This window comes from Thamnophis sirtalis, unplaced genomic scaffold (assembly GCF_051295495.1).
Source record: "Thamnophis sirtalis isolate CommonGarterSnake01/CBP01778 unplaced genomic scaffold, rThaSir2_p1.2 scaffold_6, whole genome shotgun sequence".
In the NCBI taxonomy this organism is placed as follows: Eukaryota; Metazoa; Chordata; class Lepidosauria; order Squamata; family Natricidae; genus Thamnophis; species Thamnophis sirtalis.
In genome coordinates, this window is record NW_028261386.1 from 18,586,025 (window position 1) to 18,646,972 (window position 60,948).

The 60,948-nt window shown below is 40.5% G+C and overlaps 1 protein-coding gene across 5 annotated transcripts; it reads right to left on the reverse strand.

Annotated features, from left to right (window-relative positions):
- Window positions 1-20,151: 20,151 nt before the first annotated feature.
- RABGEF1 (RAB guanine nucleotide exchange factor 1) lies at window positions 20,152-56,935 on the reverse strand. Of its 5 annotated transcripts, none has more exons than XM_087717295.1 (11): window positions 56,822-56,935; window positions 49,554-49,743; window positions 45,960-46,126; window positions 41,339-41,458; window positions 36,125-36,145; window positions 33,328-33,494; window positions 31,558-31,639; window positions 28,931-29,063; window positions 26,501-26,592; window positions 23,850-24,106; window positions 20,152-22,978 (listed from the first exon to the last, which is right to left on the reverse strand). In XM_087717295.1, the coding sequence occupies exons 2-11, from the start codon at window positions 49,730-49,732 to the stop codon at window positions 22,580-22,582; spliced, it is 1,617 nt and encodes a 538-aa protein (XP_087573421.1). In that variant the 5' UTR covers window positions 49,733-49,743; window positions 56,822-56,935; the 3' UTR covers window positions 20,152-22,579. The 5 variants fall into 5 exon arrangements, with proteins under 5 accessions (XP_087573421.1, XP_087573419.1, XP_087573420.1 ...); XM_087717293.1 differs by having other exon boundaries at window positions 56,761-56,913; XM_087717294.1 differs by lacking the exon at window positions 36,125-36,145 and having other exon boundaries at window positions 56,761-56,912.
- Window positions 56,936-60,948: the final 4,013 nt, after the last annotated feature.

Here is a 60,948-nt window from a genome sequence, read left to right on the forward strand (position 1 = left end):
ACAACAGAAGAGCTGCAACATAACACTCTCACACTGGTGCTAATGGAGAGTCGGCATTTTTAATAAATAAATAAAAAACAATATTGAGCAAGATGGACCTGCGATTTAATTCCAGATGACGCCATATGTCACAGGGGTTACTAATAAAGAAGGAAGCCTCTTCGTGGTCGTGAGAAGTCAGGCGAAAGCTGCCGGATTGGGGGAGGGGGCCCTCCTCAGCCCTCAGCTTCAGAAATCAAACAGCCAGCAGATCATCTGGTGTTTACTACCGAGTGTACGGCTTCCCCCAGCAAAGCTGCAAAGAGGTTTACAGCAGCCATTCTGTTAATTGGATTACAGGCTGTTAGGCCTTGCTGAGAGGGTGACAAAGGGCCCTCCGGAGGCTCAGCAGTTTAACAAGAAATATACTATCTTTGGGAATAGAGGAATGAAAAAGCCTGCGGATCCGCCTCTTCCCAGAGCCCAGCTAAAACCTGGCCTTTGCTGCCCTCTGCAGAGGTTTGAGCCTCAGAGCCTCAGTACACAACACTGCCTGCAAACAGAAACAAAACCAGAGCGGAAACTAGATTACCACAGGCAGGGAGAGCCCAAGGCAAGCCACCCATTTTTAAATGGCATCTTAGGCTGTGATTGAAAAGTCAGCTTGCATTTTTTGCAGCTGCTTGGCTTATTAAGCAGTGTGAACGTAGGCGTGTTTCCACCCCAAAACTCAGCAATATTTGGACATTTGAAGCATGTTGTGAATGTATCCATCCACCAAAGGACTGACATGGGAAATTTGCCAACTCACAGAATGCTCATGGTGTGAAGTATATGGCCAGGCAAAAAAAAAAAAAAAGCCCATTTACCAAAACACAAACTAGCCCCTCGGTGCCTTCCAACACAGCAGGATTGCGGGCTTCTATAACATTCAAAGGATTTCTATAAATAATTACCGTATGTTGTTAGAGGCCATACTTTACTTTGCAGCAAACCAGCTTTGTATGTATTAAATAATTGGATGGGACAGGAAGCTGATGGGCACACTGCCAATGTGTTGCAGGTTATTCCTGAAATCTTAGCTTTCTCTCTCATGCTTTTTTTTTTAATTAAGGGACCTTACAGTGTGCAGTTGAAATGAAATCATCTGATCGATTGTAAGAGCTGAGCTGAAAATCAGATTCTTTTTAAAAGATGTTTGGAAGCATATGGAGAACAGTTTAACCTATTTTTTCTTGGCATGCTAATTTTCTACATACAGATAGTCCTTGACTTACAACAGCTTATTTACTGACCATTCAGAGTTACAACATCGCTGAAAAAATGACTTATAACCATTTTTCACAATTACAACTGTTGCATGGTCACATGACTGAAATTCAGATGCTTGGCAACTGACTCACATTAGTGACGGTTGCAGTATCCCGGGGTCATGTGAACATCTTTTGCAACCTTCTGACATGCAAAGTGTCAAGATACTAATTATGACCTTTAAAGCGCTCCATGGCTTAGGCCCAGGGTACCTGTGATCCCACAGAGTTGGCCTCCTCAGGGTGCTGTCAGCCAGACAGTGTCGGCTAGCGACCCCCAGGGGGAGAGCCTTCTCTGTGGGAATGCCTTCCCTCTGGAATGAGCTGCCCCCGGAGCTTCGTATAATCCCCGACCTCCGGTCCTTCCGACGTGCCCTAAAAAATTGGCTTTTCCAGCAAGCCAGCCTGGCCTGAAGAAAACAAAATAAATTATTGATCATTGTTAATTTTAATCAATTTTTTAAAAAAAATGTTATTGTTAATCCGAATTGGGTTTGTTTGGGATATTCTATTTAATTCTTTTTAACTTTTATAATATGTTTTTTTTTAATGTTGTATGCTGCCCTGAGTCCTTGGGAGAAGGGCGGCATATAAATTCAACCAAACCAAACCAAAGTCAGTGTGGAAGCCGGATTCACTTAACTTCATAAAAGAAAAGGTTCCCCTCACACATATGTGCTTGTCATTCCTGATTCTAGGAGGTGCTGCTCATCTCTGTTTCAAAGCCGAAGAGCCAGCGCTGTCCAAAGATATCTCTGTGGTCATGTGGTTGGCATGACTAAATGCCAAAGGCGCACGGAACACTGTTACCTTCCCACCAAGTTGGCCCCTATTTTTCTACTTGCATTTTTACATGCTTTCAAACTGCCAGGTTGGCAGAAGCTGGGACAAGTAACAGGAGCTCACTCCGTTACGTGGCACTAGGGATTCGAACTGCCGACCTTTCTGATTGACAAGCTCAGCGTCTTAGCCACTGAGCCACCGTGTCTATATACACATCTTATAGCACTAAAGTTATTTAGTGGTATATGTATCAGAGGTGGGTTGCTCCCGGTTCAGCCCGGATCGGGTGAACCGGTAGTAGTGACAGTGGGAGGCTCTGCACACTTCTGCACATGCTCAGAAGCATCGCACATGCGAGCGCACCCAAACTGGTAGTAAAAAAATGGCAATCCACCACTGAAATGTATATCCTGCCCCTCACTGGAATTACAGTTGAGGATTCAAAGTAGGCAGACTATACCGTCCACTCTGGAATTCCCTAAAATCAATTTCTCAACTCGGCAATAGATTTTATTTCTTGCTCATTTGATAAGAAAAGGGCTGCTTTCTTCAAACTTTTGGCCTGGATTTTTTTTTCTTTTGCTTTGAGTTAGTTATTACTGCTGGTGCATTTTTTCCCCCCATCCATACAACCATCTATCCATCCATCCATCCATCCATCCATCTATCTTATATTCATCTATCTATCTATCTATCTATCTATCTATCTATCTATCTATCTATCTATCTATCTAATATTCATCCATCATCTATCTATCTATACATACATACATACATACATACCTGTCTGTCTGTCTGTCTGTCTGTCTGTCTGTCTGTCTAGCTAGCTAGCTAGCTAGCTAGCTGATATTCATTCATCAGCTATGTTTTTTTTTCTTTTTAATGTCTCACATACATTTATACGTTTGTTTTTCTGTATAGAGTTAAAATATACATATTCGGGATTGCTTTGCTTAACGTCCCATACACCTGTTTTATGTTGCCGCCACCCTACTTTTCCTTCCTTTTCTTTTCTTTTTCTTTTTTTCTTTATTAACAAACATGTAAAATACACACACAAAACTTAGACGCACACCACATTTACACAATACAATACGAACAGAAACTTCCTGTTCTTTATAATAGCAATTATCAATCGATATCGCTCACCTTATATTATTTCCCCTTCTATTGTATTTCATTTGGATTTCACCATTCTTAACCCTCTTATTTTACTCATAACTATTATTTTTCAGTTTTATTATATTCCTTCATTGATTCTTATTTCTTTCCTCCATCCACCTATACCGTTTATCCCATATCTGGTAGAATTCTGATTCTTCTTTTCCCTGGATTTCTTTAGTTAGTTTGTCCATTTCAGCACAATCCATAACCTTTCTTATTATTTCATCTTCGCTTGGAGTTAATTTGTTTTTCCTTTTCTGGGAAAAGGCAATCCTTGCTGCCGTAATTATATGTAGTATTAAATACTGGATTTCTTTTTTGTATTTCGCAGACATTATTCCTAATAAAAAAAACTTCAGGTTTCCATTCTATTTTAACCCCTGTTATTGCCTCCAGACAATTTTTGATCCTTTTCCAAAAAAATTTAGCCTGCTCACAGGACCACCATAAATGGTAATATGTTTCGTGTATTGATTCGCATTTCCAACATTTGGGGGAGATATTTGTTAAGATTTTAGCTAACCTTGTTGGTGCCAGGTGCCATCTGTAAAACATTTTGTACTGGTTTTCCTTGTATGCAACTGATAGTGTCATTTTTAAGTTTGTTCCCCCCAATTTTTCCCATTTGTCTAATTCAATATTATAGCCAGAGTTCTGCGCCCATTTTATCATTTGTTCTTTCACAATTTCCTCTTCCATTTTATACTTCAGGAGAAATTTATATATTCTCCCTATCATCTTTCTATCTGAGCTTTGAATAATTTTATCCAATGCGTGTGGTTCTGTTTCAATGTCATATAATTTAGTATCATTATTGTATTTAGTTTTGATTTGGAGGTAAGTTAGCCCGTCAACTTTCATGTTCTGTTCTGCCAATTCTTCAATTGTTTTTAAATTTCCCTGTCTATCAATTAAGTCTCTGTATCTTAGCATTTTATTCAAATCTATAAAATTTGGATGAGTCGTCCTTTCTGTCGGTGATAGCTGGTGCATTTTTACATTGTCCAGTTTTCTTTTAATAAATACACCTTTTAATATTTTTCGTTGTTTTGATTTCATCGTTGTTTTTTAATTTTCATTGAGTGGCATGGTGGCCTAGTAGTAAAGATGCTCACCTCCCACTTGGAAGGTTGAGAGTTCAATCCTAGGCAGTGGCAGATGTTTCTCTCTCAGGGCAGAAAGAGAAAATACCTTCTGCAACCTCCACAAACTCCACTTAAGGTGTCAGGAAGAGCACCCGGCGAGTAAATGCTCAGCACCATCCAGTCACCCCGACTCTACCCCAAACCAAGAAATTACAGTATGATAAAAAGTGACTGTTTACTTTTGTTTTCATTCTTTTATCTTGTGACTTTAAAGAGGCATTTTGGGCAAAAGAATGTGATTTACAGATGGAAATGTGAATTTTTTTTCCAAGCTAACTATATAGATAGCTACTAAATCGTCCTAAATCATTTTTCATTACTTTCCATCGTAACAAAGCAAGATACAAACCTCAGTCGCATATGGCAAGAAAAGGGAATATGGGTAGAAAACTGGCATGACTGTATTTCAGGCATCGTTGCCACTTTGCTTTGATTCACAATAGTTGAAAGCTTACAAATTACAACCCTCAAACTGCCACTTTGCAAGATGCGCAAAGTCTCTCCTATATAATCAGAATGTGACTACTCTTGCTGATGTCAAGTTATAGCAGGGAGGAGCATCCCACACCCCTTCCAAATTTTCCAGGTCGTTTGAGCATCTGTGCATTCTCTGACAGCTCAGCAGGACTCCTGTGCTGCAAAATCAACTTGGCACCATTTAAAACCCACCGTATTTCAAAAGCAATGAGCCAAAATTAGGTTGGCTTGCTCTGAAAAGCCACAAGAAAAGCAAACAGTGGTATGGTAGAAATCTTGCCTTGTGCTGGGGATTCCCTCAAAATCTAGATAGGCACACATATAATCAGATACAGAGCTTTTTGGCATATACATTTGTATATACATTTGTGTAGTATTTGTGCTGATAAATAAGCACAAATGTAACAAAGACAACAGTAAAATATTGGGCTTTCTGTCTGGATGGTCTCTTGTGACGAGCCGATGGACAGAGAATGGAAGCAGTTAGCTTCCTCCCATAATTGGGGCATACCAGGGGTTGTGACTTTAAATATATACCTTTCTCCCTGGCTCAGCTGATAACGGATCAAAGCCTGTGGCTTAGTAGTTAAAACACCTGCCTAATAGGCAATACAGCCCAGGTTCGAATCCCAGTAAGGGTATGGCTAGCTGATGAGAGCTAAATAGCTTGAAATTGATCTATACTAGTCTCCCTTTATTTATTTATCAGCATAAATATAACAAATGTAACAAAAAGGCAACAGTAAAAAATATTGGGTTTCTGTCTGATGGTCTCTTGTGACAAGCCTAATGACAGAGAGTGGAAGTGTGACCTTCCTCCCATACTTGGGCATACCAGGGGTTGTGACTTTAAGTATATACCTCCCACCCTGGCTGGCTGATAAGGAGTCGTTCTCTGTAGCTCAAATGGTTAACTCCCTGCCTGGGAGGCAATGGAGCACAGGTTCGATTCCCAAAAATTGGGTATGGCTAGCTGATGAGAGCTAAATAGCTTGAAATAGATCTATACTAGTCTCCCTTTATTTATTTATCAGCATAAATATAACAAATGTAACAAAAAAGGCAACAGTAAAAAAATATTGGGTTTCTGTCTGATGGTCTCTTGTGACGAGCCTAATGACAGAGAGTGGAAGTGTGACCTTCCTCCCATACTTGGGCATACCAGGGGTTGTGACTTTAAGTATATACCTCCCACCCTGGCTGGCTGATAAGGAGTCGTTCTCTGTAGCTCAAATGGTTAACTCCCTGCCTGGGAGGCAATGGAGCACAGGTTCGATTCCCAAAAATTGGGTATGGCTAGCTGATGAGAGCTAAATAGCTTGAAATAGATCTATACTAGTCTCCCTTTATTTATTTATCAGCATAAATATAACAAATGTAACAAAAAAGGCAACAGTAAAAAAATATTGGGTTTCTGTCTGGATGGTCTCTTGTGACGAGCCTAATGACAGAGAGTGGAAGTGTGACCTTCCTCCCATACTTGGGCATACCAGGGGTTGTGACTTTAAGTATATACCTCCCACTCTGGCTGGCTGATAAAGGAGTCGTTCTCTGTAGCTCAAATGGTTAACTCCCTGCCTGGGAGGCAATGGAGCACAGGTTCGATTCCCAAACTTGGGTATGGCTAGCTGATGAGAGCTAAATAGCTTGAAATAGATCTATACTAGTCTCCCTTTATTTATTTATCAGCATAAATATAACAAATGTAACAAAAAAGGCAACAGTAAAAAATATTGGGTTTCTGTCTGGATGGTCTCTTGTGACGAGCCTAATGACAGAGAGTGGAAGTGTGACCTTCCTCCCATACTTGGGCATACCAGGGGTTGTGACTTTAAGTATATACCTCCCACCCTGGCTGGCTGATAAAGGAGTCGTTCTCTGTAGCTCAAATGGTTAACTCCCTGCCTGGGAGGCAATGGAGCACAGGTTCGATTCCCAAACTTGGGTATGGCTAGCTGATGAGAGCTAAATAGCTTGAAATAGATCTATACTAGTCTCCCTTTATTTATTTATCAGCATAAATATAACAAATGTAACAAAAAAGGCAACAGTAAAAAATATTGGGTTTCTGTCTGGATGGTCTCTTGTGACGAGCCTAATGACAGAGAGTGGAAGTGTGACCTTCCTCCCATACTTGGGCATACCAGGGGTATATACACACACACATACATACACACACACACACACACATATGATTATGAATACATGAAATGAATACAAATACAAGGGAATATTAGGACGGGGAGGGTAGGCATGCTGGTGTGCTTATGCACTCCCCTTAAAGACCTCTTAGGAATGGGGTGAGGTTGACAGTAGACAGTCTAAGGTTAAAGTGTTGGGGTTTGGGGGAAGAAACTACAGTGTCAGGTAGTGCATTGCAAAAGACTACAAAAAAGTCCCAGGTTCAAAGTCTGATAATTCCTGATGCTGGCATTTTCAACTTGTTATCATCTGGGTTATGAGGTCCTACACAAACCTTATAAAATGATTATAATTGAATGAAACTGGCCAGAATACTAAAGTATCGGTCTTCAGGAAAATATTCGTTCATTCCCATTAATAATTTATAATAAAATTGAAAGGCAAAGGATAGAAGGGGGAAATTGAAGGATATTTTATCACAATTGATGCAATCTAATTATGTACTATTTAGTGAATCAGTGCTCTCACTTAACACCGCAGCTCAATCTGTATATGTTCTGTTTTACACTCTAGTCTAGGGCCCTCACTTCAAGCAGTGACACTAACAGCCTTTAGTTCAGAAGTGTATTTTTATCCTATCAGTCATCCTTCAGGCCAACTCATTACTTAACAAGACCCACCTAAGTTGAGGGTCCCTATAAAAGAGGACTTGTGCCCCTCATGAGAATTTCAACCCTTGTTTCCTTTGCTACAGGCAGGGCCAGATTTAGATGAAAAGAGGCCCTAGGCTATTCCACTTATGAGGCCCTTTCACCTCCCATTTTTAAGTTTGTAAATTACATGAGAGACAATAAAATACATCATTACTGTGATATATATCAATATATATAGCTGGCCTCCCGACAGAGGGCGGCTCTGCTCTGCGGCAAAGGCAGCGAGGCCAGCCACCTCCCCTGCTTTTCTCAGCTGCCCGGCTCGGCCCCCTCGCCCTCACCTGCCTGGCTGCTGGTGGGCTCTGCGTCGACGGGGCGGCTACTGGGAGCGGCTGCGCCTCTCGCCCGACCGCCAGTGCAGGGAACGTGGGCGGGCTCCCCAACTGCTGCGGCGCTGGAACGATCTTAACCAATACATTTTTATGTTTGTTTATTAGTCATATGCGTAGAATTTCTCCTTATTTTTGCTTCAGTGTTTTAGTGTTCACTGTTTTTAGAATAGTGTAATTTTAATTTTGCTAACAATTTGAATGTAGGCCCCTCTTGATCTTGAGGCCCTAGGCTGAAGCCTAGTTAGCCTATAGGAAAATTCAGCACTGGCTACAGGGAATTTTCACCAGCTTCTCCAAGATAACAAGAACAGAGTGACTGAGAAAATGAGATCCATGGTTCATATATCAGTCAAGTGGGCATCCATCTAGTTCTGTATTTCTTGATCTCAACATTTTTAAGAGGTATAGATTTCAGTTCCCAGAATTCTCCGGACCAGTCTACTGCCTGAGAATTCCGGGAGTTGCTCCACATGTCCTCAAGTTCCTGAGAATGACTCTGATCTATCCAGCAGTGGTTAACATCCATAAAGGGACTATCCTGTGAAATCTGCCAAGATAGGCATGTTTCAATTTTCTTCTATGAAGCAGTATTATCTAGTGGGGACCCCAAAGCATGTTTTCTCAGTATTGCTCTTTGGAACAGCATATCACCTCAAATATCAGAGGGCCCCATGCTTACTGGTCCCTTCACCTCTGAGCATTAGGCTAGACCAGTGGCAGTCAACCTGGTCCCTACCGCCCACTAGTGGGCATTCCAGCTTTCATGGTGGGCGGTAGGGGTTTTGTCCAATACTGAAGCACTTTCCTTTTTTAAAAATTTAATTGACTTTTTAAAAAAAATTCATAGCATTATTTAAACATTTTCATTAGGTTTTCATGAAATCACCATTACTGTGGAACCGGTGGGCGGTTAGAAAATTTTACTACTAACAGAGATACAAAAGTGGGTGGTAGGTATAAAAAGGTTGACTACCCCTGGGCTAGACTAGAGCATTGGAAGAGTTTATCCAGTAATGGTTTTGGAATTGCAATATGTTATATTTTGGGCTTGGTTTATGCTATTACTACAGTTTGTGTGTTTTATTATTATTTTTTGTTTGTTTATTTGCCTATGTTTTTAACCCTAGGTAAGGTTAGGCTGGTGTCACTGTTTGTGAATTAGACCACCATATAAATAATATGAACAAATAAATATCTCATAATAGTTAAGTTAATTCTGATATGGTCTAAATAAAGGAGGACCTGGAAGAGTGAACAACCAGATGGATTGCTTCTGAATAATGAACTTCATGCAGGTTATCAAACCTGAACAAACTTTTCCTAAACTGATTAACTTGGTTCAGTGTTTTTCAACCTTGGCAGTTTGAAATTGTGTGGATTTCATCTCCCAGAAATCCCCAGAACCACTGACTTAGGCTTTTAAGCTAATATCCATCAAGATGACAAAGAGACATCATTCTCTAAAACATTACTATACAAACTGCACCATCAAAGTACATGGAACTTCCATTTTAGTTGTGGAATTAAACAGGCAAAATTGACAAAGCCCTTCCTTTAATAACTTATATTTCAAAGGAGAATGTGGAAGGAGTGGTATTAAACTGAACATGGCTTAGATTAAAGACTATGAAGACAACAATCCAAAATGTATTTCACTGTGGAAGCCTTCAGATCTTGCAAATTTTCTCCCAGCATCACAGGAATTCTGAAATAATCTTGTTCTTCTAGGAAATTCCAAAAGATGACAGAATCTGACCATGACAACCTGTTCAGAATTCATATCTGGACCTCCAGAAATAAGTGCATAGAGACCCAAGCAGGCTTGACTTCAAATACGTTTTGGATGCATTTGGCCATCATGCAATTTTCCTCTAAATGTGCCAAGTATGACAGATTGTATTGAGATACATCCAATAAATGACTCACCATAATTAGATCAGGATTCATTTAGTTAAAACCTGCTTTGCATCCTCCATCCTTAACTTTGAAGAGGGCTATATTTTTATTAACAGTGGGGGGTATGGTAGCTAAGCAATATTTTGACGATACGCAAGATATTGCCAAAGAGCACGAATATACAGGGTCCTCCTTATTAAGGAAGGAAAAGATCTGGAAATGTCATTCAACACCTTCTGCACTCCAAGAGGTTGAAGACGTCAACCCTCCATGCTGGCAGGGGAGCTCTGGGAGTTGAAGTCCACCCATTTTAAAGTCGCCAAGTTTGAAAAATAGTCCCTTAGATTGGTGGTGCTTTCAAACAGCATTTTGACTGTACAGATTTTTTTTAAAGGAAAAACTGGCTTCCCACAGATGTGCCACAACTTAGACAGATTGTCTACAAGGAATGCAGTGGCATTTTACCTTATATTGTATTAGATGTTAGAAACTTGTAGTCCTAGGGCTATAGGTGATTTATAACCTCTCCCTCTGCTTTTATTGCTACTCCCAGAATCCCTGTAGCCCTAATGCCAAATATTGGAGACAAAATAATATTTGGAGATTATTGTGGTTGGTTACAAAGCCAGATGTTTAAACTAGACTCTGCTTTTTTATCCACCTATAGAGTCTTTTTTGTCCACCTACCTTCCAATAGGCTTGGAACAAGCAGATGTTGTTTAATAGTATTAAAGATATCATTCAAGATGTAAACTGTTCCTGGTGGTGAATTATTGTCATGGTTGGTTGCACAGTCAGCCAGATGTTTACACTAGATATGATTTTTTATCCACTGCAATAGATATTGTTTGATAGTGTTAAAAGTATCACAGGATGTAAGTTGTTCTAGGTAAAGCTGCACTTTGCAATTGACTGATGGTGATTTTATCAATGCTGATGCTGTTCAAGTGGTCTTCCAGATGTTTCGGGATTGTACCCAAAGCACTGATTACGATTGGTACCATCTTTGATTTCTTTTGCCACAGTCATTTTACTTGTGGCACTTGCTGGTCTTTGTGTTTTTGTCATTTTCTCCAGTTCTTTCTATTCTATTCTGTTGCCTCCAAGTTCCACATCCACAATCCAGGCTTGTTTTTCTTATGAACACTTGTTAAGTCTGGGGTTATGTGGCAGGCATTTATCTGTTTGAATTCAAAAGTCCCATAGCATGTTAAAGTCTTCATTTTCTACTACTCTGTCTATTTTGTGATCCCATCAGTTTTTAGTTGCAATAATATAATTATTGCCACAGATTAGATGCATAGTTTTGTGTTATGTTTCCGCAGAGCACATAATACTTCTGTTATGGCTTCCCTGATGAATCTGTTTTAAAGGAAACTCACATACATGCATACAAATATCCCCAAAGTAAAGTTTCCTTTGCTTTGAGCTCAGTTCCTGGGAACTTTGTGAAGTTGTTGTTTCTTTTGCCATGGTAAAGAGATCATTTATCCCTACCTCCTCTAGAATGGTAGGAATGCAGTGGCTCAATGGCTAAGACGCTGAGGTTGTAGATCAGAAAGGTTGGCAGTTTGGTGGTTCGAATTCCTAGTGCTGCATAAGGGAGTGAGCTCCTGTTACTTGTCCCAGCTTCTGCCAACCTAGCCATTCAAAAGCATGTAAAAATGCAAGTAGAAAAATAGGAACCATCTTTGGTGGGAAGGTAGCAGTGTTCCGTGCACCTTTGGTATTTAGTCATGCCAACCACATGACGACGGAGATGTCTTTGGATAGCGCTGGCTCTTCGGCTTTGAAACGGAGATGAGCACCGCCCCCTAGAGTCGGGAATGACTAGCATATGTGTAATGTGTATGTACCTTTACGTTACTTCTCTCTCTCTCTCTCTCTCTCCCTCCGTCCCTCCCTTCCTCCCCCCTCTCTATAGCCTACAGTATTGAGATTTTCTGGTGCTCTTCCACCCAAGTGGCTGCTCTCCTTTGCTTCCAAACCCAGGAACCATCCTTTGTTTATAGATGCTCTACTTTTATCTATTTTGTATCATTTTCCCAGACACTGCAGCTCTCGCATTCCAATTAACAGCTGTTTTCAACTATCACACTTACCATCTAGTAAACATCAGCATTGCCTTACATCTCATTCAGAAGTATAATTGTTGCAGTTCACTTCCATCAGCTGGAGGCAGGGATTTTTAACTCACCTCGAGACCTCTGCTGAGCTCAGTGATGGTTGCAAATATTTTTACTATCGGTTCGGGCATGCTCCTGCATGCGCCCAACACTTCTGAGCATGCACAGAAGCTTCCGGGTGGTTGGGCGGAGCCTCCCATTGCTGTTTCTACCAATTCGGCTGAAACGGGAGCAACCCACCATTGGCTGAGCTTCAGAAAACCTTGTTTGGCTAAAGTCCAAGCCTTTTTTGCAAGCCATTCTCTAATCACAAAACACAGGCATTTTCCCCAGCTTTAAAAAGGAACAGAGAAATTCTTAGAAGCGAATTGCACCAAATTCTCCCTGTTCCACTGAAACAGCAGCATGTATCTTAGTAGGCTGAAGTCAAGAGATTACGAGAGAACAGGGAAAGATGTCATGGGGGGATAACACTTCTCAGTCTACCTTAGGTCCTTTCTGGAACTCTGAGAGACACGAAATAAACGTTTAATTTTGGGTTTAATGAGAAGTAGGCCTATGTCAATATAATTGCTTTCACGGCTGTACTTGTTCCTAGAAGTCGCAGCCTAATATGCCAAGAGTCTGCAGTCTTGGAACGACATTTTAATTGATTTTCTTTATTGCCTTGTATGAAAACAAACGCGCCACTTGATAAATTCAAATATTGAACTATACGTTGGATGGACCTGTTTTTAAAACCTCCTTAGCTACCGACTATCACATTTGGGGGCAAAGGACTTTCAAAGACTGTCTCAGGGTGTAATTACTTTTGTCTGCATATCCTGGCAATTAAGGCTATTCTTGTTCAGCAAGAGATGGAGAATAAAAAAACCATCTCTATCCAATTTCGCCATGGCAAGCAAAAACATCATGCTCCTTATTTCTTTTTTACTGCAATAAAGAATAAACAATGGCCTCTTACAAAAGAACTTTAAACCACCACTACCCCCATAAATTTAAAGTTTCCCTACAGGATTCTTTTTTTGCAATGGGATTGAAAGCTAATACCAATATGACAAACTCAGCCAGCAAATACACAGACCCACATACAGTAAATGGAATATTTGTTTCTAAGGAAGACTTCCTACATCTTGCCTTAAATGTAAAAAAAGATGTTAGATGTAGAAAAGATGTGGAGACTCTAGAAAGAGTGCAGAGAAGAGCAACAAAGATGATTAGGGGACTAGAGGCTAAAACATATGAGGAACGTTTGCAGGAACTGGGTATGTCTAGTTTGATGAAAAGAAGGACTAGGGGAGACATGATAGCAGTGTTCCAATATCTCAGGGGTTGCCTCAACGAAGAGGGAGTCAAACCATTCTCCAAAGCACCTGAGGGTAGGACAAGAAGCAAAGGATGGAAATTAATCAAGGAGAGAAACAACCTAGAACTAGGGGGAAATTTCCTGACAGAACAATTAACCAGTGGAACAACTTGCCTCCAGAAGTTGTGAATGCTCCAACACTAGACGTTTTTAAGATGTTGGATAACCATTTGTCTGAAGTGGTGTAGGTTTCCTGTCTAAGCAAGGGGTTGGACAAGAAGACCTCCAAGGCCCCTTCCAACTCTGTTATTCTATTCTATTCTAAATCCAAATTTCAGAGATTTATTCTTCAAATACCTCACTGCATTCTGAACGTTGTGTTTTGTTGTGAAGCTGGCCTTTTTAAAACCAAAACCTCTGCTTCAATTTAGATTTTCTTCTACTGGCTTAGGCTCTCTCTTTTTCCCCCCACTTGGCTTAGCTCCTTTAATTATGATAGACAGCTTTTAGTCTTCCTGATGCTAGGCAACCCTTATTGAATTGCAATCTTAAATGACGTTACCTGGGCAGCGCTCACTCTGATGGGTTATGAATGTGTCCTAGCTGATCTCAAACAAAGGGCCATCGATTTAGAAGTGCAGTCAAGATTGATCAGTTCTAGCTTAGATATGTCTTTTTGAGCCACTCTGCACATTTTCTCCAATCAGCAAGATACTTAAGCTACGAAGTTTATGAAAACGTTTCTTTTCTATCTAATCTTTTTTGGACGTGGCGACTCTTCTTAAATTCAGGGCCATCTTTCTTTGGGGTGAAAGTGATATTTATTGCCTGCTCTTCTCCAAATAACCATTTTTCCTCCATTTTTCACTGCTGCTTGAAGATGGAATGGATGGTTTTGGTAATAGTTAACTGTTTTCCCCCCAGTGGCCATTGCTTTACACTCGTATACTGAACTTCATTGCTAAATTTGGCTGCCCATTGACCTAGTTTGAAGACAGATGTCTTTTTGGAGCTTCTCAGACTGCTTTGAGTTTTCCCCAGCTGTAATAATTTAGTTTTAAGTAGCAAACTCAGCCATGTTACTTGCTTAACCCAAGTTCCAATTCATTTTTAAATGCATCACATCTGTATTCCCAGTAGTTTGCAGATTTCAGCTACTCAAATTATCAGCAGCGGGCACCTTATTTTTCAATAAAGGAGGATATTTGTAGCTCAGGGTTGAAATGAGGGGTCGTTGGTGCTATTTGAGCTTGGAGTTTGCTTTTTTTTTTCCAAATGTTTCATTACCCAGGGCACTTGTGATATTACCTAATTTGGGTAATGAAACATCTGCATGGAAAACAACCAAGCTCAGAGCACCAAGCACCCCTCACCTTATATTTCATAATGAAACAAGAAAAGTCTGAGTAAATAGAATAGAATAACAGAGTTGGAAGGGAACTTGGAGGTTTTCTAGTCCAACCCACTGTTTAGGCATGAAACCCTACACCACTTCAGACAAAATCCAACAACTTCTTTAAAAACTTCCAGTGTTGGAGCATTTACAACTTCTGGAGGCAAATTGTTCCACTGATTAACTGTTCTAACTGTCAGGAAATTTCTCCTTAGTTCTAAGTTGCTACCCTCCTTGATTAGTTTCCACCCATTGCTTCTTGTCCTACCCTCAGGTGCCTTGGAGAATAGTTTGGCTCCCTGTTCTTTGTTGCAACCCCTGAGGTATCAGAACACTGCTATCATGTGTCCTCAAGTCCTTCTCATTAAACTAGACATACCCATTTCCTGCAACCATTCTTCGTAGGTTTTTGAGTACTTTTAGAATATATAAAAAAGTTAAAAACCAAGTTAATGAGATATTTGAATATAGTTTGAATATAATTTGAATATAGTACAAGACTATATTCTTAGGGCACAAATCCATCAGCTATCTCTCTTTATTGGTTTCTTATTACAAGTAGCTCTTGCTTAGTGACAAAAATATGGACAATTAAGCAAAGTGCTAGCAGTCACAAATTGAAACAACTTTGCTTATATTCTTGTTTCAGCTTTCATTTGCTTTACAGGCCATGAAGGTCACAAATGTAAAGATCGGTCACAAAATTACTTTTTGTGCAACTATGAATGGACACTATATGAGACAGTTGCTAACTGAGGACTACCTGTACTATCTTTCTGGATTATTTTTCATTTCCCAGTCCAGCTCCAAGATTTCCCTCTAGTTCCCCACCCAACCACTCCTCAGAAAGGTTGTTCACTTCTGCGATAAAGCAAAAAAATATTATATAAGTAACTAGTTCTCCTTTAAAAAAAAGATAAAGGTTCCCTTTGCACATACGTACTAGTTGTTCCCAACTCCAGGGGGTGCTGCTCATCTCTGTTTCAAAGCCGAAGAGCCAGCGCTGTCCAAAGACATCTCTGTGGTCATGTGGCCAGCATGACTAAACACCGAAGGCACACGGAGCGCTGTTACCTTCCCACCAAAGTGATCCCTATTTTTCTACTTGCATTTTTTACGTGCTTTCGAACTGCTAGGTTGGCAGAAGCTGGGACAAGACATGGGAGCTCACTCCATTATGCTGCATTAGGGATTCGAACCCGCTGAACGGCGGACTTTTCTGATCAACAAGCTCAGTGTTTTAGCCATATTTGATTTTAATCTGAACAGTACAGTACAGGAAACCTGCTGGTTAACAAATAAACCAAAATCTTTGTGTTATCAAAAGCCGCCCTCATCAACTAGTACATTTAAAATCCTCATTCCAAACAGTTTGTGAATATTTAACTGCCATGAATATTTTATATTCAAAAGGGGAGAGAGCGTTGAATAAAAATCAGCTGAAGGAACACTATCATCATTTCATTAGACTTGGGCTTTCCAGAATTCTGTCTGGGTCGTGACAAAGTCAATGGTGGGCTGCCCTTTTTTCTTTTTAGATTTTTTTGTCCAGCTTTATTATTTTTACAAATCACTCAAGATGGGGAAGATACCGAATACTCCTCCTTCCTTCTGTTTTCCCCATAACAACAACATTCCAAAGTGAGTGACTGATCCAAAGTCATCCAGCCAGTTTGACAGAACTGCTTGTATTCAGAGATAACGCACAGCCAGGTAATAACCTGTTTTTATGGTTTTGCTGAAAACCCACAAAACAGGTACAACTGAAAGTGACCTGTTTTATGGCTTTGCACAAAACAGGTAGTCCTTGCTTAGTGACTGCCTTGTACAGCAACCATTTGCAATAGCAATGAAAAAGTAACTCTGCAGTTTTGTGAAGCAAAGGAAAGCTGAAAATTGTAAAATTGTGTTTCACTTAGCAAACCCTTCACCTCATGACCAAGCCTCTGGTCCCATTTGTGGTCGCTAAATGAGGATCACATTTACACTGACTCCAAACTAACCAAACAAGGCAGCTAGCTTCACACATCACAATAAGCTAAGGCTACACTCTCCTATGCACAATTGCTGATTTACCAGAACCTCTGTGGTTATTACAAGAAATAAAATATTGGGAGAGACATATGAACAGAATTTGAACCTGACATAAAATGCATCTCTGCAGAGAAGGATGAAAAACAAGGAAGCTATCAGACCAAGTCTGGACAACAACTAGCAGAGAAAAGAGGTCACAAGGAAACAATCCACCAAGCTCAAACCAGGACCAAAGGACAACCACAGAAAAGAAAGTTAAGAGTTAATTTCCAGTACAGTGAGTAAAGTTAGACTGGGCAATTTAACAGGTGAGTGAAAGGTTGATGTGGAAAGGAAAGTGTGACAGAGGTTGCGGGCAAAGAGTAAAACAACCACCTTTGATAAAGACTCATGCATGCAATTATCTACAAAGCACTCTGATCTTCTCTAGTCCCTGTACGGCCATCATACAACAGTGAGTATAAGTAGGTGTATGTGTAATATTTAAGCAACAGTAATTTAGCTTGGGTAGGATACTAGAGATTCCCCACCAGCTGTGTGTTCCATGAACATTTTTTTTTAACTGCATATGATCCCTGAACTCTTGTATGTATCTCGGTGATGGGATTCAAATAATTTAACAACCGGTTCTCTGCCCTAATGACCAGCTGGGTAGGTGTGGCTCGGTGGTCATGTGACTGGGTGGGCGTGGCCAACTCAATGTCACTCACATCAATGGGCACTTCGCCTTAGCTGTTACAATGTAATAAGGGTTAACAGAGGAGGCAGTTTCTGTAAGCAGGGCAATAAAAATTAAGCTAGAAACAACATCAGAATGTTTCCTTCCTGCCTTCCTTACAGGATTAGCTCTGTAAAGTGGAAAAAAACCAAAATGGGATTTCTTCCAACAACCGGTTCTCCTGAATAGGTGCAAACTGGCTGAATCCCACCACTGATGTATCTCCATGAAATGTCTGTGAGCCTAATAAATCATATTTCACCTCTGCCCACCCCCTGCCCTGGCTATGACTCAGCCGCACATATCTGCTTCCTGGATTAGGTGGAAAACAAGGATAGTGGAAGCCACCCATGGCTGAGAGCAATGTCAGGAAGAGCAAGAAATGAACTTTACACAGAAACATGTAACCAGGTCATTTTCTTGCAAGAGAAAAGAAACAGAGCACGAGACAAACTAAGTTGGTTGTGACTGCTGCCTGTGAAGGGAGAGGTTCCTCCCCCCACCAAGCTCAGATACTTGGTTTTGCTCCCTTATTGGCTTCCCTGAAGGGGAAATAGGGAGGCGGTGGCTCAGGGGCTAAGATGCTGAGCTTGTCAATCAGAAAGGTCGGCAGTTCAGCGGTTCGAATCCCTAGTGCCACATAACGGAGTGAGCTCCCGTGACTTGTCCCAGCTTCTGCCAACCTAGCAGTTCGAAAGCATGTAAAAATGCAAGTAGAAAAATAGGAACCGCCTTTGGTGGGAAGGTAACAACGATCCATGTGTCTTTGGTGTGGAGTCATGCCGGCCACATGACCACGGAGACGTCTTCAGACAGCGCTGGCTCTTCGGCTTTGAAACGGAGATGAGTCCTGCCCCCTAGAGTCGGGAACGACTAGCACATATGTGCAATGGGAACCTTTAGCTTTACCTAAAGAAGAAATGCTGCTTTCTTAGTGTGCCACAGAGGAATTAAAACTAGCTGGTTGATTCTCACCTAGTCAGTTTTCTGTCTCAAGGACTAGAGAGAAGGGAGGGGAGTCAGGCTGCCGAGGGAAAGCCAATTTACTACAAATCTCAACATTTTAGAAGGAGGTGTCAAAAGCTAACTTGCCACTAATGGGAAATGATGTTCCTTGCATTCTTAAGGGTTCATTGTTGTTTTTAACATCCAGCTGCATTTCCCCTCCCTCCCCAGAAATGTAATTGCAAATTAAATAGTCTATCTGTGAGATACTATGGGATGCTGGTTGTAGGCATATTTCTAAGCCCTATTTAAACCACTTTTTGTAACACCAGAAGCAGGTGGCACGCAATCCTTACGGAGAAATTGTGTGCGGCTTTGAGTGACACGAGCAACTTCAAAGCAAAGGATAAAACACATATTTGTTTACTTAAAATTAACAGTTGAGGATATTTAATATACTTATAACCCCTGATATTTAACAGTACCCTTGTGGCACATACACAAATATCATTTTGTTCCTCAGCGCTTTTGGGGATTGTGACAATTATATGCATTACTAAAAAGTTAACTGGCTTCCAGAGGAAACCAGAATGCACCAAAGGAACTGAAGAGCCACGTTGTCAATTTTGCAGGATACAACCCCCCTTTTTAAAACCTTGTTCAATATGGATGGAAGTTATACCACTTCCATCCATATAAGTCTGCCAGCATTTTGCCTGCTACCAAGGGCAACTATTTGGGCAGGTGTGAAATAGGAGGGCCCTTTGTACAGTTTCCCTAGAAGTCTAGAACTGCATTTTTTAATCCTGGCAACTTTTAAGATGTGTGAACTTCAACACCAAGAATTCCCAGCCACCACCCCTTTAAAGACACCACTTTAGAATGTGTTATGACCTCAACGTACCACCACAGTTGGGACCAGAATTTCCACTGATAAGCAAGGTGGCTGATTTTACAACCTTTCCTAGCACCGTTGTTAAGCAAGTCACTGCAGTTGTTAATGAAACACAGTCATTAAGCAAATCCAGCTTCCCCCATTGACTTTGTTTGTAGAAATAGGAAGTCACAAATGTGGATCGCCTGACCTTGGGACACTGCAATTGTTATAAATACATGTCAATTGCCAAGGGTCTAAATTCCAATCACATGACTATGGAAGTTGTAAGTGTGAAGATTGGTCAAAACTCCCGCCCTCCAATGTGTTATAACTTCAAACAGTCAATAAATAAATGGTTCTAAACTGAGGACTACCTGTACCAATGGTGGTTCTTTGAGTCTCCCAGCTACAAGCCTCTAAGGAAATCCCCAAAAGGAGACTAATTTTCTCTGAACCTAAAGCCTTGTGGGCCTTGTATGACATGCCAGATTCTATAAAATAATTTATCACTTTTAAACATATAATGAAATGAATGGTGTAGAAAAGTCACCCTGACACTGTTCAGGAAGGGAAGCAGTGACCTTGGTTCTTTTCTATTAGATTACAGGGGGGGACGGGGACTAACACTCAATTTTATAATTGAAAGTGAGGTCTCTTTTTTGCCCCCAAGAGTAATAAGATATAATTAAAGATAATTTGATACTATTAGCAGTTACAAGCTTTTCAGGCTTTAAAAGATTTGTGGCTAAACTTGAAGCATCAATAAAACATAAAAAATTGTAAATCAAGATTTCTGTTGACCAATAATGAGTCATGTTGTACACGGTTTATTTCTGTTGACAGCAATTTTAACAGCGGTAGCTATAATGATGCTTTTTTGGAGTGAAATATATACCTGGAAAATCTGAATTAGCACCTAGAGTGTCAAAACAATGAGGCCAAGAAACAAAGCTCTGAAAATTGAAAAATCTGATCAACGTGGACTTTCTGCAACCAAAGGAACAGCTTGTTTACTTCCACAAATTTAACTGAGGAAGAGAAAAGAACATAAATATTTAACCTTTTAAGAAACTCAGACATTAGCTGAGTTGCAAACTGAAAGCTGATATGGTTTGTAAAGCAGGTATACACAAAACAGGTCACAGTCTTGGTCTGACCTTATTGCAAAAACAGATAAATACCTCTACAGCTAAAATGTGATAAAGATGTCTTTTTTCATAGGTTGCCCAAAAACACATATGGAATGGAACACTTTGAAACCCCATGTTTACCAGAAGTACAAATAAGACTCAAAGAGTTGAGACGAGCTTAAGAAAGAGAGTTGGTATTTTAAAAGTGTCCTAATATTAAAAACAGGTAACATTGCAAAGAGGGGGGTTTTTTCCTCCCTTTTCCTTGAATTATGAAGTTTGTTTGAGACTTAGTGATAATCAGGATATCAAAGATGCTGAATGCACACACAAGGCCCAGACATTTAGAATGACTTTAGCAACTGGGGGACGGGGGATGGGACTACATCTAAACTGTTACCCTTCAGGAAAATGCTTAATTTAGTTTCACACAACTCAACCTGGCCTTTCAAAGAATCCCAGATCTGCCAAGTTAAAGTGGATCTTTACCTTAATTTGTAAAGTTAAAAGTTAAAAAAGCATCACCCATAGACAAATTTGGCATTTCCTAACCTGGTGCCCTCCCTGTATCTCCTGGACTACAGTTCTATTATCTCAACCTGTGCATCTTGCTCAGGGGGAAAAAAAAACTACTATAGTCTTAACATGCACTAACTAGTTCATCCCTTTTGGCAAATTCTTGCATCCACACAGCCATGCTAGATTTTTGACCAAAGAGAGATTTTGAGTGACTGACTGGCTGGATTATCACACTACTAAGAATACTGAAAAGGTTGGAAGAGAAGAAAAGGCAGCCATTCACAGTGATATGTTGATGAGTTACAGAAGGGAGGGAGGGACTCTGGAGATATCACCAATGGGCTTCATCTTCAGGACAGCACTGAAAGAATTGGGAAAGCAATGGATCCCCCTTGAAGGAGACAGCTATACCAGCCATCATAGCAATCAAGACAAATCCTGGAAGCTGGAGTTCAGCAATATAATAATATAGATTCCTACTTTGTTCAAATCCATATAAAAATGTATGTAGTCCACAAAATTGCATAAGCCAGCTTACTGCCTTTAGGATTGTCCATATTTCTGTTTTCTGACCATTTATAATTCCGTGGATGAATCCATTCAAAAATGTGATTCAGGAAAGCAATCGTACACTTTCTTTTCTATATTCTTTGATATATATTTTTCCAGCACAAGACAGTCTCATGCCGTTCTAATCATTTCTTGGAAGGCTATGCACAAGTACTATGAAGCAAATGATTTTTAAAAAACCACTAAAACACTTTTACAGCCAGAAACTTGTCGTATCATGTGATCTTTACAACAATTCAAACTGGCTCCAGCACTTCACACATACACCAATAGTTACCACCATCCAATTGTGCTCTGAAGGTGCCATTGCTTGAGACCAGCACCGCAAAAAAAAAAAAGAAAAAAAAAAGACGCTATTCCAGGCTGAAAATTCAGATAAGAAATTATAAATATTAGGAAATGACTTTAGTCATGTTAGAACTGTGTCCAAATATGTTATTTACTACAATGTAGTGTTTCCTTGGTGTATCCTATTCTAGATGAAAACTATAAACCAAAAACAAGAGTGAAGGAATTTTAAAAACCCAGCTTCCATTCTTTGCTAAATGTCATGCTATTAAGACATTGCTCAACGTTCAAACCTATTTACAATCTTAAATATTTACTTTACAACACATTGGTTTCTGAAAACAAAGATTAAGAACCCTTTGCACTTCTTTCTCAAACACAGCATTCTTGGCAAAGTGTGATAAGCAACTCTGTTTAAGGGAGTGAAGATAGCACAACCAACCACCAGCTGATTTTAAAACGTGTCCATACTTCGAAGAAAACAACCCCCAAAGCATTCCTTAAAAATCATACTGAATTTCTGTAAAAAGGAAAGGTAAAATTCATTTCAGGAACACATAAAAATTCAGCCCTCATAGTAACCAACTCTGACTAAAATAAATATCATGGAACACATCCACCAACAAAAAGTACCTTTAAAATGTGCCAATTTTGAACTTGTTTCATTTTCCCCCTCCCTTAGCCCATCTGCCAAGCAGAAAAAACTAGAAGGAAGGAGTCCCGAAGCCATTCTCATCCAGCGTAAACCTGAGGTTGCAGTGGAGGGGGCAGTTTGTCATTTTCAACATTTTCAGAGTCAATGGCTGCTAAGGCTGGGTTTGGGGCTTTAATCTCCAAAGGGTACTTCTCCACAATCTCCTGGACTTCCTTGGTGATTCCATCAGTCCAATCAATAAGGTCCCTCTCGAGCTTTTTGGCCTCACTGACAATCCTCTCCTGCCTCTCATTCAGTTGTGAGAGGAGGCCAAGGTTCCTGTACATTTGGCGCATCCCCACACAGACGTTGGCTGGCCAGTTCTCAGGTTCTTGCTTCTTTGGAGAGGTCTGCCCGGACATATAGCGGTCAAAGTCTTCCTGGCTCAGGTTTAAGGACTGAGCATCCAGCTTCTCTATGAAGGCAACAGCGCAACACTGCAAAAGCAAGAGCATCAATTCTTTCAGGTTGCATAGAGTTAACACATCAGCTCCATTCATACACAAACTATTTGATGTGGCTCTTAAAATAGGTTGTAAACTTTGTTAATGAAACCTTTTGTGGAAGATAGTTTAAATTACTGCTTAATAACAATAATATCAGTAATAAAAAATAAAGTAAGATGATCAAAAATTGCTCAATTACAGTCTTCATTAGAAATTTGCCAATGCATTCCCTTTCTGAAGTATACAGGTGAAACTCGAAAAATTAGAACAATGAATAGCTAAGTACACAACTCCACTGTAGCTCATTGTACAAACCCAATCAAAGTTTTCCTAGTTTTAATTTTAGTTCTGTGCAACAATTCAGTCATACTTGGCTTCCCATTCCTATTTGGCAAACATGGCAAGAATATTGGAATAGTTATTATTGCAGACCTCTTTTTTTTCCTTTAAAATACATGTAGATTTTGTTTCTGCTATTTCAACAGCAAGAGCTAGAAGGTTGGCATTTTTCAATATATTCAATATATTAATTATCTGCATGAACACAGGATGTTAGATTTCCTTGATATATGTGCATCCTATAGCTTCTCCATAGTGCCTCAAGACTGTACGTTCAAGATCCAGAAAACATGCCAAGCACAAGCTTGTTGATGTAATATTGAAGGCCAGAAATAAGGACACTGAACCAGACGAGCCAAAAATTGTTGGTCGGCCAATACATTTAAATAAATAATGATGATGATCGTGATAAGTTCAGCTTATCTTCCATTAAGAGAAAACAAGAAAAATAGTTTCAGCATCTGGCAATATGTCGTTCTTCAAATTCCCCTAAAAAGAAAGTCACGATCACAGATCTACTTACCAGGTTCGTAAAGTAATAGCCATCCTCCCCGGTCATCAGCCTGCTGGGATTGCAGAACCGAGTAATGTACTGAATGTTGGACTGCAGGCGGGGTGGGTTGCCCTTCAGGACAATGTAGATGAGAGTGGGCAAAAAGTCATCAGCTGAAGCTGGCTCAGCCTTTGTGGTCCGGATGGCATTAAATATGTGCTTGCTGCAGTTAGTGATGCAGGCCAACTTGTCCCGGGGGACACGCTTCGAGTCCATTTCAATGATGTCTGCAAGAGGAAAAGAATCCCAAGAATCAAGGAGGGCTGCATTTATTGACAGGGCTCTTTCCACTTTAGTTGTCCCACCCACCCTCCATACTTAAAATCGTTTATTAAATCTTGCACAGGATCTTTTTTTTAAAGGCTAGAAATCAGGAGACCGCGAGTTCATCCCCTTAGGCATGAAAGCTGGCTAGATGACTTTGGATCTGTCACTCTATTTCAGCCTACAACATTAAGTTTGGGTGACAAGCTGACTGGTCAATTCTTGTAGCAGCCAATGGATCAACATACAGCTGATCTGGGGGGGAGGGGGGAAGGATCCTGCCCTTGTGAGAAAATGTTAGGAAAGGAGGAGGGGGGGGGAGCCTTATCAGTTAGCATCCCTGCTGTACAAGAAGAAGAATTCAAGTTTTAATATTAACCAATCCACTGATAAGTCAAATTACCCAAAAACAATTTAGGCAATTTTAAATAGTCAGCTACTTAAAAGAATGGCAAGTACTTGTGCTATTCTCCAAAGAGGTTTTTCTCTTACGCATTAAGAGGAAACGGAATGCCTTGAAAATGCTGCTGGCTGGAATATTATCGTTTGTCCTTAAATATATATATGTCTGCCCTAAAACTGTTTTTATAGCATATATAAGACTCTGCAGGGGGTTCAGATGATTGACAGCTAAAAGGTACAGTTACAATCAATCAGGTTATTTATAACAGCTTTGATTGATGAACCCTCAGTTATTGTATTCAGCCTTTCATACCAGGCAGTATAAAATATTAATAATGATTTTTATGGCACCAGAGTAGCACAACTAAACATCTAACTTCAGAGAGCTGCTGAATGACAATTTTCCAGTTGATGAGACAAGATATATATAAAATAACAACAATACATTATCATTATCATTTTGATGTTAATCTTTGGTGAGATTCACAGCCTTTGGGTCTGGTTGGTAGCTCAACAGCTCGAGTCCTAACCAAGGACTAGGAACTGTTAAGGTAACGTCGCACGATATAAGCTGTTCCAAGTAGGGTGGGTTTTTTGTAGAATCAGAATGTTGAAGTCAGATAAATTTAGAATTTCCAAATAGTGAGGTAGCCCTTTAGGTATTGCTCCAAGGGCTCCAATTACAATCAGGACAACACACGATTTCTTTTTCCACAGTCACTCAACTTCAATTTGCAAGTCCCGGTACTTTGTGATTTTTTCTTGCTGTTTATCTTCAATTTGTGCATCTCCAGGTATTGCAATATAAACGAACCATACTTTTTTTCTTTTCAACTATTGTTATATCAAGTGTGTTGTAGGCCAAGTGCCTATCAGTCTGGATTCTGAAGTCCCACAAGATCTTGACTTTCTCATTCTCTAAAACCTTCTCAACCTGATGGCCCCAGTGGTTTTTGCTGTTCTCAAATCCAAACTTTTGGCACAATTTTCAGTGAATGATCTTAGCAATGCAGTCATGGAGTTGTAGGTAGTCAGTTTGTGAAATTTTGCTGCACCCGCTGATCAAGTGGTCGACTGTCTCATCTTTCTCATTACAGAGGCGACGTTTGCTGTTGGTGGTAACACGTTGAATTTTTGCCTTCAGGCAGTTTGTGGCTAAAGGCTTGTTCTTGAGCTGCCTTATTATTGTTGTTGTTGTTGTTGTTATGTGGTTAATCTTTGGTGAGATTCACAGCCTTTGGGGCTGGTTGGTAGCTCAACAGCTCGAGTCCTAACCAAGGACCTAGGAACTGTTAAGATAACGTTGGAGGATACAAGTTGTTCCAAGTAGGGTGTTTTTTTGTAGAGTCAGAATGTTCAAGTCAGGTAAATTTAGAATTTTCAAATAGCGAGGTAGCCCTTTAGGTATTGCTCCAAGGGCTCCAATTACAATTGGGACAACACATGATTTCTTTTTCCACAGTCGCTCAACCTCAATTTGCAAGTCCCGATATTTTGTGATTTTTTTCTTGCTGTTTATCTTCAATTCATGCATCACCAGGTATTGCAATGTCAATGAACCATACTTTTTTCTTTTCAATTATTGTTATGTCAGGTGTGTTGTAGGCCAAGTGCCTGTCAGTCTGGCTTCTGAAGTCCCACAAGATCTTGACTTTCTCATTCTCTAAAACCTTCTCTGACAGTCCCAGTGGTTTTTGCTGTTCTCAAATCCAAACTTTTGGCACAATTTCCAGTGAATTATTGTTGTTATTGTTGTTGTTATTATTATTATTGAGAAATCACTCCCGGAAAAGGTTTTTACAAAAAAAAAGGAATGTAGGCACCATGAGTTAAACTTACATTCTTCTTACTAGCCTTCTAGTTTGCTCCTGGGATTGACCTGATGATTTTTACTGTGGTGAAAACATCTAGGATCAATAAATATCCCCTCTCCAACCCATCAGCCCTTTACATACCTGTGATAGCTTTCACAACTACATCTGAGACTTCAGGGATTTCTTCATTGACAGGAACACAAAGCATTTGTGGAGTAACCCAGTGCAAAGCTCTGCAGGTTGATTTGAAAGGAAGAGGGGGAGGGGGGGAACCCACTATTAAACCTTTAAAATAGTTTAACATGTCAAGACTAAAATAACAAAACTCTCTGCCCCCAAAACTTGCATTCTGGGAAACAAAAGCAGAGAGCAAATATTTAGTCACAAATAATCTGTTTTTATTTCTTTATTTAATTTCTTATTACATACATCCTAAACCAAATCATACAGAATTTTTAGAGACCAATATTAACATCATGGGAAATCCATTGTTAGGAATGATTTTAAATATTTCTGGGTGCATCTAAAACCAGTCATTTTGAAAGATCACAGCAGGCTTGCTTTAAGTCATCTATAGATTATAACTGGAAAATAAAAAGAAACTATCTGATTTTATATATTTTGACTGCCAAAACTGGAAAATCAGCATTCTGTCCTACATCTATCTGATTCAGAAAAGAGAGGTGGTTCTCAATTTACAACACTTCATTTAGCGACTATACAAAGTTACAACGGCACTGAAAAAAGTGACTTGCAACTGGTCAATGGAGGAAGCTTATCTGATTACCGGATTAGTTTATCAACCTACACAATTCACTTAACAACTGCAGTGATTCATTTAACAACATTGGCAAAAGAGGATATAAAATTGGGCACAATTCAATTAATAGCCACCTGGCTAAGTAATGGAAATTCTAGTCCCAATTGTGGTGATAAGCCCTGGCTAACTATAGTTAGGGGGAAAAAATCACTTCAGTGCCAACTTTATTGGCCTTTATAAATAACATTATAAATGTTAACATTTGTGTAAACCTTTTCTTAATGTGCTGCATTCATCTATTCACATGTAACTTTGTATCAGGGAGCTCGCTTATCATCTCCAGTGAGACAACAGACAAAAAGGTTTTATGAATAGAAAACCTAATTACATATATTATTTTTCTTAATGTGTAACATGGCATAAAATTAGCTCCTCGTAAGATCTTGTTTTTGCTCTATGCCCTACAGATTGAATGACTGCAGATATGTCCTAGTCCAGTGATGGCGGACCTTTTTCTTACGGCGTGCCAAAATTGTGTGCATGCTATCGCACTCGTGCGCATGCCCACTCAATCCTCCCCACCCACCTGTGCATGTGTACAGAACCCTGCCCCCCCCCCCCCGGTGCATGCATGGATGACACCCCCCCCAGGCTTTGGAGCCTTTCCTGAACCCTGGGGAGGGCGAAAAGGGCCTCCCCTGGTCCTCCTCTGGAAAGACGAAAAAACAGCTGGCCAGCACGCGCATGCGCAGCGGAACTGACAGCTGGTGTGCTACCAAATATGACTCTGCATGGCACTTGTGGCACGTGTGCCATAGGTTCACCATCACAGTCCTAGGCACTTGATCGGTTTGGGGTCAATCTATTGGGCATAGCAGGCAACTAGGTCAGAAATTGAAAAAGATGACATCTGACAAATCAAGATACTGAATATATGATCTGTACTATTCTTCTATTTTCCTGTCAAAAGTATATTTTGAAATATAAAGCATTTCATCAATAACTGTAATACAGTCTGAAAGATGGCATTTTAGACTGCAATGCATCTATGTTTTCTCTCTAGAAATTAATTCCCCAAGCTCTACAATGTTTTTGAAATTATTGAAAAAAAATGTCTGGATGATTTGACTTTTAGAAATTCACAGGGAAATACATTTATCAGTTGATATTTGTCTACGTAGGCACTAACTTTTAAAATATTTTTTTAAAGACTGTGACAAAAGAAAGCAATGCAAAACATTTTAAGTAGAGCTTTCAAGACAACATATTTCAAATTGAGTAATCCCCCTAGGTTCTTCACATATTGCTCTTTTAGAGAAAAGAGATCAGTATAAAGTTCAATTGGTCTCACTGCTCCCTTTGAGAAATCTAAATTATATTGGACCTTTAAATCCTTCACAAGGATACAAACATTTGCTGTTTTTTGCTGCTGTTTGTATGATGTATGTATTTAACTTTATTGCACAAAAGCTCAAACTACTAATATTACTGTAAAAGTTTTTTCTTCTTTATTTTGATCATAAATTTAATATGGGCTATTCCAATAAAATAATTAAGGATTGGCATGGCCTTTCTCTAAGGGAGACAATGAAGTGAAACACTACATACCATAGATTAGATGGCCTATAAACAGTAAGAGTAATAATTCCCTGTTGGCAATAGTGCAGCTTTTAAAAGTTTAGCCACCTCAAAGAGAAACCTGAGAAGGGTAAGAGAAGAGCTGCTACAGCCCGGATCATCCAGGTACAAGTAGGTAACAAATAGCAATGGATCCTGCATCTAAAAGAGAGAAACTAGTCCAAAAGTCAAACCTGATTCTTCTCTGGACAGCCAGATCTTTCTTCTCATCCTCCGTGGTTTCCGGGCAGAAAACGTATTTATACAAGCGGGTCATTATGTATTTCTCCACTTGATCCATCACTTTTTCCACCTTTTCTGGAGGCACTGAAAAAAATACAGAGATGAACACATTTTTATAATCATCACGGACTATATAGATTGTAAGTGAATATACATCAATTAAAAAGCATAAAAGCTACACTAGGGCTTAAAAATATGAAAAGTTAGAAGATATAAAAGACATGCATTAAAACAGAAAGTTGTATGTCTGTTTTTCTGTGTACATACATATACACATACACACACACAAACGAAGTCTAAAAGAAGAGCTAGGAACATGAGTGGGAGAGTGGGGGAGCACTAAAATTTTGTATAAGAAAACTACTGTATTTTTTAGACTATAAGACGCTCTGGACTATAAGATGCGCCTAGCTTTTGGGGAAGAAAGCATGAAAAAAAAATCTGCCTCTGTCTCCCAGCAATTTGCCTCCTTGCAGCAAACAGCAAACAGCCTGGTCAGCTTCACCCCAGCCTGATTTAGCACAAGAAGCTGATTGGTGGTTGGATTGGCCGCCCAGAATACCACCTATCAGCAGTTCTAGGCTGCAGGGATCGCCACCACCACCTATCACCGCCTCTGCGTGCCCCATCTTCAGCCTCTGCGTGCCACTTTTTTGCCTCTGTGTGTCCTGTTTTTGACCCATTCCAGGCAGCAGGGATTGCCGCCACTGCCACTATCCCCGCCGCCTGGAACGGGCCAAAATGGGACACATGAAGGCCAAAAAAGGGCATGCAGAGGCAGTGATAGATGGCGGCAGTGATCCCCGCATCCTGAAATAGCTGATAAGCGGTATTCCGTGAGGCCGATCCAACCACCAAGCAGTGGCTCATGCTAAATCAAGCTGTGCTGAAGCTGACCAGGCTGTTTGCTATAAGGAGGCAAATTGCTAGGAGGCAGAGGCCAAAGGTAATTATTAATTAATATGGTATATCAAATTTCAGAGTACTCTAATATGGAGAACTAAGTGCTTATTAGGAGAGTTCTAACACATCCAAGCTTCTTCCTCATATCATCAGAGCAAATGTTTGAAGTTAGATAGAATCTGCCATTTTTACCCTCCTTTTATTAAAACATCACCTACAGTAACATATTATTTGAGAGCGGGTATAATGTCGTAGTTAAGGTGCTGGAGTAGAAGCAGGGAAACCCGGGTTCCAATGCATTTTTAGGCATTGAAGGTGACTTGAGCCAGACATCCCTCTGAGTCCAAGGAAACTGAAAATCAAAGCCCTCTTTGCATCATTCATGGATAAGCTTTGCTATAAATTAGGCGAGCATAGTGCAAAATAAGCCAGCAGCTAAATGGAACCTTTCAACTAGGCAGAATAAATGCCAAGAAGAACCTAACAGAACATTCTTCAGTCTGTAGCCAAAAACTCCTTAGCAACGTCACCAGTGAAAGTAGAGAAGGTTTTTTCACAAAGTTTTGCTTTACCCAGAAAAAAAAATACGACAATCACAACTGAATCCAAAATGTCCATTGCTAAACAAAGCAATTAAGTGAGCAATGCCCCATTTTATGATTTTTTTGCTCTGGTTGTTAAACGAATCATAATTGTTAAGCAAATCATGCAGTTTTTAAGTGAACCTGGCTTTCCCCATTGACTTTGATAATTCCAGGTCCTTGGAGGCTGTAACCATTGTAAACACATGCTAGTTGCCAAGCACCTCATGTCCAATGACGTGACTCTGGCAATGCTGCAACTGTCTTAAGTGTGAGAACTGGCCATAAGTCACTTTTTTCAGTGCCACTGTAACTTTTCAAACGGTCATTAAATGTATGGTTGTAAGTTAAGGACTGTTTGTATATCTGAAGGTTCATTTGTATGATTTCCACATACAGAGAGCCCTTGACTTACCACCATTTGTTTAGGGACCAAACAAATGGCTCTGAAAAAAGTGGCTTATGATCATTTTTCATACAACCACTGCAGCATCCCCATGGTAACCAAAATTTGGTCGCTTGGCAGCTGACGTGTATTTATGAAGTTGCAGTGTCCTGGTGTCATGTGATCATACCTCTTGTGAACTTCTGACTAGCAAAGTCAATGGAGAAGAATGCAGATTCACTTAGCCGCCGTGTTGCTAGCTTAACTGCAGTGATTCATTTAACAACTGTGGCAAGGTTGTAAACGGGGTAACACCCGCTTAACAACTGTTTTGCTTAGCCATGGGAATTTTGGGCTCAATTGCGGTCATAAGTTGAGGACTATCTTTATCTGTTCAACCCCCTTTTTATAAAAATGCAATTTAAATTCTGAACTTGGGGGACTCTGGAAAGGCTGGGTTCAGGACTTTCGATCCCTCTTGGGCTAGCCTTCATCCATACTGCGTTGGTGAAGGATTTCTTCTTTGTACAATAGGGACCAAAATGTGTTCCCCCAGCATCATCACTGAGGCAAAAGCCCTCCCACCCCATCAAGTCCACTACAAGCAGAGACATGAAGAAGCACATCTAAAATCGTATCCATAATGGTTATTACCCTTTCTCTCTTCCCAGTTTCATAAATAAAATGGGAAAATATGTAAGAACAATACCTTTCCAGCGAGTCTGTAGCTTATCTGCCACATTCTGATAGAGGCTCTGAGCATATTCAGACTGTTCCTCAACACTCAGCTCCTACAAAGAGAAACCAGTCGTGTGTGAGAATGGGCAATGCCCCAAATTTGAGATCTCATAAAATCCAAGTACTTCTTATTCTGTTCATTGGCCAGATTAAATCCAAGGTGGTAGAACCTGTTGCTCTTCCTTCCGCCCTATAGCTGTCAGTGGAGGTCCCAATCTTACAAATAACACACTGAACTTTTCACAGAACCAGACAGCATAAGGCAGACACTAGAGGCTGCATATCTTTTTCCAGATCATATCGTTTATGTTCAGGTCAACCGGTAACTTTAGTAAGACCCTTAGAGGAGATGCGAAGTTTCTTAGAGAAGATGAAAAACATATAATATCGAGGAAGAAGGAGAGGTCATGTCAAGGGCAATCAGTGCTGGGAAATGTCAGAAAAGATTTGGTCATACAAGCATTTCTCCCTAAAAATGGAACACAAGAAAATCTAACCTCCAGCAACCCTCCCTCCCTCCCTTTCCAATTTATATGCTGCCCATTTCACTATTGAGCATATCTGGGCAGCTTACAACTTTGAATTGTGAAATGTATTTAAAGAAAATAGCAAAAGTCTCCCCCCTCTCCACCCTACCAAATTTTAAAATACCACAGTCTGCAGCTCCAAGTTGGCAATTTCTAAGCTATTGATCGTAAGAATTGTATATTAGCTTGCTCATTTCATAAATATAGTAAACACATTATCATATTTCTTGGGAAGAGATGACGACTCTATACATATTAGTAGATCAGAAAAATTTTTGCTCTCTGTATTTCGGTGTTGTAAACAAAACTAATACGACTCTCCTATTTAAAAAGTAAACTACAGGTAGTATTCAATTTATGACCATAACAGAGTCCAGAATTTCCATTGTAAATCATGATGGTTATAAGTCGAGCCACCCACAGGATCAACCCAATTTTATGACCTTTTCTGCAGCAGTCAGAGAGCAAATGTAACAGTCATTAAGGGAGTCCACTCATTCCTATGGGTATTTTTTTTGCTAGAAACAGCATTTAGACTTATATATCGCTTCATGGTGCTTTGCAGCCCTCTCTAAGCAGTTTACAGAGTCAGCATGTTGCCCCCAACAATCTGGGTTCTCATTTTACCGATCTCAAAAGGATGGAAGGCTTGAGCCAGTTCAGGATTGAACTGCTGTCAGTCGGCAGTTAGGCTGAAATATTGCGTTCTAACTACAGCAGCACCACAGCTAGAAACTAGCAAAAATAATTGTAAATCATGATCACATGACTGCAGCCCTAAAAATAAACCAGTTCTATGACCGCAGGAATGTGTGTGTTTGTCAACACCGGACCTCCAGAATTGGATCATAAGTAATTCTGGGGGGTGGGAGGCATTCATCGTATCTTTAAACAGTTGCTAAGCAACTGATCATTAAGCAAGGACTATCTGCATTTGGGCAAAATCCTCCCCTTAATCTCCTAATCTCACATAAAAGCAATATACTTTTCTTCCTCTTTAAAAATCATGTTTATGGATTGCTTCCCAACAATCAGGTCATACCTGAAGATCATTTAATTTCCTACTGGCCCCCTTCTAAAGTTTTTGCTACCTTCACCATGAAAGGTGTTTGATCCTCTACTTGTTCCCCACTTCCAGAATTTCACCCCTGCAGAGAAAAGCCCAAACGAGTCACCAAGGCCAGCAAAACCCTCCCTCTGCAAGAATGCCTCACCCGCTTGCGATGCATCGTATCCAGGAACAGTTTGCACTGCTTGTAGATCTCCTGGCCAGCCTTATTGTAGGTCTTAAGAAATTCAATGAAGTCCTTGGACACTCTATCGGTTTCGATGCTGACCTGCCTACTGATAGAAGGACTAGGTGCTTTAGCTTCCGGGGCTTCTACAAAAAAGAGGGAATATCAACACTGTTACAAATAAACTCAACTTTCTTGGTCAGAGGTGTATTATGAGTGACAGAGGAAAAGAAGAAGCTATTTATTGTGGGGGAGGGGGAGGGAGATTCCACGCACAAAACCTTGAAGGCTTATTTTGTACTAGTAAGCTAAACTAGAATTGTAACCAATAAGACTTCCTCAGATGGAAATTACAACCTCAGATCAGAGGTGGGTTTCACATAATTTTACCGCCGGTTCGCATGCACCAAAACTCTGAGTGGTGCCTTCCGTGCATGTGTGCAGCCTTCCGTGCACATGGAAAACATGGCTAAATAGGACGGCATAGCGACAGGGCAGGTGGGCGGGGCGGGTCTGCCTACAGGTTGCTGATTCACCCAAATCGTTCCAAACTGGCTGAATACCCCCACTGCCTCCGATGTCTGCTGCATGACAGACACAATTTATCAAGAATCAGTTTTCCCCAGGTATCAAATGCTTAATCAGACCTTGTGCCCGTGTCCTATTTTTTAGGAAAGCGGCTGGCTAAAGCAATTAACTAACACACACTACTTATCAAACCCAAACTAAGAGGCAATATGTATAAGCTGCAGTCTTCCATGTATCACTGTGACAAATCTTGTAAAGTGTTTACAGAAATAACATAAAGGAGTCCATTAATCTACTATCACTTGTAGCATTATCTGGAAACACTGCTTCTATCTTTGCTCAAGCTGCCATAACTTTAAAAGCTAGTTTATTAGATGTATTTTAGCACTCTAGCTTCTCCTTCGAATATTTTTTCATGTTGAGAGTTAATTACAGCAAGAAAAATATACGTAATTACATAAGTAGATATGGTTCGCTCAGATTCTACGAATAGACTAAAAACACAGCAAGTACTATTTAGCAAAGACTGGAATCCACCATTGTTGATGTAATTTACAAATAGTCAGGCGATACGGTTAGATCTCAAGAAGGAAGGAGGGGCATTAAGAAAGAAATACAGAGTTTGAAATGTTAATACAAACCTGACACCACCTCTGAGGGAATTTTATATTATGTAAACTTTTACTGCAATATGACACTGAGACAAAACAAATAAAAAATGGATGCAAAATTGTAAAGAAATACTGTAATAAATGTTGGAAATGTCATGAAACAGAAGGATTGTTTCAGTGATGTTGGAATGTCTAACACTGTAGTCATTTTTAAAAAAAAAATATTTTGCTTTCTATAATATTCTGTGACATTGTTCACCATAAATTTAAAGTACATTTCTTTTATCCTTTTTTTGCAATATTTCATTAATGTATAGATACAATTTCTGTTTAAAATTTTTCATTGCCTATTTCTGTCAAGCTGGAATCAATTACCATATTTTTCACCACGGAAATATCATTTCATATAGTACTGGTTCAAATAATAATAATTATTATTATTTCCTGTGATTCATTAATTGCACTAATGGAGATCTACCTGTAGTGCAAAATAGCAGGTATATAAAAAGGAAGACCTTAGGCACCTAATGGGTTTTCTTATTATTGTCTGTTTTGTCTTTTTCTACTTTTTGCTATTTTAATTCTCCCTATTTAATTCTTCCTAAATTTGCTCTGTACATCTATTTTCCCTTTCATTAACATGACACAGACACACATATTAAATAACAAAACAATGGAGATTTTAATATTAAATAATCAGCTTAAGACAAAAACCTTTATTATATAACTAATCCTTTCGTGGACATCACTGCTTTTTTCCATGTTATACCCAACTCTGAACGAAAAAGCAAATAATTGAACAATAGTTCAATCCAATAATTTCATCATTAGCTGCTGCCTTAAAAGCTCTTTATAATGGAGATAATTACTGTAAGAAAGGTGTAATTTCAGAGACAGAGTCTACCCAGATTTTATTTATTTGGATTTGCAGGATCCAATCTAAGTGGGAAGACCCGGTGACCAACCCAGATTGGATCCTGCAACATTATCCTGGGACATGTATACATGGATTTTTTTTTATCCCACATTTATTATTTATTATATTCAAGGTGGCAAACTCACTCCTTCCTCCTCCCATTTTTCCATAACAACAACCCTGTAAGAGGGATTGTGATGGTCCAAAGAAACCCAACCAGCATTCATACTGAAGATCCCAACAATATAGTAGATTAAAGACCCAGCAAGGTTTACCTGGTGAAGGACAGAACATAATTTTTCAAATTAATTTAAAATAAGAATAAACTCAGTGGCACAAGGAAGCCTGAAAGGAGGTATTAAACTGGCACCACATTGCCCATTCCCCAATTTAGTGTATGCCAAGGAAGCATCAAGAGGCAAGCAGCAAATGAGCCTATATTAGCCAAATTATTCTTCAATAGATGATGCATCCATGGAAATACTAAAGATGAGTCCTTGACATGACAGGCAATAAAAGGAGCAGTGAAATGCAAGAATGTAAATTTGGTTGACTATAAAACATCTAGCAAGTTCGATGGACCTCATTCATACTCAGTACACTAATATATTTGACTACACCTAGGTTAAAACGTCTAGTGTTTGGAGCCCATCCAAAAAAGAAACAAAATGAAAGACTAAAAAGGGTTGTTTCGTCTAAACAGCAGCATCAATTCACCCACCTTTCAGTTTGCTAACCAACGCTATTCAGAATGAAGCACAGAAGATGCAAATGTAGCAGGATGAAGGGAAAGAAGCAGGAGACAAAGAAACAAAACACAAAGAATTTTAATCAGCACCTCACCAATGCAAATGCATCTAACTAATGCATCTAACACAGAGAACCAATGATTAATGTGAGGACAAGGAATGAAGAATGCTGAAAACATTTATTATGAAAACACGACAGCTCACTTCACATTTTTTAGCAGGTGGGAATTTATAGGTTTGCTGACAAGCGTCTGAACCCAGCGAAGTCTGATACTGTTGTAAGCTGCCGTAATTCAGCAGCATACAAATTGAAGAAAAAAAGAATACTTGGTTTTCCAGATCCATGTGTTCACAATGATTTGTTACATGCCTATGCAGAAGTTTAAATTCTTTTCAAAATTTCAAGGAATAAATGCCATCATTCACATGGTCATAAGGACAGCAGGTTATTTACTATACTCTTGGGTTGACCCTATTTGCCACTCAGGGGTGGGTTCCTGCCGGTTTTACTACTGGTTCGCAATGCGCATGTACCAGAAGCGTGCTGCACGCACATGCGCTGTTCAATGTTAATTGTTCTGCGCGGTCACTAAAATCCAACATAGCGGCAACATCAGCGGCGGCAAGGGAACTGGTTCAGGGGCATGTCAGGCCTAGGCTGCTGCTGGTTCTGCGACCCAGGCCTGAATTCCACTACCGGTTCGGCCGAAACGGCAGCAACCCACCTCTGGTGCCAGTGCAAAAGATGAAAACTGTAACTGAGGCTTCTGCAGTATTTCAATCGCACTTTTTCCTGATTTTCCTTTCCCTGCTTCATTTGAGTCAGCTATAACAAGAGGTACTTTCTATTGGCAAAATACCGTACTCATCTTCTATGGAAGACTTGGAACAATCCAATTGTTTGCTTCCAACCCTTCAAGGAACCCCAAAGACTATAACTCCTAGCCAGTATGAAGTAATGCCTCATCAGACACACTTATCAAGATTGGGTCCAAAGATCCCAGCTCTTCCTGCAAACTTCCTTGGGCTACACGGGGAGTTCTTGCCAATACTAGAGCATCATAGGCTACCCAATCTCACATACAGGGAGAGGAGGTTTTTAACCCAATTGCATATTTTAAAAATTACAAACGAAGCCCCAAACACATAAAGCTGATCTTTATTGGCCATTTATACAAGATCTGATTAAGCAACTGCAAGAGTTAAGTGGCTTTTAGCTAAGCTGCATATTATATGCAAGGGATGGCAGCCTTGTACCCAATTTCTATCCCCAATCTACAGCATTTGGCAGAGTACATGTCCCCAATCTTAGGCTTATATAATTCTTTTTTTATATTTCCATTTCAAAAGAAGAAACAAGTTCCAAAACGTAGCTTGCGTTGCGAAACAGAAAAAGGAACAACAATGCAGTTTTCCAGTATTTTCTAGGACAATTATTAATTCCACATGCCTAAAATTGTTCTGGAAGAGTAAAAAACCCAAACATACAAAAGCAAAAACAGTCATGAAAGTGTCCAGCAGAGCCGCTACAAATGACTTTTTAAACACCACTGCTTTTAAATTCCTGCCAGGAAAAACTAATCACAACATTTGCAGGGTACACGATCCAGTTCTGCAACTATGACCACTGCAAACTATGGTCAAAGTGTGCTAACCGCAGCACACAGTGCAATAAAATAAGAAACTGACTGGAAAATATGCACAGAGGATAATCAGCAACAGCTATTACACTTGATATCTAATTGAAGCCTGTGGACACACAGGTAGGATGTCTCTAAATGCCAGATAGCAAGACAGTGAGATGATTGTCTTTTTATAAGCATGGTTGACAGCTAGACCTCTGTTCTGATCAACAAAGAAAGCAGATCCAGCAACAAAAATGTTATTGTTATATATCAGCTATTTTCCAACAAGGAAAATATTATAAAAGGCAGATAATAAAGTAATGGTACACATTAAAAATCCATTGCATTACTTGGAATGGCAAGTCCTTACTCAGAGACTACATATTACTCATTAGAAGGTGCTGAGGACACACAAGGGAGATATATGGCTTTCATGCCCCACTGATTCTATTCTCCCATGCAATATAGCTGGCTGTTTTGGGCATTACATGAGAAACAGCTTGACCTGTGCCATGAAAATCCAGCTAAATGTACTGTATACAATAATGCATGTTTAAATATTAGTGATTTAGTCCTGATCCTCCAGCTGCTTTGGTTGTTTTCTAAGCCTAATTCAAGATGCTAATACATTACTTATATATAGTCTGCCCTCTGTTCTTTTATCTTCGGTGGATAACAAAACATGCATCATCCTTTTTAAGTGACTTGTTCCACTGCAACATGACAACAATAGGGTCTAAGATAGCAGGTATGTTGGTTTGATGAAATTATTGGCTACCACTTATCTGTTTTTATTAGATTTATATTTATTGTTGTTGTTAGTTGCGAAGTTGTGTCCAACCCATCGCGACCCCATGGACAATGTTCTTCCAGGCCTTCCTGTCCTCTTCCATCCTCTAGAGTCCATTTAAGCTCACGCCTACTGCTTCAGTGACTCCATCCAGCCACCTCATTCTCTGTTGTCCCATTCTTCTTTTGCTCTCAATCTTTCCCAGCATTAAGCTCTTCTCCAGTAAGTCCTTCCTTCTCATTAGGTGACCAAAGTATTTGACTTTCATCTTTAGGATCTGGCCTTCTTAAGAGCAGTCAGGGTTGATCTCCTCTAAGACTGACTGGTTTGATTGCCTTGCAGTTCAAGGGACTCGCAGAAGTCTTCTCCAGCACCATATTTATATTTTATACAATTATTAGATCCTTATATGAGTCAAATATATATAGGATTCGCTCCCCCAAGTTCTCCCTACTCCAACCATTCCTGTGCGATACTTCACTTAGGAGGAGCTATGTATCTCCCAGGTGCTATCCTAACAATTTAAGCACCACATCTGCTAACTGAACCTTTCTCATCCCCAGAAACTGAACATGAATACTGACAAAATGAATTGTCTTTACAAGGCAAATATGGTAGGTTAAAGTAGTCCCCCTCTTTCATGTCAGTTTCTGAACCATCCAAATTTCTGCATTATAATTATGCCATCTTCTTTACAGATAAGTGATCAGGACATTCCAGAAAGTGTCAATTTTTCCAGTACTATCAAATATTTAGGTATTCTTCCTCAGTACTATTTTCTCAAAACTCTTGGGCATTTTTGCTTAATTCAGTAATTTCTAATAATGCTAGAATACATTTGATTGATTGATTTGATTGATTTATTTAATTTGTATGCCGCCCACTCTCAAAGAGACTCAGGGCGGCTTACAATTTCTACTTCGCAATTGCCTCTATTAAATATATCCTGGCTATTGGAGATAGTATAAGCCTGGAAGACTGCAGGTTGAGGAAGGCTGCGTTTAGTGTGAGAGAGAGCAATCAAGCCTTTAAAAAAAATCAACTCTCCTGTAAATCGAGCTCTACGTCTCGTGAATCCATGGACACACCCAAAAGTTCTCTCAACAGCGTTATGGAAGTGGGTTGCAAAGTGCTTTCTTCAAGGTCACTTTTTGACTTCCCAAAGTTCTGCTTTTTCCAATAGTCAATATTTGGCTAAGAGATTAAGATGGCCTTCAGTAGCCTCTGAGCCTAGACAAGATAAGCCAAATGCTCCTAACTGAATCTTGCACTTTAGAGTAGTCAGTATTTTTTAAAGATGCAAAACACTCTTTGCAGTCTTCACTGTCTTTTCTAACTGCATTTTAAAAAGGATGTGACAAATCAGCTACACAGCACATTTAAAATGTTATTACCTACTTGGTGTTTAACATTCATACTGTTCAAGAAAATGAACTTCCATATAATGCTGTGCTCCTGATGCTAACAGGTAATCAGGAAAACTACTTGAGAACTCTGGAAGTTATGGTTGAAAAAGACTGAGTGAAAAAGTAATTTAAAACATTTGGATTTTTTTTTATCATAGTAATAGATGTGGGAGGTGTAAAGGCTGGTACCTCCAGCATCTTCTGGCTGAATGATATTTTTTTAAAAAGAAAACCTGGCTGCATACAGAATAAATTGTTATGATAAAAGTCAGAAAAAATCTGAATCTTTCATCAAAACTATCTGCCTTACAAATATATACAGCAGCCAATTTGAACAGTTTTTAAAACACTTGGCCGACAGCTGAAGGAAGCCATAAATAATCAGCCAAAATGAATGAAAATAAGGAAAAGCAACACGGCATGCATCTGAAATCCCTTAGAAAACTATTTCTGTTAAAACTGGTTCTCACCGAAAGTCAGTACAGTAACAAGTCTGTCTACAGTACAGACTTGAATAAGGCTGAGTGTTTCCTAATCCCAATGGGAGTGTTTAAAAAAAAAAAAAGCATAAGATTTTATACTATACATACAGCTTCGCTTTTTTTAAGAGTACACATCTAGTTTTGGATGGAAAAATATGCTGAAATTGTGTGAATAATCTCCACTGAAATCTTAGAAGCAAGAGGAACAATCAGCTAAATTTCTTGTAACCAGAGAAGGTAGAATCTTCCAAAAGCTAGCAAAAATACATTTGTTTCTATGTGATCTCTAGGCATTTATTTGATGTCACTTAAACGATCAATCAAAACAAAAAATAGAGCACTTATGACTACCTCCCAAAATGAGGAAACACTCAGCCTTATTCAAGTCTTCACAAAGATTCTCTTTCATTGCATCAAAGAAAATAACCCCAGTCAAAACACATGAGTAATTTCCGTTTTTCCACTGTTATGGCCTCAGCAAAATTTTGATCTAATTGATCAAGAAAGTGCCTTACAATTTGCCTTTTCAAAAAAATATTTTATTAATCAAATTTACATAGTCAAAATTCAAATATTTAGATTTGAAATGATCAAGATTTTGTCAATTTTTAGCTTTGCTTGAATATTAATAGATACAAGGGTTCCTTTATAACTTAACCAAGCAAATATTTAAGTAGACTTTACAGTATTTCCTGTTGAAGTGGGGGGGAAACTAGGTTTAGGCTCCATTTTTTAAAAAACCTTCTTTTGTCTGTACTTCTCCCTAGCATAACTATTTAGGTTTAGAAGATACGGTAAGTTACTCCTGGCATAATTCTAGCTTGGATTCTGCAAAGCCACTAAAACAAGCACGCACATGGTTTGACCCTCTATGCTGGATTACCTTCAGCAGGAGAAGCAAGCTCCCAAGACGGAGTAAACATCTCCTTCAAATGCCTTAGAAGATTATCAGCACTGACTTCTTCCTCAAGCTGTTCAGCCTTAAAACTGGATTCCTGAATGGCTAGACAGAGCAAATGCAAAACAGCAAGCAGGATAGCCACAGGCAACAGGGGAAATAAAGAAGAAGGGAGGCAACGGATCTATGGTTCCTGGTGTGGTCTACAGAAAGAGATGACAGTATATAATAGCTTGGACATCTGGAGTGGTCAAACACTTTGAAAGTGATGACTGAAGAAGGGAAAACATATTTCAAAACATGTAATAAGCGCAGAATGGGTGACACGTGAAAACAAGCAGTTTTGGGGAAACATGCAACCAGCTCTAAAGGTTGATTTAATATTCCAAAATGCACATGCACATGACAGGTGTTAGTAGGCAAGAGTAAAACACACACAAAAAGCGGAAAGGAGATGTTAAAATGCTGACAGTGGTACGACAAGATTTTAATTATGGCCATTGAGCAGATAGGTCAATATCTACAGTAAGCATAATTTTCTATTATTCCTTGTGTACCTATCTGAACACATCACCTTCAAAACATTTCTCTGGGCCCACTACTGTTGCTGGATTTATAGTAAGCTGACACTTTAGTTTTTACAGTTGTGGTCCCAAAGGTCCCCCCCCCCCCAAAAAAAGGCAACAGGGCTTTGTTGCTGTTGTTTTTCTTTGAAAACGATTCATTTCTCATCCAAAGTTTCTTAAGTTCTTGGATAAGAAGTGAAATATTTTTTTAAAAAACCAAGCAAGACCAATTGCTTTTTGGAAAAAGCACCTTTGGGAAAACCATGACCTGAATGACTGAGAATCTCCATACATATTTTTCAGTTGTAGTAGACAGAATTTGAAATAGTTTTCCAAAATGCATGTTTAAGTCCACTACTGCTTATTTCAATCAGCAGCAGTTTTATTCCAGCAGGTGTTGTCTGGATCTTGTTGGAAAATTAAAATTTAACTGCTCCTGGATTTAATTGATAGTTGTATTTTGCCATTTTATTGTTCCTTAAATTGTTGATTTGTGTAAAGCAAAATATGACAAGAGGGTTATAAAATTAAGTAAAAAGTACTTAAACACAAATCATTGTGAAATATTTTTTGCAGTCCTATAAAAAACAACTTAATATGTGGCTTTCATATGCTACTCATTTGTGCTGATTTTAGTAAGAAAAGGGATACAATTACCTGCTTTCATCAGATCGCAAGAAACTTTCATTCACACAGGTCCCTTAAAATTGCTGCACAGCTGTTGTTTTTCTGTGTTTCAGAACTACCTTCTTATTTGTGCATGCTAATGTTTGCTTTGTTTAAACCTTTGAGTTTCTTCATATCAGCCCATACTCAAGCAGTTTTGTAAGGACAACAAACAAATGTAATAAAACCCGTCTCTTAAATCTTCCTTTTTTCCCTTCTTGGATTGACATCGAGTATCTACTGAAAGATTTGATAAGAATCTTTTCTTACTTAATCTAGAGTCCTGAACTTTAAGCATTCATTTTTGTTTATTATTCAGAGGACAAAACATGACACTGAATTATGGCTTAAGATTGGAGTCCAGAGACTCGTTTGCTTCCAACAACTTCTTGCTCAATATGTTTATCAGTGATTCATCACTTTGAGGGTAGCTTCCTATCTGAAAGCCTCAGAGCTATGGCTGCTTATCCTAATGACCCTTGGAATAAAAAATCCCTCTGAATTTCAAAGTAACTTAAAAAATGTTTATCCAAATGCAGGTCATGAGTTTATGAGAATTTCAAAGCATCTAAACCAACCAGCTGTTCACAATCGAACAACTATAAGGGACACCTTTAACCACAGTATTGACTTCTGATATTAATCAATTACCAAAACTAAGAGATTAGAATTCATTCATACCATCCTCCAATGTACAGGTAGTCCTCGACTTACAACCATCTGTTTAACAACTCTTCAACGTTATGACAGCACTGACTTATGACTGGTCCTCACATTTATGAGTGTTGTAGTGTCCTGGGGTTGGGTGATCCCCATTTACAAACTGCCAAAGAGGTTTCGGACAAGCAAAGTCAATGGGGGAAGCCAGATTCTTAATGACTACAACAAAGAAGTTCACAAGACCAGGCAGAACTCATTTAGCAACTACATCCCTTATCAACAGAAGTTCCAGCTCCAATTGTGGTTGTAAGTTATGAACTGCCTGTAAGCCTCTCCGGAAGGCGTTCAAGTTCAGCAGTGGTGTATTTTCAGGAGACCCACTCTTGCTGAATCTGAGGATTTATGGCTTTCTAGAGCAGGAATCTCCAACCCTGGCAACTTAAAGTTGTTGCAGTTTTCTCCACAGCATATTTTAACAAGCTCTACAACTGTTTTAACAATCAAGGCAGTGTATGTGAAAGGCTTTCAATGCTGAAGTAAGACACTCTAGAGCCGTGATGGCGAACCTATGGCACGCATGCCACAAGTAGCATGCAAAGCCATTTCTCCTGGCAGGCGGAGCCATCACCAGTTGCTCTTCTGGGTTTGGGCGCAGCAGCCAGCTGGTCTTGACGGGCATTGACATATCAGAAAGCAGAAGTGGAGCCGCCCGGTGCACATGCGCACGCCAGGAAAATGATCTTTTTGTTTCCAGGGTGCACATGCGCATTGGCCATTTGGTGATCTGGTTCCTAGTGCGCATGCAAACGCAAAAATCAGCAACAGGAAGAGCAATGGCCATAACTCCAAAAGACGCGGAGAGGGGTTCCCAGCCATCGCTTCTTAGCAGAGTAGAGCTGTGGTCGGGGCTTCCCTCCCTCCCCACCTGAGAAGGCTTCTTGCATGGCCCCAGCCCTCCAGCCCATGGCTCATCTGCAGTCCGAAGTGCCTGGCTGGCTTGGGCTCCCCAGAAAAGCAGCGGCAGCCACAAGAGGAAGGCAGGAGCAGCCATCCGGGCCCTGTAGCCACTCCTACACCAGCCAGAAGTGGCACTGTGATAGCTGCCGGGGGCGAGAGGACGGCAGCGGCAAGGATGGGCTTTACTCCCTCCCCACCGGAGCGGGCTACTTGCACAACTCCAGCCTGCGACTCTGATGAAGATCTACGGTCTGGAGTGCCTGGCTGGCTCGGTTGCCCCAGAAGAGCAGCAGCTACAGCCACAGGGGGAAGGGCAAGAGCAACCGGGCAGCACAACAGCAGCTGATGGGGAAGGAATGAAAGGGTGGCGGTCGCCCATTCTCACCACTGCCACCCCTTCACCCCTGATAAGAGTAACTGTTGCACTGCTGCTTCCAGCCGGGATGCTGGAGGAGCTGCTGGCAGGGAGGTGAGCTACATGCATAAAGACACTGCCGAGGGCCTGGCAGAACATATCCCGGCTGGAAGCAGCAGCGCTCCGGACTGCGGACCCTCATCAGAGTTGCGGGCTGGAGCCGTGCAAGTAGCCCACTCGGGTGGGGAGGGAGGGAAGCCCTTGCCCATCCTTGCCACTGCTGCCCCCTCATCTTCTGCGGCTGTCACAGTGCTGTTTCTGGCTGGGATGCTGGAGCAGCCAGAAGGAGAAGCTGCCATGGGGGAGGTGGGTGGGGCACACACCGATTGCAATTCTTCTGGTGCATCTAATAGAACAGGTGGAATGACTACTGGGACCTGAGGCGCGGTGGCATGGATGTAGGCAACACGCCCGGCAGAGGTGGCAACATCATTGTAGGGGGCAGAGGATAATGCCCAGTGCTTGCCCCATAACCCAGGTCGGGAACATGGATCCAGGAAATGGGTCTCCCAGGGCATTGGCTGGCCAAAGCGCGGGCCTTCGCAGGCTGCAATAGAGACAAAGTCTGTGTGCTGGGCGGGGTGATCGCGAGGCTTGGGGCCCAGCGCCGCCCAGCTCGGCCACTCCACCAAGAGAAGCGCCTTCCTCTGTTGCCTCTGAAGGCGGCGGGGCGCAGTAGGCACAGCTGCTGTGGATGTAAGTGGAAGGTGCTGGGTCCATTCCTTCCAAAATGGACGTTATATTCCTTCCTGGGCTCCGTCTCCTGGGCAGGCGGAGCAAGAGCCGAGGGCTAAGCTCATTGGCCACAGCCTCCATTTCCAAGAGCAGGCTGTTCAGTCGCCCCCAGTGCAGTCCAGGAGACAGCAAAGAACTCAGGAGGGTGGGGGAGGCTGTTTTTGCCCTCCCCAAGCTCCTTGAAAGCCTCTGGAGCCTGGGGAGGGCGAAAAACGGGTCTATCGCAGGCCAAAAGGGGAGGGGGATTGCGTGCGCATGCACAGGGTGTGCACGCGCATATCCAAGGGGGATCACGCAGACAGCATTATAGGTATGGCATGACCGTGTACAGCCCCCTTGCGCTCCCCCCACTTTTGGCACAGGCGCCCAAAAAGGTTCGCCATCGCTGCTCTAGAGTCTAGAACCTTCTATTACTATGAAACTTCTACTTTCCAGATAATAGTAGAAGATTCCAAAGGAAATGACTTAGATGGCAGAATGCCCAAAGCAGATGCTCACAAGAAAGGAGAGGATCGATGAATCAGATCAGTACCTTCCCAGCAATCTCTTCCTTAATAATGTCTTTAAGAAGCAAACATTTCTCTTTTATTTCTTATGTCCATCTTACCCTTCTTAGTTCCAGGACGCGAAGATGCTCCAAAGAATTTCTTCACTGTTGCCACTTTCCGCAGCTTCTCACTTGTTTTTTTTTCCTCGAATTTTGTGAAAGTAAGCGACTGAGCCCCCTGTGTGTGCTGAGTATTAGCATAGGCCTCTTCTTCTTCACGCTGTAGTCTACCATTGGGAAGAAGAATAAACAGTCTTAGTTCCCTTAAAAAAAGTATTGCCAAACGACTAGCAACATCCATAGATTATACTGCTAGACCAAGAGTCAGCAACCTACAGCTCTGGAGACGCATATGGCTCTTTTATCCCTCTGCTGTGGCTCCGTCGCCAGTCGGCTCGACAATTGATAAGTCTTTCAGTTAGGACAGGTAGAGGAAAAAGGATGCCGCACTAGGAGGGGACTCTATGGTGATGGTGGTGGGAACCGGACTTCCGATCAGCTCCATAATTGAAGTGGGGGGGCTTCCGTTTAGGACTTTGTGGCTCTTTGAGTGTTTAAGGTTGCTGACCCCTGTGCTAGACCCAGGCTTCTTAGGGGTAGTCACACTATTTCAACTTCAAAGTGCCCCATTTCATGTTCAAAGCAATGATTTCACATTCTTGAAACAAGTGATTTCAACCATTCTGAAAGTTATTGCAGTCTGAAGCAGGGTATTTTAGCCTCAAAATAATTGTTCCAAGCTTGATACATTTCCAGAATCACTGAATTAGTTCAGATTACACAAAGCTACCGGCTAGAGGTGACTCATGAAAAATAGCCACAAGTAAGCTAGACCCCAGAGCTTTGTTTACATTGTGCAGAACAAATGTAGTGCCAGAATACAAACTACTGAACCATGATAGTCTGTGTGTCAGTATTTTTTTTCTGATGCTCTTCAGGAAAGTGATGAATGCTACATCAATGAGAAATATCATCTCAGTCCACTTGGTAGGTTAACATTCTTGTTTGCACTATTATTTATCAATGTACCGTATTTTTCAGACTGTAAGATGCACCAGAGTATAAAATGTATCAAGATTTTGAAGAGGAAAACAAGAAAAAAATAGTTTTTGCCCTCCCTGGACCCCAGAAGCACTCTGCAGGCCTCCCAAACCCTCTGCACACCCCATTTTTGGCGAAAATGGGCTGGGGGGGGGGCAGGGTTTAGGAGGCCAAAAATGGCCATATAAGACGCATCAACATTTCCACCCACTTTTGGGTGGGGGGGGGCAATGCGTCATACACCGAAAAGTATGGTACATGTTTACTGGCCTGTGCTACTACATTTATACTAGTGCTAAGTGACTTATGGAAGACAAAAAACATAGGTTTAAAAAGACTGGAAACACAAAGCACCAGCCAATATACTATGTCAGTGCTAGCTATAAGCGTGGGCCAAAGATCTCCATATCCAAAGGCATTCCTAAAGAGCAGAATCTTTATAACCCTTCATAAGGTGGAGGAGGACCGAACATCCAAGAAAAGGTTCTATAAAAAGAGGCCACCACTGGCAGCTCCCCAAGTCCCTTTATGTGCCATTCCCTCAAACAAGGAACCTTCAGCAAGTTCTTTCTTTCTGATTTCCCTGGGTAAACAGATTCAATCGAGAGAAAGTAGTCTAATCCGTATCTAGTCCCTGAAATACGAATACAGCAGCTTTAAAGGTGACAATCAGCTTACTGAATTGCAACCCAAAGGCAATCAATGCAGTTCCCCAAAATAATAGTATTTCAAGGGCAAAATTCAATGTGCCCCAAACCTAAAACTACACTATATTGCCAAAAGTATTCGCTCACCCATCCAAATAATCAGAATCAGGGGTTCCAATCACTTCCATGTCCACAGGTGTATAAAATCAAGTACCTAGGCATGCAGACTGTATTTACAAACATTTGTGAAAGAATGGGTCGCTCTCAGGAGCTCAGTGAATTCTAGCATGGAACTCTGATAGGATGCCACCTGTGCAACAAATCCACTCGTGAAATTTCCTCGCTCCTAAATATTCCACAGTCAACTGTCAGCTGTATTATAAGAATGTGGAAGTGTTTGGGAACGACAGCAACTCAGCCATGAAGTGGTAGGCCACATAAACTCGTCCAACATCAGTGTGCGACCTCACAAATGCACTTCTGGAAAAATGGTCAAAAATTCCCATAAACACACTCCTAAACCTTGTGGACAGCCTTTCCAGAAGAGTTGAAGCTGTTATAGCTGCAAAGGGTGCACCGACATCATATTGAACCCTATGGACTAGGAATGGGAGGTCACTTACAGTAAGTTCATATGTGAGTAAAGGCGGGTGAGCGAATACTTTTGGCAATATAGTGCATAAAGGAATTTCACTCTACACCAGTATTAGATTGGGAGACAGCCTGTTTTTATAATACCTAGAGAGAACAATTTCAGTATCATAGCACTCTCCTCCGGTAAATATAAAGTATTTTTCCTTTGGATAGAAAATAGTGTTTTACCAACCTTCTCCTAAGAAAAATAATGATAATTACACAAAAGTTGAGTATAGCCCACCCGACTGCAACGTGGCCCATAGTACACCATTCAGTGCTCACTGGGCCACTCAAGTTCCCCCCAAGAAGATGCATTCTTGTGACCTAGAGCAGGCCTACCACACAAGTCAGAGGGGAAAGGCCCATGCTGATACAATAAAAATTGTTGCAAGCATCAGAGGACTACTTGTGACACCAATCAGCTATTTGATAGGTAGTGGAAGGGTGGTAACACTGGTGCTAGTGGTGGCATGGATGCTTGGAGGCTCTTGGCAGTACATTTTTCAGGCATTGAAGAATGTATTATATTTTTTTAAAATACTGGCAGGCAACTCAAGCTGCTTGTGGTACTGATCTACAGCCTTCCTGTCTGCTATGTCATGTCAAGCAGGGGTCTCCAAACTTGGCAACTTTAAGTCTTGTGGATTTCAACTCCCAGAATTCCTCAGCCAGCAAGACTTTAAAAAGTTGCCAAGGTTCGAGACCCCTAAGCTAAAGCAGAGTTCCCCAACCTTTATGGGTTGGCAGCTCATGGGGAAGGGACAGGCGCCTTTACATGTGCATGTGAGAATGGGGCCGGGAGCGTGTGCACGCCACAAATGGGCCTGTGAATGTGTGCATGGTGTTAGTACCCGTGCAATGTTCACGGCGATGCTAGCGCCCATGCAACGCTGACGGTGAAGCTAGCATGAATGGGGGCGGGTTTGTGTGCGCCCACACATATCACGCGCACTGTCCAGCCACTCATGCAGCCCAGTGGACAACAGGCCATGGCCTGGTAGTGGGCTGCAGCCCACAGGTTGGAGACCCCTGATCTAAAGTAGGATATATATGAAATGTACCTGAAATTTAATTTTGATTTTAAAATATCTGTTTCAAAGACGAAAGCTCAGTAACTAGCTAAACGTGTTTCGTACTGCAGCTTCATGAAAGCAATCTGAAGCTTTAGTCTCCTGAGACAGCCAGCGAACATGCACTCTGCTGAGACTAAAAGTTGTGTCTTAAGACCCAAACAATATTTCATGTAATTTAGCTGACAGTGGAGTGTATCATTGTTGATCACAGAAAAAAAACAACCTAGACCCTCATCACTTCCTCGGCACAATCTTACCTCTCAGCAAGCTCCCAATCTTCCTGGATTTGCTTCTGCCTGGCTTTTTGGTACTCTTCTCTCCAGCATTTGGAGCAGTAGCCCTGCCAAGCTACGTTGCCATAGTAACCGCATCCTTTCTTGCAAAGCAGTTCGGACTGATCAACATGGATCCCTCGGCGTTCTGACTTCACACTCATTTTGCCCGCTGCTACAAAGAGAAAAAGGACAGCAATTTCAGGCATTCTTGCATAACTCGCAGAAAAAGCAGGCTATTTTGTTTTAGAGGTAGTCTTCAACTTATAACAGTTCATTTAGGGGGGGTGTTCAAAATTACAAGGCCACTGACAGAATTACAACGCTACTGAAAGAAGTGACTTATGACCATTTATCACACTTACAACCACTGCAGCATCCCCATGGTCACAAGATCAAAATGTAGACGTGTGGCAATTGACTCGTATTTATGACAGCCGCAGTGTCCTGGACTCATGTGATCATCTTTTGTGACGTTCTGGCAAGCAAACTCAATGAGGAAGTCAGATTCACTTAACAACCATGTTACTAACTTAACCACTGCAATGATTCACTTAACAACTGTGGCAAGATTGATTGCAAAATTCACTTAACTGTCTCACTTAGCAACATGAATGTTGGGCTCAACTGTGGTCATAAGTCAAGGACCACCTGCATTTATTAAATTTCTATGCTGCCCATCTCACCAAAGAGCAACTCTGGGAGGCTCTCAATCTATCAAGATCTAACATTCTCCCATTTGCCGAACCGTTGATAAGCTTAGGTAAAAATAAAGAAAACTAAGTGGGCTATGCAGTCCTAGAGAACTAATCCATATAGGGCTATAGGTAGTCGTCAACTTACCACTACAATTGAATCACAAATTTCCACTGCTAAGCAAGGCAGTTAAGTAAGTTTTGCCCCCTTTTACAACCTTTTTGTAACAGTTGTTAAATCACTGCAATTGTTAAGTAAATCATGCCATTGTTAAGTGAATCTGATTTCCCCGCATTCACTTTGCTTGTCAGAAGGCAGCTGGGAAGGTTACAAATGGTAATCACATCACCCTGAGAGACAGTGTTAAGTGTCATAAATACATTGACTTACCATAATTTAGCCCCAAATTTTCACTGGTAAGCAAAATGGTTGTTAAGTGACTTCTGCCCCATTTTACGAGGTTTCTTGACCCAGTTGATAAGCGAATCACCACAGTTGTTAGTAACATGGTTGTTAAGTGAATCTGGCTTCTCCATTGTCTTTGCTTGTCAGAAGGTTGCAAAAGGTGATCACACAATCCCAGGACACTGCAACCATCATAAGTACATGCCAGGGGCCAAGCATCCAAAAATTGAACATGTGACCATGGGGATGCTGCAAAGGTCATAAGCTGTAAAAAATAGTCATGTCACTTTTTTCAGTCCTGTTGAAAATTTCCAGGATGGAAAATGGTTAGCTTATCAACAACTGAAGAAAACGTTTGGACACAAGGTTCAGCGCCAGAGTTTTATTCATTCATCTAAGTATCCAAAAATTGAAACTCTACCTGCTAACCAGAAGTAAAATGATAACTGCTAACAAAACAAACCTGTTCTGTTTATACATGCAACTTTTTTCAATGTAGAAAACAGAAAGTGTTCTGGAAGTTTTCCTCTATCAAGTAGGATAATTTGCATAGTGAACATTACATAGCAAACGCTTTGAAACTTAAATAATTATCAATACAATATAGAATCATTCCTGATTAACTATTACAAAGTTTTTTCTCATTTTAGTCCAACTTACAAGTCATTCTCACATACATATACACACAAAACCCATAAATATGCACATATCATACATTTAATACATATTATAATACATTTAAGAAGATGTTGGATAGCCATTTGTCTGGAACGGTATAGGGTTTCCTGCCTATGCAGGGGGTTGGACTAGAAGACCTCCAAGGTCCCTTCTAACTCTGCTATTGTATTGTATTGTATTAATATACGCATATGAACTCAAGAACAAGATTGCCTACTCTTTGGCTTCAACTGGCATATTTTCATTATTACTGATTAATTCATAAAATAGATTCTCACCACTAACACACAGTTTTGCCTTCATCAGCAGTTATATTTTTCCCATTGGGCAAACTCTTTTCCATCACCATATAACTCTCTCACCCATCATTTCCTAATCAGTTAAATAAACCTCTCAGTTCGGTGACACATAGGAAATTGTCCTTAGGCATACCCCATTACCGCCATGAGACAGTCCAGAAACTAAAACTGAGAAACATTTAAGTCATGCGGTCAGTTCTTTGCCACAGGATAAGTCTCCTCTGGTATTTCCAACATGCCTTTCATTATTGATAGTATCAAGGGCAATGCTAAGGAATCCAAATGGAACTTCCCCTGAAAAACTAAAAAAAGTGACCATGCAGCACAGTTAGCAGTCAAAATTTTGCCATAGAAAAGGTGCAACTATAGAATATCAGAGCTATCAGTGTCCACACAGTGTCATAAACAATCAAATGTGCCAATTCAGCAGAAGACACTCAAAACCATATGATTTTAGCCCAGTGTTTCTCAACCTCAACAACTTCTAATATTTATGGATTTCAACTCCCAACATTCCAAAGCTAGGGTATCATTATCACATAGGACAAAGTGACTTCACACCAATTCAACTTCCAAATAATCAAGACTCTTAGACTGACTAGTGTACCTCTGTGACACATGCTCCAAGCAGTATAAGGATAAAAAAAAACCACATGCAATAATATGACAGTGATTTAATCCCCAGAATCAAAGAGAAAAAACTGATGCTGTTAAGATTCAAAATACAATGTAGGACCTTGTATGCAACTCATCCTAGATACAAATACAAATACACATAAATACACATTGTAAAGAGATTAGGCAGAGGCTGGATAACCAAATCACAGTGGTACAATGACTGCAAAGGTTGTTATTTGTACACATTATCAAGTTAAACAAGGCAGCAAGGAGGAGGTCCTGTGCTTTAGGTACCCACTGAGTTATGACAGCTTCAAAGATTCTTCCCAAACACAGTGACAGTGGCCTTTTTGTCCAGATGCATTTCAGCTATACATACAGGCCTGGCATGCAGAAGTAAAAACAATGAATGTGTGTCATATCTCTCTCAGTATAAGTCAGAACAAAAGCAGAAAGACAAGCTCACTGATGCTTATATTAGCAAAGCTGGAGAAAAATTCCTTATGCTACTTAAATCTGAAACTACTTAATATTTGAAAAATAAAAATCCCTTTGTAGCAAGGGAGTCTCCCAGAACTGTGGGAATGTTTGCTCATCTTGAGTCATGCATTTCCTTAAACAGAGTAATGTAATAATGTCTCTGGTATGTAAAAAGTACTTGTTCCCTTTAAAGGAGGGCAACTAGAATAACTCTATCCATGACATTTCCTACAAATCCTTTAAAAAAAGGAACCAGATATATGTTTCCATCCAGAACCAAATTTGCTCCTTTATCTTAAAAAAATTTTTTACAGTCAGGTAGACTGTTGCTCAGCAATCTGACCCAACACCAGAAACTATTGAGGGAGGAAAAATTGAAGTTGGGCAGTTTTAGAAGACTTACTTCAGGCATTTTGTACAAAGAACTAGCACTCTGGAAGAATTTCTAATGCTAGGAAAGATGGAAGAAGAGAAGAGGATGACCAGCAACAACGTAGATGGGTTCAGTTACAGTCCCTACAAACCAATGACTGCAACGTTAGAAGCCCTAAAAGACCAAGGTAGGAATATGACTTGATGGCTGATAAAGCTAATAGGTTGGGAGAACCAAGATGATTTTACCTGAGTGATTTAATTTTTGTAGACAGTACCCAAAGTTTATGGGGTGCTCAAAGGTTAATCAGGAAATCCTCTTAACGAAATGCTGAGGAACAGCTTATGTTCCTGACTCACAGTGAAAAATTACAAGAGTCCTTCAGTGTTTTACTGATATAAATACTGAGTATAACATAAAAACCTCTATGTATATACCATGTACTGTAAACCTTTATGACATCAACTCACAAATATATCATGTTTTTATAGGCTATCTGAAGGGTAAGGGGAAAGAAAGAGAGAAATTAAAGAAAAACAGGAACCAGCAGTAAAGTATACACCTGCCTATATTCGTATTGCCAAAAACATAAAACAAATTCCCTCATCTTTTATTCAAAAGGTGGGGAGGGGGAGGGAGAAAGCGTAATGTGCAAAACATTGAATTTGATCTTATAGTCGTCTGTTCCCAAGAAACAGCAATCATAAATGAAAAAGACCAGGTTAGCTTCATAGAATAGGATATCGACATTTCAGCAGAGTTGTCATTAATCTTATGGAAATAAATTCAGCCTCTGTTTTACATACTGAAATACTAAACCACTCAACCAATTCAGCACAACCAACACAAATGCTAAAAAGCATTTGTGTTGCTGCCATACATCAAGAAATCTCAAAAACTCTCAACGGACTACTACAATCAGATGGAATCAGCATAGCACACAAGACAACCAAAATATCCTAGGACCTAGGCAAACCAAGATCCAGCAACCCCAGAAGAAGAAAAAACAAGAGTCATCTATAACATACACTGTAATGACTGCCTCAAGCACTATGTAGAACAAACAGGCAGAAGACAGGCAGACCATATCCATGAACACCAACTAACAGTCAGAAGACATGATGAAAACTTCACAACATTTAGACAGATTTAACCATAGTTTCAATTGGGAAATGTGACCATTCTAGACTAAGACATGTCCCAAAACACCAGGGAATTCCTAGAAACCTGACACTGACAAATTAGCCATCAATAGACACATAGACATTAACAATATCTATAGATTATGCAAAAGAAACAATCAACCAGCCAAAGGGGGAACAAAAAACCCAAGCATCCCTCCCCCAGCAATCAGCACCCCATCATCATAGATTAACTCCAGGATTAACATCAGATCAACAATTGAGTAAACCCACAATCAAGAAACTGGCTGAGAAGCCAACAGCAAACAGCTCAACCAAAGAATCTCTAAGACCACTCCCACCAACTCTGATAGGGCAAGTCATTAGAATATAAACTGACAGCAAACTTACTGGTAGTACTGATGATGTTACCTAATTTGGGTAATGAAACATCTGCAAGACAACAAGCAAGCTCAGAGAGCCCAAAGGACCCCTCACTGAACTATTGAGTCTAAGATGTTGTAAAATGTTTGTCCTTCCCCCCCCCTTTTTGAACTGTGAGCCGCCCTGAGTCCCCCCAGGGAAAAGGGCGGCATACAAATAAAGGGGGGGAAATGAAAAAGATGAACTGCAATTTATTTTGTCCTTAAATTCTGCACTATTTCTGCTTCCACCTGAATGACTGGCTTCAAGAAACTCAGTATACTATTATAGAAAAAGTTCAATAACTAATTTTAATTATATTTTGCCCAATTTCACATGGCTTTGTGTGACTTTGAAGAAAGCTCTAGCTTCGTTTAGCTTATAAACTACTCCGACGATAAAATCCGATACAGTGTTCACTGCGGATATGAGATTTATCAGGTAAACTGGTTAATGTTTAGAACTGTTAAGTGCTGCAACTAATGCTGACTTAGTATAGAAGTCATTACAGAAACTTTCCAGAATGGTATCTATCCCAAGTACAATATTACAACAATTCCAGGCAATGAGATGAAATATTTCTGTAGCATCCAAACAGAATGGTGGCAGTTTTCAAGGTTTATACACAGGATGCGTTCTCCCAAACAGCTATAGCTCTTTCTCTGAAGGGCTGAGAGAATACTTTCTGAATCAAACATGCTACAAATTAAGCACTGGAGTACAAAAATCTATGCCAGGTTTGAGTGTTAATATTATAATTATTTGTTCAATTTGCATTCCACTTTTCTATCCAGAGGCTGTTTCCAGTGGTTTCATACATATGCACAAATATGTGATCAAAGTTTACCACTTTAACTGCTATTCTGTTTTAAAAGACATCCCATGCAAATCCCAGAAAACTTTCCTAGACTCACATCACCTCCCTTAGCTAATCTTGGAAATCAAATAATCCAATTTTGGAACCTGACAATCAGATTGCTGCTCAGTTTTAAAGGCAATTTATAAAATAATTCATTATAATGTGTCTACCTGATACAGCAGTTGTGAAACTATAAATATACCAGTTTTCCTTCCCACACACCTGAAAGATTCTAGGCGTCATCTAATGACAGTATGATGTATGCACTGTCTTATAGGTGAGAAGTTGGCACCATTCTAGTGGATTTTTTCAATAGCACCATCCAAAATTCAGAACTTATCACAGAAGTAAAACTTTTTTTTTTACTTCTGCGATGTTCTATCATGGCTTCAGCAAACATTTTCCCATCTCTCTGAATTTTATGAATTACAATATAAAGTGGTTTTATATTAGTTATGTTATGAAGCCATAATATTAAATTAAACATTAAATTATTATACTTCCACAGAGCACCCCTGATTTTATTAAAATAACATTTTATGTTAATTTAAGTAATTAATAACAAGGAGTCCGGTGGTATCTTAAAGACCAAAAAATTAAGTTTTCCTATATTACAGATCATATATACATACTTAACTTGCTAGTGTTAAAAGGTCCCACATGGCTCTTTGCTATTTTTTTACTGTAAAAAAAAAAGGAACTAACACAGGAATTATTTTAATTAACATTAGCCATTTTTAATAATCCAGTTAAGGAGAGGAAAATCAGATTTCTCTAAGCCAACACATTTCAGAAGGATAAATTTGGGGACAACTGTAACAAACAAAACCACCATAAGTGGAAAGAAAACAAGAAACAACAGTTACTGTATTCCGAGATATCCTGGAGAAGGAAAGGTAGAATTTAAAATAGTGGTAGGCACGAAAAGAAATTACATTTTTCTGCCTCCTCTTCTTCTGTTTAAACTGCACTTGGATTGCAAGTTTCTCTAAGGAAGGAGTTCTTCTCCTGCAAACTATAAACACCGATGTTGCCAAGAATAATTTCTGGCGTTTCTTTCCTTGTCCTTCCATCTCCAGGTGACGTAAGTATGCTCATATTTCGCCCTCCCGTTTCTCTTTCCTCAACAGTCCCGCAAGGCTCCCTGAATATTAACGTGGATGTCAACAACAATATTATTACCAAAATACTAAACCTAATAATATGCTTCAATTAATGTTTATAATAATTTATTAGCTACCAATTTCGGGAGGGGACGGAGGTGCGGCCTCTTTCGCTCCCCAAACCCCGTCCATCCTCACCTCTCCTCCGCCGCTTTGCTTCCTGGACCAAACCCAGCCGAGGGACAGACTTCCCTCTCCGGCCTCCCCTCCGCCTCACCCGCTGCCGCCTCCTCTCGGCTTCTTCCCGTCCCTAGACGGACTTACGTCACTTCCGCAGAAGGAAACGGGCATTTCTGAGCGCTTTCGTGCCCGAAGCGTCAGGTTCGAAGCGTAAACAAGGGCAAATGAATGAAGCGCTTGTGCGCATGTGCACCTTAGGCGGGTAGATTCGAAGGTAAGGTTTCGGTACATCGGTGCGAGTGTCTTTGGTTTCTGGTCCCTTAAGCAGCCGGCGGAATGGATGAAGTAAGAAAGGTGCTTGAGTTTCATTCGTTTTCTCTTTTTCATTCATATCAGTCATTCACATCAGAAATAACAGGTATCCTGTTCTCTGTCCCCTGCGCCTTTCCAGTGAAATAGCTTGGGGGGAGGGGTTGGGGGATTGGACTAGATCAGTGTTTCTCAACCTTGGCAACTTGAAGATGTCTGGACTTCAACTCCCAGAATTCCCCAGCCAGCGAATGCTGGCTGGGGAATTCTGGGAGTTGAAGTCCAGACATCTTCAAGTTGCCAAGGTTGAGAAACACTGGACTAGATGACCTACAAGATCCCTTCCGACTCTGTTAATCTGTATCTGAGCTTTATTAATTTGTTTTCTAAATTTATTTTAGCGGTATACACCTTACCAAAATTGAACAATGCAAAAAAAAAACAACCAACAACCAGTGAAAAAGGACAGTTTACCATAGTTTAGGAGCTCTCATTAATATCGAGGAGCAGTAATAAAAATATTAAAAGGATTATTACTGTATACGGTAATAATATTTCTGGACCATAGCGTCTACTCTTAGGAATACACCAATGTGTTGTTTTTCTGCCTCGTTTTACCCGAGATCATTCCTTACACTTGAAAGTTCCAGTTGGTGCAATGGAAGGGCAGAGTTTAATCAGTCCACACCCATCCCAACATATAAGGAGATATTTCTTACCATTATTAAAAATACAGTAGATAAATGGACTCAAATACAGTAAATTAGAAACAAACTTAACAATCCCTGCACCAAATGTTTATGTTTTTACCCCACACCTATATAAGGTCCAGTTATGCCTGCCTAACTGTTAGTAAATATCATTTCTTCATGCTGTAATGTAAAGGTAAAAGTTCCCCTTGTACATATGTGCTAGTTGTTCCCGATTCTAGGGGGCAGTGCTCAGCTACATTTCAAAGCCGAAGAGCCAGTGCTGTCCGAAGACATCTCTGTGGTCATATGGCCGGCATGATTAAGCGCCGAAGGTGTACAGAACACTGTTACCTTCCCACCAAAGGTGGTTCCTATTTTTCTACTTGCATTTTTACATGCTTTTGAACTGGTAGGTTGGCAAAAGCTGAGATAAGTAACAGGAGCTCACACTGTTAACGTGGCGCTAGGAATTTGAACTGCCGACCATTCTGATCAACAAACTCAGCGTCTTAGCCACTGAGCAACCCTTATTCATGCTAAAAGGCATCTTTTAAGATGATTTCCAGTTCCTTACGTAAGCACTGTGGTAGTTCAGATCCATCTAGTTTGGGTTAAGGCATCAGGCTGGAAACCAGGAGACTATGAAACACAAATCCAGCTGGGTAACCAGTTACTCTCAGCCTAGGAAATCAGGCAAAAGCAAACTACTACTGAAATCTTGCCAAGAAGATTTCAGGGACTTGTTCAGACAGTTGCCAGAAGTTAAGACTGACTTAAAAGCACACATAGAGACACCACACAAATACAAAGTACTTCAGATATAGCATTTAGAGGTCATCAAAGTGGTATTCAAAATGTAGAGATATGATTGTTCAATGCATAATAAAGACAATGCCCATTGTTCAGCAGAGTTATTTCAGAGTTTCATGAAGGGTCAGCATAGGGGAAAAATGCAATCCTGAGGGACACTCTAAGCCAACTGACAAGGCTTTATATCACATATGCTGTTTAGATTATCTCCCTGTTCTCATTCCAGCTCACGAAGATGACAGAAGCAAATTTATTGCAAATGATAATTTCATCAGGAAAAGTTATTGGGCCCCTCCTGCAACAGTTATGAGGACAGTGGAGGAGTGTGATTTGTTGTCAACTCATATTCTAGTGCAGTGATGCCGAAAAGGGAGTGTGCGCGCACTCGTCTGGGCCGCAACTTGGAAGAGGAGCTGCCCAGGAGGCATGCGCGTGCCAGAAAATGAACTTTTGGTTTCCGGTGTGCACTTGTGCGCGGGACAACTATTCTTCCAGTTAAGAGCCAAGGTGGCGCAGTGGTTAAATGCAGCACTGCAGGCTACTGCTAGATCAGCAGTTCAGCGGTTCAAATCTCACCGGCTCAGGGTTGACTCAGCCTTCCATCCTTCCGAGGTGGGTAAAATGAGGACCCAGATTGTTGGGGGCAATATGCTGACTCTCTGTAAACCGCTTAGAGAGGGCTGAAAGCCCTATGAAGCGGTATATAAGTCTACTGCTATTGCTATTGCTATTACTGGTGTGCATGCCGGTATGACGATCAGTGCATATTCACGCTGGAAAACGAAAGAACGACTCTTTCAGTTTCCGGCACACATTTCAGCAACATTTCTTGCAAACTAGCTGTAGCCTAGACACTTAAATGTTATATGAACTCAGCCACTATGATTTTTAGCTTTACATCCTCTTAAACTAAAAAAAAAAAATGGATTAAAGCACCCTGTGTGTCCTATCTTTACATAAAGCTTTATTATGTAAGAGATGAATTCTGCTTATGGATTTAGGCTCCAGAGACTTATTTTTCTGGAAGTCTCCTTAAACCCGAGAGACTTATTTCAATGTGAACATCTATAGAGCACTTTAAAAGTATACTGACCCTGAATACAGCTGTTGTTAAATACCTCCTGAATGTGTTTCATGTTTTTAAAGCTACAGTTTTCAATTTAAGAATACAGGTAATCCTTGCTTAAGTATCACTTGTTCAAAGACTATTCAAAGGTACGTATGACAGTGTTGAACTAGAATTACAATAGGTCCTCCGTATTACAGCCATCACTGACTGTGATTGCACTTGGCAACTTGGCTCACAGTTGCAAATGGTCTGTGTCCCACAGTCATGTGACTACTATTTGTGACCTTCACTGCTGGCTTCTGACAAAGTCAATGGGGAAGCTGGCAGGTCGCAAACGGCAATTGCATGACATTGTGCTTAACAGCCATGTAGGATTCACTTAACTGCAACTGGAACTGCCAGAACTGCTGTTGTAAGACAACACGATCACATACATCACATTTTATGACTGCATCACTTAGTGACAAGCGATGCTGGTAATACCATCATTAACCAAGGACTACCTGTTTTGGCTTGCTTAAATGGTTACTGCATGAAGCCCTTCTTCAGGTCTTGGACAACATCAAAACTATTCTTTACATCTCCCTGTCAGCTCTGAAACTAGCCTGACGGGGGCCATCTTTGAGGCTTCAGTGTTGCCACAATGGAATAAGAATTAGGGGCCAATAGAGATAACTGGGGTTTTGTAGCCAAAACAATACGATATGAGCCGAGATGGCGCAGTGGTTAGAGTGCAGCACTGCAGGCTACTTCAGCTGACTGCAGTTCAGCAGTTCGGCTGTTCAAATCTCACCGGCTCAAGGTTGACTCAGCCTTCCATCCTTCCGAGGTGGGTAAAATGAGAACCCGGATTGTTGTTGGGGGCAATATGCTGACTCTGTAAACCGCTTAGAGAGGGCTGAAAGCCCTATGAAGCGGTATATAAGTCTAACTGCTAAATACATACTATTTCCCCTGGGAACCAAGGACTTCCAACAGGTGGCTGAAGAGAGGAGTGATGTTACCAGTGGTGGGTTCCGGCTGGTATGGCCGTACCGATAGTAGTCGGGAGGTGTGGCCACGGTACCAGTACGGTGGCTCGTTTGGCTGGCCCGCCCGCCAGCGTTCCTTACCTGTTTTTAAGGCAACTGGGCCAATTGCGCACATGCGCACAGCGTGCGGCACCTGCACAACCTCCGACAAGCAGCTGGGTGTCACAGGGGTGGTGGAATGCGCATGTGTGTGCAGCGCATGTCAGGTGCACGCACAGCACACATTCAGCGCAT

What these genes read in the sequence shown, in the direction of transcription:
- RABGEF1 (XM_087717293.1), bottom strand. Translation starts at nt 56,815, where the DNA reads ATGGACGGGGTTTGGGGAGCGAAAGAGGCCGCACCTCCGTCCCCTCCC. An exon ending in GTTGGTTAGCAAACTGAAAG is followed by an intron (nt 33,495 to 36,124) that starts GTGGGTGAATTG and finishes TCTTTTTTGTAG; the next exon opens with AAGCCCCGGAAGCTAAAGCA. An exon ending in GCTATTACTTTACGAACCTG is followed by an intron (nt 22,979 to 23,849) that starts GTAAGTAGATCT and finishes TTGCTTTTGCAG; the next exon opens with TGTTGCGCTGTTGCCTTCAT.